Source organism: Protopterus annectens, chromosome 1.part1 (assembly GCF_019279795.1).
Source record: "Protopterus annectens isolate FY-2018-M chromosome 1.part1, PAN1.0, whole genome shotgun sequence".
NCBI lineage: Eukaryota > Metazoa > Chordata > Ceratodontiformes > Protopteridae > Protopterus > Protopterus annectens.
Window position 1 is genome coordinate 501,954,820 of NC_056726.1, and position 72,089 is coordinate 502,026,908.

Below are 72,089 nucleotides of genomic sequence, written 5' to 3' on the forward strand. Positions count from 1 at the left end.
ACAATATGAAGACAAGATGATCAATTTCAACAATTTGCTTAAGTACTGGTGTCATTCAAAGGGGATCCAATGCCTGTCAGCTTGAAATGATATGCTCGACAAGCCACGATGCTTCACTAGGGACGGCTTGCACCTGTCACCCCTGGGCTTTCGGATATTGGCAAAGGCTCTTGCTACCCCCATAGTGCCTTTTTTAGGCAAGGCTCAAAAGACAAACCCACCTCCATAGGTATCACAAGGGATAAGAAACTAAGAGTAATGCTACTCAACGCCAGAAGTTTAAACCTCAAGATGCACACACTCGAAACTCTCCTTAGCATGGAGAACATCGATATCTGTGCAGTAACAGAAACCTGGTTCAGGGCTCCCGAGAGCACCCCAGCACTACCAGGTTATACCTCATACCATGCTTTTTGGCACCAAAACTTGGACCGAACCACAAAAGGAGGGGGAGTATCGATATTTATCAAAGATACCCACACCTCCAGGTTGGTGGCAAAGCACGAAGCATCAGAGACTATCCATGTGCAACTAACAGTGGGTAAAACTGCCTTCCAGTTTATAGCCTGCTACAGACCACCCTCCCAAACCCAGGAACCCCACTCGGCCTTCCTGAGAACACTGGAAAATATGAAGGTCTCTCCAAACACCATTATACTGGGCGACTTCAACTACCCAAACATAGACTGGGAGCATTACTCTAGCTCCAACACCCTAGCCCAAAGGTTCCTAGAATTTATAAACTCAAATGCTATGGAACAACTTGTTACCACTCCACAAGAGGAAAACATACTGGACCTGATCATCACCAACATGGGAACTCTATGCTCCAGACCAGAAGTGTATCCCTCACTGGTAAGATCAGACCATAAACTAATCTCACTGGATATTCACATCCCGACCCCACCCCCTGCCCAGAAAACCACAGTGAAAAACTTCTCTAAAGCAAATTTCACACTCCTCAAAACTGAGGTGGAATCCTTCAAAGCTCCCGGGCCTGTGGAAAATACAGCCCAGACCGCAGAATCCTTTATAAACGCATTCTATGAACACCTTCAGGAATGCATGGATCATGCGATCCCAAATAAAACCAAGACCCAATCCTCCAAAGGCAGACGTCCTGTCTGGTGGACCCCAGCCATAAACAAACTATACAATAGAAGGAGGAAGCTACTAAATGATAGAGCAAAATCCTAAAAAGGGAAGGCATCACTGATCAGTATTAGCAAAAAACTACGGGCACACATAAAATTGTCTAAGGCCAACTTCGAGAGAAAAATTGCACAGGACACTAAGGATAATCACAAGGCTTTTTTTAGTTATGTTAGGAACCTGGGTGGTAATTCCCAGATATGCTCAGAATTAGTGCAAAATGACAAAAAATACACTGAACCCACAGACATTGCCAACATCCTAGCTGACAGGTTCAGTGCAAACTTCTCCCTCCCCACCAAAGGGCAAATATCTATCCCAGCAGAGTGCTGCCCCTGACATCTCAGATGCTCAGGTAAGAGCCACCCTCTCCAAAGCAAAAACACAGCATCAATGGGACCAGATGGTGTCCCGGCTGCTACATGAACTCCAAGAAGAGCTAAACCCAAACATAAAACTACTGTTCAATCTCAGCCTTACTACAGGATATGTGCCCAAAGAGTGGCGTACAGCAACAGTGGTCCCTCTCCATAAAGGTGGTGCCTCAAAGGATCCTGGAAACTATCGCCCCATAAGCCTGACTAGCTTGGTCTGCAAAGCTATGGAAAGGATCATCATGGACCTCATAAATAAAGATATTGCGGACCTACAAACACTGGATCCTACCCAGTTTGGCTGTGTTAAGGGCAGATCCTGCCTCTTAAACCTGGTTGATTTCTTTGAAACAGTCACCAAGGCCATTGACGAGGGGAAGGTGGTCCACACAGCCTACCTGGACCTCGCAAAAGCCTTTGATACAATACCCCACTCGGGCATTATAGATAAGCTCACCAGCTTAAATATAAACCCCTATGTCACTAGATGGATTGCAAACTGGCTCAAGGACAGAACCCACATGGTTAGAATTGCTGGAGCCATGTCAGACTCCAAACCAGTTACACGTGGTGTCCCACAAGGCTCAGTTCTGGGATCTCTCTTGTTCAGTATATATTTCTCGGAGTTACAGGCCAACACGGAAGGACTGTGGCTGACCAAGTTCGGAGATGACTGCAAACTGGGAGCCATAATCGACTCTCCAGCCGACACAAGCATCCTCCAAAAGGGCCTCATAGAAACAGACAACTGGTGCCAGAGCCATGGCCTCAAGCTAAACGCCAAAAAGTGTATAGTCATCCCCTTTGGCAAAAACAAAGTGCCCACAAATTACCACATAGGTGGTAATCCATTAAGTACAGAAGAAGTAATTAGGGACCTGGGGACCCAAGTTGATAGCAATCTCTCATTTGACAACCACGTGGCCAAAGCGGTTAGAAAAACATTTTATATAGCCCACCTAATCATGAAGGGATTCACATCTAGATCAGGGAGGTCATCGTGCCTCTTTACTCATCCCTCATCAGGCCCATAATTGAGTACAATGCCCCTTTTGGGATGTACCTTACCAGACACCTGCAGCAACTGGAAAGACCCCAAAAGTACCTCACCAAGAGGATCAAAGGGCTCAAACAGATGCCATATGCTGCCCGGTTAAAGAAACTCCAGCTCTACTCAGTGGCATACTGCCTGTTCAGAGGCGATCTGTGCCTGACGTATAAAGCCATGTCCAACCCGGAATTAATGGACATGCTGCACCTCAGGAAATCCAAATCCCATCGAGCTATGCGCTCGAGAGACTTGAACCTCAGCACTAACATAAATAGGACATGCTGGAGGGACAGATTCATAACCCAGAGGCTCCCTTCACTCTGGAATAAAATCCCAGTCCAGGTTAGGCAGAGTCCCTCATTGACTCTCTTCAAGAGGAATCTTGATGAGTAGATGGGAGATCGTAGGTTTACCCCGGGTATCACTTCTGTGTCACTGTTAGACAGAGGCACAGTATACTAACCTCGAAAAAGGGCATAGCAAAATAAATTTAAAATGGGTGGCGAAAGCCAAACACATTCTGGCTAGGCTTATAAATGCCCTAGGGCAGATAGCCTAGTATGAACCTATGAACCTATGAACCTATATGGATGTGGATGGCCATGTAGATGGGTATAACACATGACAACAGGTATATAATGTCCACCATAGGTCATGCATTCACACAGCCCTGCCTGGCCTGTAATGATATGACTGCTGGTACAGGGGTGCCATGGCCACATACTACACAATAGGTATTGACATACATCTGCACTGCATCCCACTGCCCTGTCTGACATACATGACTGTTAGGGGAGGTCCGGCAGTGAGACATCTGGCTAGTATCTGCACATGACATCCCACTAGGTAGGTACACTCAGCTGCTAGGCATGTCACAATGCACTGTGCAGGCTACAGGCAGACTGGATCAACACTGGCCAACACCTCCCAAGGGGGAGTGCACACATACCTGCATATACAGCAGGCTCCACAGGCATGTCACAGCACAGGGTAGGATACACCTGTGTGACAGTGCATAACCACAACCAATGTGAACACAGCCACAGCCACATATGGTTAGTTAGCATGGTATGATAGTATATGGACTATGTGTTCAACGCCATCCTCATATGTGCCACTCACAGACTGCCCTACATATACTGGCCTGCTACACAGTTTGGTCTGGTGGCTGTCTGTGGTATGGGGCATGTGGGTTAATGGCCCTACAAACACGTATGCCACTACAGTACCATACAGTGGGGCAGCATGTAACATCTGAAAGTAGGGGAACTAGAACAATGTCATCTACCACAGTCTGTACACAGGCTAAGGTACATATTAACACTACACACACTGTCGACATTCACCATAGATACACAGACCTCAGTACTGTAAGAACATCCTCAGAATGTGCAGGTAATGTAGTGTAACCCCTACTGTACATAACATGTGTAGCAGTCAGATATATCCATGGCTTGTTCTCAGATATGATGCCACAAAGTATGGTACACAGTACACATGCACCACTTCATGCACAACATATGTACAAAGGTTGACAGAGGTGTGGCTGGGAGCACATACACAGGGCCAATATTGACATGTTGCTGTGATGACCACATACATTTACTTTTGTTACAGGGTTATTGCAACATATGTCCTTTGAGGGATATGATGCCTGTGACTACCACAGCATTCTCCATCTACTGACTGCAGTCCTCACACTACCTTCAGCAGTAGACAGCTAGATGCTCCGTGGGTGACACATGCAGCCACGGACACAACACTGCCCAGGCTGCAGATGACCCTGCAGATGGAGATTCCCCATCATCATGGAACTGACATGACAGGTATTGAGACATGTACATCAGCCATATCCACACAAACACTGTGAAAGCAACATTACTCCAAATGCAGTATAATGGCACTTACAGGCTGTAGTCAGGTCAGGCACATCCACCTCCCATTTGATGCACTGTTTCCACAATGTATGTTGTTAGAGGTACACTGCAATCCATCTGGAATGCTGTTTGGCACACAACAGATCTAGTTCCTGCTCATAGTGGGTGACATGGGAAAACACCACCATGATGTTCCTGGGTATTGGAGTGTGTTTCCATACAATTGGTGATGGGGATGTTACCACAGCTGTTTCACATGCAATCAGCTAGGGGAGGGCTGCGATTTGTGCAGAGGCCATCAGCTGATCATGAGCATTACTTACATTACACATGCTGCTGCCTAAGCAAAACAGGTATAGGTCTCCACGTCCACCTGAGAGGGGGTGGGGGATGCAGACAGAGGCTAATACATGTCAGGGAGGGGTGGAATGGTAAAACAGAGGCATGGTTTTGTCACACACCTAGCAGCACAGGGTATCAAACCCATGACCACTATGTAGTGCTAGCACAGTTTCCTGCAACTATTGGATGTGCCAAATGGGTCACCTGTTGTGGAGCACTCAGAACATATATGTGATGGTGAGTGACATTTGCAACAGGGATACAGTAGCTGTATGGTAGGTGACATACACATGCCTGTCGGCATGAACAGGTGCCAGCGTCAGCACAGCTACACTCTCACAAGGACACGCATACAATGACACACAGGGCAAGGCCAGGTGTACAACTCATCAGTTGTGGGATTGCCACATCACATCACTGTGCAGGTATCCCATGCACCACACAGGTCATATGGGGGTTGTACGGGCGAAGGGTATGGGAAGGTGTCTGACATCAGACAGCATGCTGCAGTATGCCCATGGGGGTTGTAGGAAGTGTGGATTTGAACATCTGCAGCATGCAACACACACACAAACATACAGGCTGCTACTACTGACATGCAAGTGTGCATGTCTGCAAAGGTGTGTGGTGTTCCACTGCTCCAGATGGCTGTCCATGGCTAGGCGATGGGTGTACCTTGCCATCACCAATGATGGTATACTTTGTGGCTCAGGGATGTAGTGTCTGCATTTGCCCACACAGGTGGGTATTGTATTCCCCATCCAGTCACCCGGGTGACTACTGTATGTGGGCATTGCTGTGTATCGCTTGCCATGTCTGTGTTCCTTCATCCATGACATGGAGTCCATCTGGGATGTGCACACCTCCGACATGCATGTACAGTGACATGTGGAACTGTACCTGGGTTGTCTGGCCCATGTTGTGAACACAGATTATCATCAGATGTGCCGGTCATGCCCACCTGTGGTGGGAGCTGGTAATGGCCAGCAGCTTTACCCTGCACCTACATGTTGTGCATGCTATCAGCATTTCTTGGTGTCAGTGACATCTGTCCATATGGGCATGTTGTCAGGCATGGTATGTCTGTTGTGGATCACATGTAATGGCACCACAGGTGGTGCATTTGTCCATTGGAGAATATGGGGGATGTGCACTGTCTGCACGTATGTGCATATTGGACAGATGGACTGGATGTCATGCCCTCTGTGGCCCACCGCTGTCACTCCATAGTTACTATCAGTGGCCAATGTGCAGTGTACTACTCACATATTGGCTGTTACCTAGGCATGTCTATATGTATGACACATGGGGTGAGAGTGTGCTTTGGGTAATACTGGGGTTGCTAACTGTGATTGCCTGGCCCTGATGTCACATGTCTGGGTATGGCTCTGCACCCTGGCCTCTCAGCCATATCACATGTGTTATCCCTGTTCAGTGGACATTGTGATATATAGTATGACCACCATATAAGAATATGCGAAACCCACTCCACATTGGCCACAGGTGTCACACAGTCACAACCACCTCTACACAGGATACAGGCTACAAACACACACACACACCCACACACACACCTGTCATGTTTGGGAGTAGAACCCCTATCTAACTAGTGTATGACACTACAGCACTACACAATTATAGTAAGTGCCATGGATATTACTGGGGTAGTCCTTGCCCAAAAGTGTATTTCACACTGACTGACATCAGCAGGATTGCCAAAGTAGGGCTTTGAAATGACTGTGAGAGACTAGCCTAAAATGCATTGTTCCCTACACAGACAGTAACACACACAATACATCCAGAACTGTCATGTGTGGGGATGGAATCCAGCCACACGTCTAATTCACACTACAGCAGTACGCAGTTACAGAATGCACTATGGAGATTACTGGGTTACAGCTCTCCCAGGAGAGTATTTCTAGGTGGATGACATCAGCAGCCTTGCCAAAGTTGGGAATGCGAAATGTACAGGGTGTGAGTAACCTAAAAGCATTGCTCTTTAAATAGACAGACATGCACACATACACACACATTTGGCAGGTTGGGGGCTAGAACTCCCAACTAACTCCTTAATCACACTATGGCCATATGATGTTATGGGGCGTGCTATGGAGATTAGTCGGCTACAGTCGTCCTAGAGGTGTATTTCAGGTTGCGTGACATCAGCAGCCTTGCCAAAGGAGGGTATTCGACTTGTAAGGGGTGTGAGTAGCCTAAAAAGCATTGCTCTCTACACAGTCAGTGACAGACAGACATGCACACACAGACTCACACACGCACAGTTGCCATGTCTGGGGTTTGACCTCCTACCTAACTACATTATCACACTACAGCGGTATGCAGTTACAGCATGCAATTAGATTACTGGGCTACAGCTCTCCCAGGGGGTTTATTTCTAGGTGTGTGACATCAACAGCCTTACCAAAGTTGGGTATGTGAAATGTAAGGGGTGTGAGTAACCTAAAATCATTGCTCTCTACACAGTCAGTGAGAGACAGACACACCCACGGACAGTGACACACACTCACACATACAGTTGCCATGCTTGGGGTTAAACTCCTACCTAACTAGTCTATCACTACAGTAGTATGCAGTTATGGGACGTGCCACAGAGATTACTGGCCTACAAGTCTCCCAAAGGTATATTATGCATTGGATAACCTCAGCAGGCTTGTCATGGTCCTGCTATGGGGTGGCCAGTGTGTGCATGGCCCATACACCATTCATGTAAGGGTGACATGCCACAGGTGGCCACACACAGGGTCATATGTCACAGGTGCGTGTCTAGAGCAACTAGCTGACTATGTCCTTGTACAGCCATGTTGCACGGCTGGCACGTGGACCACATAGTCTGTGGTGCTGACAGGTACTGGGTACTAGTAACTGCAGTGTGTGACATCTGCAACTGATGTGTTTGGGGCCCTTTGGCTGTGTGCTCAGTGGGACAGGCATGGATGGCTCCTTGTCATGATCACCCTCTTCCACACATCTATATCCATCTACCTTTGGCATATTATGGTGTGTTGTCCTTACAAATATGTCTGTATTAATATCCACTGTGTGTGCAAGGCATGAGTGGTGCATACTGACATGTGTCTGCAGTAACTATTTCAACCACTGGATATGTCTGGTCCACTGGTGTTTGCATACATGGCCTTCATGTGTTTAAGTGTGTGAACATGCCCAGTATGACCTTTCAGTATGGTGATGACTGACATTGTTTTCATTTCTCTAAGTGTGTGAGCATGCCTAGTAAGGCTGTCTGTTATGAATGTGTGGAGCATGTCTGGTGGTTTGTACTGCACAGCTGACCTTTGTGTTGTACACCAACAGGTAGAATGCTGTGTCTGCAGGGTATCCACCAATGATTTGGCATTGACTGTTACAACATGTCTGCATAGTGGGGGGTACACCTGACTATTTCTATGTTTCTACACAGGATTGGGGGGGGGTGAACCTGAATGTTACTGCATTTCCATGTGAGGTGGGGGGGGGCACACCTGACAGCTGTACACATTTGCTAGGACTGTATTGGTATGTCCTGTAGTCAGATTTTGTCAGTGGTCCTACCCATCATGCTGGCTACGCCATATCGATGTACTTCTGTTCTCATCTTTTGATTGCATGCACATTAGTTTCTTACCTCCTAGCTGTCACAACTGACATCAGACTACCTGGCCTGCTGTGGTCTGTCTGTGTAGGCCTGGGTGGGGGTCACCCATACCCCTCATTCAGAGGCCATAGTATGACATTTGTCTGTGTTTGTCTACACCTGTCCTGCTGGCTGTGACTGTTGTTGGGTATGTGACCCCCCCCCCGACTGGCATGTGTGAGTCACTTATCCTGTGGGTGTCCCAGTATTGCGGGTGGGGTTGTAGGGCTGCCTATGTCAGATGCACATAGTACACTGCCTACACATGGTTAGGCACAGGTAGTGTAATGTTTGGCATCACTTTTACTATATGTGAGAGTCAGAGAGATGTGCTATTCCTTAGGTCCCTCCTGTGTCAGTGTATGTGCTATGCATTACCTCTCTGCCAGGGCCAGAGCATACTGGGCACGCCTCCTTATGCCTACTGGGGCAGGCTCAGGTTGTTCCTCCCCTGAGTCACTCTGTGCCTGTGCAGACCTTAGCATTGGTGGGGGCTATATGGCCCTGCCCCTTACTGCTCCTGCTGCAGCTGTTTCTGCAGGATCATATTGTGTAGCATGGCACATACAAGGATGATTTGGGTACATGTATTTGGTGAGTACTGCAAGACTCCACCGGATGTGTCCAGGCACTGGAACCATGACTTGAGAATCCCAAACACATGCTCTATTATGATTCTTGTTTTTGCACGTGCCTCATTATGGAGTTCTTGTTCGGGTGTTTGTGCGTTTCTGATGGGTGTCATCAGCCATGGCTCCAGTGAGTATCCAGCATCCCCCACTAGGTGACCATGTGGGATGTCCCCACTGGCAAATTTCTGGTACAGCTGCATCAGATGCCAGATTTGGGAATCGTGATAACTTCCAGGGCAGCCACATGTTCAGTATTATGCCCTGGGCATCGCACATGACCTGGCGGTTGATGGAGGAGAAACTCTTGTGGTTGATGTAGACCCTACCCTGCTCACTGGGTGGTGCTTTGATGTGTATGTGTGTGCAGTCTATTGTACCCACTACCTCAGAGTATTCTGCTATTTGGTGGCAGAGACTCATACTGCTGGCCAACGCCTCACAGGTGAGGGAGAAATATATGTGCTCAACGACATGTGCGCCATGGCATCCAGGAACTGGTGGAGTACCCTGGATGCTGATGCCTGTGAGATCCCCATCATATCCCCAGCTAGCCTTTGGAAGGTACCTGTAGCTAGTATTCTTAGGCCTACACATACCATCATTTACACTGGGATGGATTCCCCTCTTTTAGTTCTGTGTGTCAGGCATGGCTGGCACAGCTCAACAATCTGCTGTAGGAGGTCCCTGTCCACCCTAAAGCACTCCACTATCTTCAGCTCATGTAGCCCTTGGTAGGTCACCCTGGGTCTGTACACTCTTTTCCATCTCCTCACTGTGGGTTGGTCAGCAGCATTCCCATCCTCGCCACCCTCAGCATCTTCCACAAGTTGTATGATAGCTATTGCAGCCCCTAACATTTTGCTGTTGTGAGTGTTAAAAGTTCCTTGCTTGTTTACACCGGTGGTATAGAGTGTGGTAAAAACCATAGGGGTAGGTGTTTGCATGGTTTATAGTGGCATTCTGGGCTGGGCTGGTCTGTTGCCTGTGTAATTGGCTGCTCCCGATCCGTTTCACTTGGCAGCAAACCTAGTACCCCTTGATTAACTTCCTACTGCTGCTTTCCTTTCCCATTGCCCTTCTTATTCATCCCGGGGGTGCACCGTGCAATCGGTGTACTGCAATGTGCACACTGCTGCTATTTCCTGGGTTCACTTCCTTTATCTTCCTGTAGATCCCATTGCTTGGTGTGCACACCCACTTACATTGTGTCGTACATGCTGGGCAGGTTTAGACACACCTCCTGGCTTTGCTGTGCTAAGCTGGATGCAACCCCGAGCCACAGGGCTCCAATCCACTGACAGTATGCCTGACACTCCCACACATGATGTCACCTACCTCCTAGTCTTGTACTCAGCTATTCATACTCACACTGTTGGGACCTGCCTCACATGCTGCGGAAAACCAGGATTCACTGTCCGTCCCCTCATTTGCATAGAATTGCCTGCTAATGCATACTTACATGTGTCACACTGTGCCTCCCCCTTAGCAACCACTACTTCCTGGCCAGGTTGTCTTTTGCCTGTCATTGACTTGCATGGCGGAATACTGATTTTAGTTAGACTGTTTTTTTTTTAGGTTTATTTTCTTATTTCCCCAACGGTCCCGTTTGCTCGCCGCTGCCCTATGCTTCAATGGACGTGATCGGCGGACATATCATAAAAGTTGTATTTTATACATTTGGCAATGCCAATGACCTTCTACTTGGCCATTGGCATGCTTCCTTAATGCTATGCAGCCTTTATTTGGAGCTGTCATAACTCTGTTTTGGAGTTTGCAGTACCGTACTTGGTTACTAACCGAGTACATTTCTGCATTTTACGCTAGTCCTGCACGCCCTGATTCCTGCTTCCTGGATGACATATTTACCTCATTTGCATGGTTTTCACCTACAAATGGGGTGATTTGCATACGGGGACTGGGGACGTGCAGTACTAGTGCTACATCGCTCGTGCACGTCAAATGCAAACATACGTGGATCGCTCAGTCGCCATACTGGCAAAATTTCATCTAACACTAATCATGCTTTTGCGAATCCGGGGGTTTATCTACTTTTTTACGGTCTCCTTTTCCACTATCGCTTTGTACTTTTTACAAACATGACTTACTCGTGATCACTTAAAGCTAACATGCTGTCTACAGCACTGCCATTATTTATTGCATAACAAGTAAGACTGGCTACATATTACTTTTTGATTTATTTTATTTAAGAGCTGAATGTTTGCATCTAAACTTCTACAATAAAAATAATAATAGTGAATTCATGTAACAATCATATTACATCAATCATTTTATTTAGTCTTTATTACTGAAGGGACTGGAGATAATGCCACTGACTCATTAAAAACAAATTTCTAACAGTCACCATCTTTTGGATTTTTTATTTGCTACTAGTCTGCATGAAATAGCTTATTGGCTGTCTGTTGCATTTTTAGTGTTAATGATCATCACATGTGGGTGTGGAGCTAACTTTTTATGTTGTATTTATTACTCTAATACGGTCCAACTATTACCTGGGCCAGGTAGATTCATTTTTGCACTGGTGAAGCTACCTGCTGCTTATTACCTTTTTGCTGCATTTTCAGTATTTATTGAGCTGATAAACAAGATTTGTGAAGTAAGTTTTTGATCAGTTTGATCTGTAGGCATTAATAGAGTGGAGATCATTTACTGTAGAGTCTTGGTACTCCATTTATTATAACATAACTTGATATAGAGAAACAGCAGCATTTAATACAAATGAGTTTACCTGAACATTTTATTTGCCATTTATTGCATTTTTCCAGTAATGCATTTGTCTTAATTAGACTCTGAATTGTCATGTTATGTGAGGCATGTTTTCTTAGAAGTCTAAGCAGTAGTATTGATTTTGTCACATAAAACTGCTATGGCCCATGTCCTGTTATTCTCTAAGATTGTTGTGTATTTTTACAAAGCATGGATAGGTTTGCAACTGTCCATTGCAATTCATTAGTGGAAGGATGTGTCCTATATGTCCTATACAAATGCTGTAATTGCAGTGCATTTAACAACAATAAAAAATGGTTTCTCATTGAGCAGTATACTGTTTGTACACAATATAATTATACCAATGACAGAGTCATGACTACTGGCCTAAAGAAAGATATTAATGAACACAGCAGAAAACATTTTTTTTAAATATTTTTGGTTCCCCTTGGGACTTCATTTAACTGACTCAGTATCCAAACAGGTTCACTAGCATATCTCCTACCCCCAGACTTACTTCAGTATTACTGGGGCTTATTTTGGATACTAAAGGCATCTTGGGGGGCTTGGCCATCTCCAATTCTGCCCTGTTTTTTTCTTTTATATGTTTTATTCACTCACTAACCACCTCCCACACTCAGTGATTACATTTGAGGTCAACTCCTCTATTTGAACCACGTCTCACCTAAAGGGCTGTCATTGATGAATGTTCTCCCATCTGGGACAGGCACTCCCATCCCACCCTGCTGTTAATTCAGTCAGCAGAACTGCTAATTCAACCCAGGTCAACTGGGCTGTAGTCAGGGCTTTGCTTCTCCACACTACCAGATCAGCTAAGAATGTAGAAAACATTGAGCTTTCTCATATTGAGTGAAACTTTCATTCATAATATTAATGGAAGCAATGTAACGTTACTATTAAGTACTTCAGACCTAAGAGATGCTACATCACAAACAAAGGAATGATATTTTGTCTCTTATCATAATAAGGTACTTTGACATGAAATTATCTTCCACATGGATAGTAATAGTGATTCTGGCATTATAAATGGAGCATTGATGGGCAATGCATACATTTGTTGCAGTGGGAAAAATATAAGGAACATTACAAAAATAACATTCTTCAAATCCTGTCAGGAAAAAAATGATATTACCTCCCCTGAAAGTCAATCATTTGTTGATATAGCCATGGAAATAAGATCAAATTGAATAAAAGGATTAGAAGAGACCTGACTACTCAAAATCATGAAAAGTGACAAAACATAACTGTACAAACTCACTTCAATCATAAATAGTCTGAAAATGGGACAGATAACATTATATTTTAGGCAAAAAAACAAGTGACAAAAGGTTGGTAAAAAATTTGAGTAATAATCCTGAACTTGTGACACCTGATGTCAAACAAATTAGAAAGGAGAGCTTAAAGTGGTAGAGTTATGCCTCCCTCCTGCATGTAACAATAGTACTTGAGATGTCTGTTTGAACAGAATATAACAGCAAGGAACAAGCATAGTGAGAATATTTTAATCAATGGCTATATTGTTATCTAGGCCATTATCAGTATTAAATAGAGGACTGCTATCACTATCCAGTTTACCAGGTCTAAGGTCAGCTGATATTTAAGATTTTTTTAAGCATCCAGTGACTGGGAAAGTCAACTACAGGTCAATAATCTTCCATGCAGGAGTCAATGATCTGTGACGTACTGCATTTACACAAGTAATTGATACAGTGCACAGAGTTACTGATCTTTGCAGGACTGATAAAGTAAACATTGTATAAAGTGAAGTTCTTCCTCTATGTGAGCTGTATGACTATGCATATACAAAAGGTACATTTGCTTAACAACAGCTTCATGAAATTTGGACCGAAAAGTGAACTAGAAAGTATTACTGTAAGGGAGGCCACAGATATGGAACGAGAAATCTTTTCTAGGTATGGTAAATAATTTAGTTTTCTTGATAGGAATAAATTTATAGCTAATTAAATACATTGTCCAAGATTTTGTTTTTGGAAGGATAACTTCACAACAACAGAACATCCTTGTCTTAGAAGTATCGATAAGTTTGTAATAATTTTCTATACATATACCTCTAGTCTTGCTGGGATGCAGGAAATTTTGAAGTCTTGATAGTTAAGGAAAATTCTGACATAATCCCCCTGATTCTCAAAAGTTTCCACAGAGTACAGGATTAGTGCAGGAGCTCACGCAGGCAATATGTCTGCCGTACGATCCAGGAACAGCCTGCAGGGGCGTACACAAGAGCTCCTGCACTAATCCTGCACGGACGAAGCCCTGGTATGCAAATCACCCCATTTGCAGGAGAAATCCATGCAAATGAGGTGATATTGCGATCCAGGAAGCTTGCAACAGTCCGTGCAAGATTAGTGCAATCTGCAGAAATGGACATTTCTGCAAAATCCAAAATTGAGCTATGACAGCTCCAAATAAAGGCTGCATATCATTGAGGAAGCATGCCAATGGTCAGGTATAAGGCCATTGGCATTGCAAACAAAAAAAAAAATTAAAAAATTAACTTTTATTTTTTTTCGCCAATCTCGTCTGTTTAAGCATAGGGCAGTGGCGCACAAATGGGATCAGAAAATAAACCTAAAATAAGCATTCTAACTAAAATCAGTATTCTGCCATGCAAGTCAATGGCAGGCAGAAGACAACTTGGCCAGTGAGTAGTGGTTGCTAAGGGGGGAGGCTCAGTGTGAGACATGTAACTATGCATTAGCAGGCAATCCTATGCAAATGAGGGGAAGGATAGTGAATCCCAGTTTTCCCCAGCATGTGAGATAGGTCCCAACAGTGTAAGAGTATGAATAGCTGGGTGCCAGCCTAGGAGATAGGCGACAGGTGTACTGTAAGCAGATTGGAGCCCCGTGGCTCGGGTTTGCTCCTACCTTAGCTAAGCTGGGGGGGTGTCTAAAACCTGCCTAGCACTCTTTACAAAGTGTAAGCGGGTGTGCGTGCCGCATACCGGGTTTTACAGGACGCAAAAGGAAGTTAAACCAGCAGTGTGCACATTTGAGCACTGTGTTTGTGTGGCGCACACACGGGCTTAAACAGGGAGGCAATGGGAAGGGAAAACAGCAGTAGGAAGGTAATCAAGGAGAACTGGTTTAGCTGGCAGGTGAAATGTATCAGAATCAGCCAATTACACAGGCAGCAGACCAGCCCAGCCCAGCATGCCACTATAAACTATGCAAAAACTTTTCCCCCTTGTTTTCTCCAAAAAACGCTGCACCACCAGTGTATACGAATGGGGACATTTTACAAAACGAAAGCAAGGCAAAAAATGTTAGGGGTTGGTTTTGCTATCATAAACCAGCATGTGCAAGAGGCTGAGGGTGGTGAGGATATGAATGCTGCTGAGAAACCCACAGTGAGGAGACAAAAAAGAGTGTACAGACCCAGGGTAACCTACCAAGGTCTACATGAGCTGGAGATAGTGGAGCACTATAGGGTGGACAGGGACCTCATACAGCAAATTGTTGAGCTGTGCTGGCCACGCCTCACACACAGAACTAACAGAGGGGAGCCCATCCCAGTGGATACCAAGGTATGTGTAGGTCTAAGAATACTAGCTACAGGTACCTTCCAAAGGCCAACTGGGGATATGATGTGGATTTCACAGGCATCAGCATCCAGGGTACTCCACCAGTTCCTGGATGCCATGTCAACACATGTCTGTGAGCACGTATATTTCCCCAACACCAATGAGGCATTGGCCAGCAATATGCATCTCATCCACCAAATAGCAGAATACCCTGAGGTAGTGGGTGCAATAGACTGCATGTACATATGCATCAAAGCACCACCCATTGAGTGGGATAGGGTCTACATCAACCGCAAGGGCTTCCCCTCCATCAACTGCCAGATCATGTGCGATGCCCAGGGCATAATAATGAACGTGTGTGCTGGCTGCCCTGGACGCTATCATGATTCCCACATCTGGCATCTAATGCAGCTGTACCAGAGATTTGCCAGTGGGGACATTCCACACGGTCACCTAGTGGGGGATGCTGGATACGCGCTGGAGCCATGGCTGATGACACCCATCAGAAATGCACACACACCCAAACAAGAACTCCATAATGAGGCACACGCAGAAACAAGAATCATACTAGAGCATGTGTTTGGGATGCTGAAGTCATGGTTCCGGTGCCTGGACACATCTGGTGGAGCCTTGCAGTACTTACCAACTACATGTACCCAAATTGTCCTTGTATGTGCCATGCTACACAATATGAGCCTATGGAAACAGCTGCAGCAGGAACAGCATGGGGCAGGGCCATACAGCCCCCCACCAGTGCCAAGGCCTGCACAGGTGCAGAGTGACTCAGAGGAGGAATAACCTGAGCTTGCCCCAGTAGGCAGAAGGAGGCATGCTTAGTATGCCCTATCCTTGGCAAAGAGGCAACGCATAGCACATGCACTGACACAGTAGGGACCCGGGGAATTACACCTCTCTCTAACTCACACATACAGTAAAAGGGATGCCAAACATGACACTACCTGTGCTCAACCATGTATAGGGAGTGTACTATGTGCATCCCATATAGGCAGCCATGCAGCACCACTCTCAATACTGGGACACCCACAAGGTAAGTGACTCACAGATTCATAGGTAGGTACTAGGCTATTGGCCCTGGGGCTTATACAAACCCAGCCAAAAAGGTACCCTGGCTTTTGCCACCCAAGAAAATTATTTTCCTGTGCCACTGTCGAGCAGAGTCACAGAGGTGATCCTCGGGGTGAATTTCCTATTTCCCATCCAATCATCAAGATTTTTCTTGAAGAGTGCTAATGAGGAGCTTTGTTTGATATAGATAGGTAGTTTATTCCAGAGTATAGGAAGTCTCTGGGACAGGAATCTATCCCTCTGGCATGTTCTGTTTGTTGTGGTGACAAGGTTTAGGTCCCTAGAGCGTGTAGCTCGGAGGGATAGGGATTTCTTTAAGTGGAGCATGTCCAACAGCTCTGGGTTTCACATAGCTTTGTATGTTAGGCAGAGATCACCTCTGAGTAGGTGATATGTGACGGAATAAAGCTGGAGTTTTTTGAGATGGTCTGCGTAGGGCATCTGTTTGAGGCCAATAATCCTCTTTGTGAGGTATTTCTATGGCCTTTCCAGTTATTGCAGATGTCTTGTGAAGTACATACCAAAAGGGGCGTTGTACTCTATAATGGGTCTAATGAGTGATGAGTAAAGGGGAACAATTACCTCTTTTTTTTCTGGATGAGAAACCTTTTGTGATGAGATGTACCATGTAGAAGGATTTCCTGACTATTGTGGCGATGTGATTATCAAAGGAGAGACTACTGTCCACCTGTGTCCCAAGGTCTCTTATCACACTTTCAGTGTTAAGTATACTACCGCCTAAGTTGTAGTTCATGGGTACAGAGTTTTTACCAAAGGGAATGACAATGCACTTTTTGGCATTGAGCTTGAGGCCATGGCTTACACCAGCCATCTGTCTCAGTGAGGCCCTTTTGTAGGATGTCCACATTGTTAGGAGTTTCAATTATGGCTCCTAGTTTGCAGTCATCTGCGAACTTCATTAGCCAAAGACCTTCTGTGTCAGCCTGTACTTCAGAGAAGTAGATACCAAACAGGAGAGGACCCAGGACTGAACCCTGTGGTAGTCCACTTATCACTGGTCTGAAGTTGGATTTGGAGTCTGCTACTTTCACAGTGTGGGTTCTGTCAGTGAGCCAGTCGGCAACTCATCTTGTGACATAGGGATTTATACCTAGTTTAGTGAGTTTATCTATAATTCCAGAGTGGGGGATGGTGTTGAAAGCCTTGGCAAGATCTAGATAGGCTATGTGAACTACCTTACCCTTGTCTACGGCTTTGGTGACTGGTTCAAAGAAGTCTATCAGGTTTAGGAGACATGATCTGCCTTTTACAAACCCGAACTGGGTGGGGTCCAGAGTTTGGAGATTGCCAATGTCTTTGTTTACAAGTTCCATGATGATACGTTCCATGGCCTTGCAGACCAGGCTCGTCAGGCTAATGGGGCGGCAGTTCCCGGGGTCAGTGGTGGATCCCCCTTGCGGAGTGGGATAACCGTCACTGTGCACCATTCAGCAGGCACAAAGCCTGAGGTGAGGCTATGATTGAACATGGTACTTAGGTGGGGTGCCAGTTTGTTCTATAGTTAGTGTAGAACGCAGCCTGGGATGTTGTCTGGTCCCATGGATGCTGTGTTCTTGGCTTTGGAGAATATGTTTTTTTACCTGTGCAGCCATGATTACAGGAACTTTGCATTCTTCCGGTATAGAGATGGGCTCCTTAGGTGGTGAGAGGGGGGTAAAGTTAGCACTGAACCTATCTGCCAGGATGTTGGCAATATCAGTTGGGTCTGTATATTTAGTGCCATTGTGCTGTAACTCCGAGCAGATCTGAGTGTTGCCATTGAGATTCTTGACATAGCTATAGAATGCTTTGTGGTTGTCTTTAGAATCAGTGTTTTGTTTTCGTAACTAGCTTTGGAGGATTTTATCAGGGATTGCAGCTCTAGATCTCAGAGCAATCCAGACAATGTTCCTGTTGTAGAATGTGTCTTAACTCCTACTTCCAGTTTTGATGATGTTCCTGATGTCCCTAAGGCTGAACATTCAGCAGAGACAGTCTCAGTTGCTAGACCTGATTCTGATTTCTATGTCACATGATTTGGTAGTATTTCAAGACCTAGTGTGAAATACACAGCAACCTGGGCATAATTGTTTATATACATTTAGTTCTGTATAATTGCATGACAAAGAATTATTTGTATTGATTGCATGTCAATTAATGTCATCAATATTGCATGACTGATTTCTCAAAGAGGGAGGATGTAGAATAGTGTGTGTGTGTGTGTGTGTGTGTGTGTGTGTGTGTGTGCGTGTGTGTGTGTGTGCATGTATGTGTGCGTGTGTGAGTATGTGCGTGTGTGTGTGTGTGTGTGTGTGTGTGTGTGTGTGTGTGTGTGTGTGTGTGTGTGTGTGTGTAGTAACTTTAAGAAGTATTTCAAGGTTGGCATGTGCGTATAAATAGCAAGCATATGCTAGCTTTAGTGCCATTTTGAGAGTGCAACCAGTTAGTGAGCATGTGTGAATGCAATAGCTAGTTTGTTTATAAGTTTATCTAAGTTAAAGTTATTAAGCCTCAGTCCTGATGTGTTTGTACATAATAAAGCTGATTGAACAGAACCCACAAAGACTTGTCTGTTTTATCCTGACTGGATGAGCAATACTTACTATGTTTATGATGGTAGATTTAGTATATAATTCAATATTAGGAAACCCAATTCCACTTTCTTCCTAGTTTTTGTATGCCAATCAAAAGTTATTCTTGATTTTGGGTGGCACAGTGGTGCAGTGGTTAACATTGTCACCTCGCAGCAAGAGGTTCTCCGGTTCGATTCTCAGCTGGGGTGCCTTCTGTGTGGAGTTTGCATGTTCTCCCTGTGTTCGCGTGGGTTTCCTCCGGGTTCTCCGGTTTCCTCCCACATTCCAAAGACATGCATCTGGAGCATTTCTCCCCGGGCCTCCGCTGAAAACAGGCTCTGTGGAACCTAGTCGGACATTCCCGGTCAACAAATGTTAAATAAATAAATAAATAAATAAATTTTTGGGGATACCACAAAAACTTAAGCAATATAGAATTTAGCTGTTTAATCATTTTCTTAGAGGGAAGTAAAATCAATGACTGTATATGAAATAAAATTTTTGGTAGAGTTATCACTTTTATCAGTGTGAATCTATCTTCCATTGTAAAAAAAATGTTATTCTAATTATCAGTTAGTTTTAATATTGTATTACTTAGAATTTTATAATTTGCTTTTACTGATTCTTTCCATCTAGATTTTATAGTAATTCCCAAATACTTACGTTGCTTATTCTCACAATTGCATTCATTATATTTTTCTAGAAAGGTGTTTATTTTTTTATCAGCAATGTTTCTGTTTTATTGCAATTAAAATGTAGACATGACATTTCTTCAAAATATATGACATTTCTTCAAAATGCTTTACTGAGTTAAAAGTGTTCCAATGAAGAATCTATGTTACCACTTGTTAATAAAATACCATCCGCAAATAATTGAATTTTAGAACTATAGTTATTTTTTATGGAAACCCCTTTATCATTGTATTTGTTCTAATAAATATAGCAAAGGGCTCTATTGATAAACCAAACAGTAAAGGTGACAAGGAGCATCCTTGTTTTGTTCCTTTTTGTATTTTGAAAACTAGACAAAAATGATCCAATTTTAACAAAATATAAAGTATTATTATATAGCTTCATTATTAACTCAATAAAAAACAAAGAGAAATTATGATCCTTTAGCATTTTATATAAATATGTCCAGTTAATAGAATCAAAGGCTTTATCTGTCTAAGCATATGAATGAAAGTTATGTTTTATTCTTATTAACAACCTTTATCAATGAAAAAAGTCTAATGGTGTTACCTTGTACATTTCTGTTTAAACTAAAATCAGTTTGATCATCTTCAATTAAATTTGACATTATATGATTCAATCTTTTTGCTAATATGGACATAAACATTTTATAGTCAACATTTAAAAGAGAAATAGGGTGATAAGATGAGCATAATATTACATTTTTATATGTTTTAATATAGGAGATATCAATGAAAATTTCCAAGAGGGTTGTATATTTAATGTATTTCTAACTTCTTCAAATGCTTTTAAAAAGGCTCTTAAGAGTATTATCTAGAATTATTTAACATATCTTAGGAATTATGCCATCTAGACTGGGGGCCTTGTTATTTTTTAAATGTTTAATTTGTTCTTTCAGTTCCCTAAAGGAAACTGATATATCTAATCTTACTTTTTGCTCATTAGTTAATTTGTGTTTTATATTTTCCCTCAGAAAGCTATCAGTTAATTCACTATTATCTATAGTTGCCTTACTGTTATTAACTGATTCATAATGTTTTCTAAAAGTTTCTTATATGTCTTATATATATTTTATATCTGTTGCTTTTCTAAGGTTCCAACAAGAGAAACCAGGAACCAAACAAGAAAAACTGATGTAGGTCCAGCAAGCCCACAAGTCCAGTATAAACTGCACAGTTAGTAGCAACCACCAAAGATTTATTGAGCAAAAACAGCAGTCAAGCACTTTCGTCTTACATCAAGACTTCATCAGAGCTTTTTTAAGGTTTGATTTATATTATTTAATCTTTTTTATCTAATGGCTATTCTATGCATATTCTGGGGTTAATACAGTATGATTGTAATTTTAAAGTTTTCCTATGTTTATTGAGACTTTATGATTTCATATTTCTATGTATTTCTGATTTAAAACTTTCAATTCAGAATTTGTAGTCTTATCATTTGGTTTTAGACTTTAATTTATACATTTTTATTGTAAAGCAATTCATTCTTTGCCCCATTCCTTTATTTTGCAAAGATACCAGATCTTGATTCTACAATATAAATATGTTTTTAATACATCCCATAAAATAACATTAGTAATTTTGCCATTATTATTATATTTCATAAACAAGTTTAATTCCTTTAAAAACATTCCTTAAATCCTTTAATTCTCATAACATAAGCTGGAATTATTTGCCAAAAAAACTAAATAATTAGATTTTATATTAAAATTAAAAGTAATATCATTGTGATCAGACAAAGGGAACAAAATTATCAACACTTCATTAATTTTGGAATATAATCCCTTGGATGTAAAAACTTTATCTATATTTGAGTGCCAAATCTAAATGAATAATGTGTTTAATTACAGAAATTTGCCAATTTTAAATCATCATATATATCTTTTAGATTCGTTGTGTTTATGAAGTAATTTAATTGTTTGACAGTGGCAGATAGCTTGCTTTTTTAACTTTTTCAGATAGTATGCAATTATAATCACCAGCCAATAAAATTTCTCCTTCCACATATAGAATTATAATATATGCATGTTTTTGTTGCTTTAGAACCCATTCCAGGAATCCAATAAACATTCACAAACATGTAATACCTCTTATTGATCTCAAGTACTACCAGTCCCATCATACCAGTTTTATTTGAGCAGTTATCAACTACTTTAGGCATAGTTAATGACTTCTTCCAAAGTACAAGAGTGCCTCTCCTATTTGAACTAAAGTGTGAATCCATAACAATTGAATAATCTTTAAATAACAACCTATCTAAATCTCTTTTCAATAAATGTATTTTTTGTAAAAAAAACTATATGAGATTTATTTATTTTAAGAAATTTAATTAAACTACCACTCTTCATGGGATTATTAAGACCATTAACATTTAAAGAAATACATTTATATACAGAAATCTTTAAAATAAAAAAGTTATGATAATGTTAAATTATGGTTTTGTATCAAGAACTGTACTTAATTGTAACAATTTTTGTTACAGATAAAGTCATAAACCTAACTATTAACAATTTAGTTATAAAAATATTTACATCCCCCACCCATGGAATAAAATATTCCTGGTTTGATGAAGTAATCATGGAAACCTCCCGCAATCATCTCCCTATTACTACCCAATCTCTTTCTATTGTTACTACTTCTAAAATTAAACTATTTATCAATATAAAATAAAACAAGTGTTGCAGAACTGAGCAAAAGAAAGTTAGAACGCAAGTTATTTAACTACCAAATATTTTATTATAAGAGAGATTATAATCAAAGATAAGCACTTTCGCTATGTAGCTTCATCAGATCTTACATTCACTCCCAGACTCAACATATTATATATAAAAATCTTCTCAATTAATCAATTTGCCTTATTCATTGATGTCATCATTTAAAGAGACAGATAAACATGATTAAACTTAACCTACTAAATTAAAACATAATATAGTATAAAATATATATAATAATATACAGTGAATAAATAGAACCATTATAATATATATATATATATATATATATATATATATATATATATATATATATATATATATATAAAACATATGTAAAAATATATATAAAAAAGGTATATTTATGTACAAAATATATATATACAGGTACAATGCTCAATTTATACAGAGTGAATAAATAAAGTTAGAAATACATTTAAAGTCTCATATCTGTATATATAGGGACATATACTATAATAGTGTATGTATATAATCTATTTCTAGTAATGACTATCTAGTAGACGTAGTAGTAATAATTTTATATATATATATATATATATATATATATATATATATATATATATATATATATATATATACACACATATAAGGATGTAAGCTCAATATATGCAGAATGAACAATATCAGAAATACTTATATGTATAAGGCATATACAATAAAGATGTATGTAATAGTCAATTTCTAATGGCAACTTTCTTATAGACATAGAATTAATCATATATGTATACTGTAGAGGCTGATCATATCTTATTTAATATTTCTACACTGTCTCAATTTTGGTTTTATCGAGGCCCTATCATTAAGGCCAAGTCCTCTATCTGATCTTAATAAAATTATCCATTCTGTCTCCTTGTTCTCTGTATATATCTTAATATCACCTCCTCTAGCATTCGGATTAATAACTTCTAATACCCTAAATAAAAATCTATGTTTATCATTATGTAGCATTACATGCTTAGCTAGAGCATTATGTAATGTGCCTTTTCTCATGTTATATATATGCTCTCTCATCCTATCTCTGAATGGACGATTTGTCTTTCCAACATAGAAGGATGAGCATAATTGGCAAACAGCTAAATATATCACATGGGGAGTCATGCAGTTAGCATCTGCTTTTATATTAAAAACTTTCTGTAAATCAGGGTGTAAAAATTCTGTACTACTGTCTATATAAGAACAGAAATTACCGTGACCACAAGGTCTAGTGCATCCAATATGCATAGATTTTCTATCAAATTTAGGATAGCATAACATTCTTTTTAAATTGTGTTTATTTCTAAAAAGGAACCTAGGTGTTTCTCCTACTATGTGCTTAATGTCTTCATCTACCTGCAGGATGTCCCAATGTTTGTCCAGAATCTGCCTAATCTCTATATAATCAGAAGAAAAAAAGGAAGAATATTTAATAGATGATTCACGTTTATTATTATCTTTAATATAGCTAATACTACTAGGTCCAAAATATGGCATGGCTGTAGTAGAGCGTAAGCTATACACTACGTCTATATTCGAATGTATCTCTTCAGCATTATAGCCTCTATTTAATAATCTATACTTTAAATTATTCATCTCAGTATGAAAGCCCTCGTCCATGGAATTCAATCTGGAAGCTCTAATAGCTTGTCCTTTCACAATATTCTTAAAGACAAAGGGTGGATGCATACTAGATCTTAAAAGCAATTAATTACAGTGACAGGTTTTTCGATAAACTCCTGTGTTAATTAAATTATCCTGCAACCTCTCTATATATAGGTCTAAAAACTCAATTCTATCTTCTGAAAATTGCATGGTAAATTTGAGACATGGAATTAAGTTGTTCATAATTAGATGCATGAATTTAAGTTGATATGACGTTCCTTTCCAGAGAACAAAGACGTTATCTACAAAACGTCTATAAAATATCACATGCTCCTTAAAAAGTTTTTGTGTAAATAATATATGTTCTTCCCAATATGCAAGGAACATATTGGCATAGCTATTGGCACATGACGTGCCCATAGCTACGCCATCTTTCTGTCTATAAATCTTATCTTTGAACATGAAAATATTGTTTTCTAGAACTAGTTCCAGGAAATGAACAATTAAATCAATGAGAATGGTTGTATAATCACTATGATCTTTCAAATAGTGTAGTATATAATCTAATCCTAACTCATTAGGAATTACTGTGAATAATGATTCTATATTAAAAGTGACAAATAAATAATCTTTTGTGATAATTTTATGTTTGATACAATCATAGAACTCAATAAGAAATTGTTTAGAGTCCTTTAGTACTATACTATTATTTAGTACCTTTCTCAAATGTTTTTCAACAAACACTGATAAATGTTCTGTGACCCAACCCCGACCTGAAACTATTGGTCTCATAGGTGGGTTCATATAATCTTTATGTATCTTCGGTTGCCCATGAATGACTGGAATAGTAGGTGTCTTGACCAGAACATTATTCCTAGGGGCTTACGTGTTTTTACGATGCCAAGTCAAGGCAAGGATTACCCTGAATTGTTAGTGAGATGGCAGCGAATCAATATTGAGGTGAGTCGGAATTATCTGAAACTATTAATAGACTTTTTTCTCCCAGAAGAAACTAAGCTAATAGAGGGTATTAATTTAAAACAACGAACATTATTTAAAGACTTTCCAGATGAAGTGATACAACCACTGCTGGCGAATTTACTGGATTGTGTGCTAGCATTTGAACGTAAGCTACTACAACAAAAACTAAATAAAGCCAAAAGGGACATTAATGACTTTAGATTAAGCCACATCTTCACGTGGCCTAGACCAGGGAATGGACAGAATGGACAGAATGTTATTGTGAATAACGATAATGTTATTAATGGTTCACAAAATGTAAATAGATACATACAAAATGTTGATTCATGTGAAAATAAGAGCAATGAAGTTATGAAAAATATGTGTGCCTCCAATGGCTCAATTAATATTGTTGAAAATGGTAGTATGCAAACTCTAGATGTTCATCAAACTTCTACAGCTGTAGATAGTGTAGTAGTGAATGATGATGTTTGTCTAGATAATGAAATACTTGAAGTAACTGAATCTAACACAGTTCATTGTAAAGATTCAGTAGATGTCATACATATTATGCACCCTAGTGTGAACTCAGATAGTAATTTATACCCCAATGTTCATATAATCAGAGATAAGTCAGCTCTAATTAATGGGGATCCTGAGGCTGTGGTGAGGCCAAAGGTAAAGACCCTAGATAAATCGTGTAACAAGGCCAATGCTGAATTGGTTTTTCCTCTACCGATACGCATGGACAAAGGCCCTAAGAGGTCAAGGTCTATGAGTCGAGGGAGGCAGAAGAGGAAGTTTTCAGGGGAGTCTTTATCCCATCAAACTCTGAAGAAAATGTGGACAAACAAATGTTAGTGTATAATTTATCAAGTATGACATTAACTAATGAAGATATTCAGTTACTGAGTAAGGGTTTGAATTTTATTCCAAGAAGTCATAGTAAATTAACAGATACAATTACTGACTTAAAGATATTCTGTAGAAATGTTATGCTGAAACTATTATATAAAGCCCCTATAAGTGATACACCTAGAACTGAAGCATTTGTATTTAAGAACCTAAGTGACTATGTACCAATGCATCATCCCCTTATTGAGGCTTATTTAAAATTAACTGAGGACGAGTTACATATGTACTATGGGAATAGAGTAATGAAGAACAGATGCAATAGGAGAGACAATCTAACTTATAAAGAAAGACTAAGTTTAAAGAAATTACAAGAAGACCCTACAATAGTTATCAGACCAGCTGATAAAGGAGGCAGCATTGTCATTATGGATATGAAAGATTATATTAAGAAAATGACAACACTGATGCAAGATGAATTTTATGAGTTGGTTTCAAATTATGGTGTTAAGGATACCATTAAGTATGTTAAGGATACGTTACAGGATATCTTTAAGAGTAATTTGATAGAAAAGGAATTGTATGATCATCTTACTATTAAAACACCTACTATTCCAGTCATTCATGGGCAACCGAAGATACATAAAGAATATATGAACCCACCTATGAGACCGATAGTTTCAGGTCGGGGTTGGGTCACAGAACATTTATCAGTGTTTGTTGAAAAACATTTGAGAAAGGTACTAAATAATAATAGTGTAGTACTAAAGGACTCTAAACAATTTCTTATTGAGTTCTATGATTGTATCAAACATAAAATTATCACAAAAGATTATTTATTTGTCACTTTTGATATACAATCATTATTCACAGTAATTCCTAATGAGTTAGGATTAGATTATATACTACACTATTTGAAAGATCATAGTGATTATACAACCGTTCTCATTGATTTAATTGTTCATTTCCTGGAACTAGTTCTAGAAAACAATATTTTCATGTTCAAAGATAAGATTTATAGACAGAAAGATGGCGTAGCTATGGGCACGTCATGTGCCAATAGCTACGCCAATATGTTCCGTGCATATTGGGAAGAACATATATTATTTACACAAAAACTTTTTAAGGAGCATGTGATATTTTATAGACGTTTTGTAGATGACGTCTTTGTTCTATGGAAAGGAACGTTCTATCAACTTGAATCCATGCATCTAATTATGAACAACTTAATTCCATGTCTCAAATTTACCATGCAATTTTCAGAAGATAGAACTGATTTTTTAGACTTATATATAGAGAGGTTGCAAGATAATTTAATTAACACAGGAGTTTATTGAAAAACCTGTCACTGTAATTCATTGCTTTTAAGATATAGTATGCATCTATCCTTTGTCTTTAAGAATATTGTGAAAGGACAAGCTATTAGAGCTTCCAGATTGAATTCCATGGACGAGGGCTTTCATACTGAGATGAATAATTTAAAGTATAGATTATTAAATAGAGACTATAATGCTGAAGAGATACATTCGAATACAGATGTAGTGTATAGCTTACGCTCTACTACAGCCATGCCATATTTTGGACCTAGTAGTATTAGCTATAATAAAGATGATAATAAACGTGAATCATCTATTAAATTTTCTACCTTTTTTTCTTCTGATTATATAGAGATTAGGCAGATTTTGGACAAACATTGGGACATCCTGCAGGTAGATGAAGACATTAAGCACATAGTAGGAGAAACACCTAGGTTCCTTTTTAGAAATAAACACAATTTAAAAAGAATGTTATGCTATCCTAAATTTGATAGAAAATCTATGCATATTGGATGCACTAGACCTTGTGGTCACTGCAATTTCTGTTCCTATATAGAAAGTAGTACAGAATTTTTACACCCTGATTTACAGAAAGTTTTTAATATAAAAGCAGATGCTAACTGCATGACTCCCCATGTGATATATTTAGCTGTTTGCCAATTATGCTCATCCTTCTATGTTGGAAAGACAAATCGTCCATTCAGAGATAGGATGAGAGAGCATATATATCACATGAGAAAAGGCACATTACATAATGCTCTAGCTAAGCATGTAATGCTACATAATGATAAACATAGATTTTTATTTAGGGTATTAGAAGTTATTAATCCGAATGCTAGAGGAGGTGATATTAAGATATATACAGAGAGCAAGGAAACAGAATGGATAATTTTATTAAGATCAGATAGAGGACTTGGCCTTAATGATAGGGCCTCGATAAAACCAAAATTGAGACAGCGTAGAAATATTAAATAAGATATGATCAGCCTCTACAGTATACATATATGATTAATTCTATGTCTATAAGAAAGTTGCCATTAGAAATTGACTATTACATACATCTTTATTGTATATGCCTTATACATATAAGTATTTCTGATATTGTTCATTCTGCATATATTGAGCTTACATCCTTATATGTGTGTATATATATATATATATATATATATATATATATATATATATATATATATACATATAAATATATACATATATAATTATTACTACTACGTCTACTAGATAGTCATTACTAGAAATAGATTATATACATACACTATTATAGTATATGTCCCTATATATACAGATATGAGACTTTAAATGTATTTCTGACTATTTATTCACTCTGTATAAATTGAGCATTATACCTGTATATATATTTTTTGTGCATAAATATACCTTTTTTATATATATTTTTTTACATATGTTATATATATATATATATATATTTTATAATGGTTCTATTTATTCACTGTATATTATTATATATATTATATACTATATTATGTTTTAATTTAGTAGGTTAAGTTTAATCATGTTTATCTGTCTCTTTAAATGATGACATCAATGAATAAGGCTAATTGATTAATTGAGAAGATTTTTATATATAATATGTTGAGTCTGGGAGTGAATGTAAGATCTGATGAAGCTACATAGCGAAAGCGCTTATCTTTGATTATAATCTCTCTTATAATAAAGTATTTGGTAGTTAAATAACTTGCGTTCTAACTTGCTTTCGCTCAGTTCTGCAACAATTGTTTTATTTTACTTATTGATTTTATATTGTTTGAACGAGCGTTCACCAGTTGAGCAGCGACCATCGCTATTTAGTTTATTATTTATCAATATAAGTTATATTATAAAACTTTCACCAAGTATCAAACTGTTTTCCAAGGACAAGTTTCAGTTTAATATGAAACTTCAGTCACTATTAATTATATAATAATCAAAGTTCTACTAATAAAATAAAACAAAATAAACTCCTCCATAGAATTGTAGTTTTACAGATTAATATTATCAATTGATTTTATATATATATATGTATATATATATATATATATATATATATATATATATATATATATATATATATATATATATATTCAGAATCTGGACTTAATTCAAGACCATGAAGCCTAAAACCAGAATGCCGAAAGTGCATAAGAGCGAATTCATATATCTCGAATCTATGCTTATGCATTTCCGGTATGTTGTGTGTAGTGTTATGGTGCCTGAAATTGCAGGTGAGTGAGTGTTTGTGTGTGTTTTTGTACATTTTATGTGTGTGTAAGGGTAGGGAGGTGTAAGTGTGAGTGTGAGTGTGAGTGCAGGATTTGTTGGTGTTTGTGTATGTGTGATGTGTATTTGTATGTGAGCGAGTGGAGGATGGCGGGGTGTGAGGCTTTTTTATGTTATGTACGACCTCGGAGCTGGTATATATAAGTAGGGGTGTGTGTGTGTGTGTGTGTGTGTGTGTGTGTGTGTGTGTGTGTGTGTGTGTGTGTGTGTGTGTGTGTGTGTGTGTGTGTGGGGCTTATCTGTAGTGTAGGGCTGTGTGGTTTGTGTGCTGTGGGTGGAATGGTGTGTGTGTGTTATGTGGTGTATGGTGCTTGTATGTTCATGATTGTGTGATTCGGGATTATGGGTTTCTGTTTTGTCAATGTTTCGACTTTATAGTCTCGGGTTACTGAAATTTGAGATTTCAGTAATTCGAAATTATGAAGTGAAACCATATACACACACACACACACACACACACACACACACACACACACATATATATATATATATATATATCTATGTGTATTAATCATTTCACAATAGACGTAGCGCATATTTTATGTCTTAACTCTTCTTATAAAAAGGTCTGACTGCTATAAATTTACCACACCCCAAAATTTTCTGTTTGAATTCTACTATTTAAATGTTTACTAAATGATAAATCTCTTCCACCCTTACTAGTATCTGCATATAAATTTACCTTATAGATACTTCATTTAAGACATCCTGCAACAATGGTTTAACTCTTAAGAGCTTTCAAATTCAACTCTGTTCAATATAAGATTTCAGGAAATCATGGTATAACTAATTAAACAATATATCATCAGTCTTCTACAGTGGTCAGATCTTGTTTCATGTTTTTTTATCCTTTTCTTCATTTTGGCTCGAGGTTTTGCAGGCTAGCACCTATTACAAATGTAAAACCAAGAAAGGAGAGCCATATGGTCACAAGTAAATAGAAAACAAGTCTTTTATTTCACAAAACGTCAATATGAAGTGCTTTTCGTTAAGCCAGATAGCAAAACTTCTTCAGATAAAAAAACCTTGCTTGACTGGAGTTTAAATATACATAATGTGACTACATTAGTCATTAAAACACATTCATTATTCATTAAATAATCATCAAATCATTGAGTTTAAAAATACAGTACGTTATTTAAAAAAAGAGACTTAAAAAGTCGGAAACTAAAAAAGTCAGAAACTTAAAAAGTGCTTGACATTCCCAACAAAAGATCTTTTTCTCTTTCATTTATTTTTTAATATTTAAATTGCGTACTACAACATGTATGTATAGAAAGAAAATATGTTTAAAGGATTTGTTTATGTGTATATATGGGAACACTTTATAAGCTCGAAATACTGAAATCTTCTCAAATTTCAGAATCTCGAGCTCATAAAGTGGAAGGATTGGAAGATCACAACCCTAGAAGCGCAAAATTCAAAATTTCAAATCGGGAGATTTTGAATTAGCAGTTCTGGTGTTGCGCTGTGGGTGTTAGGTAGGGGCTGCAGTGTGTGTTAGTGTGTTTTGTTACTGTGATGTGTCTGTGCAAGAGGAATGTAGTTTGCATGGTGGTGTTTTGTGTGTGTATGTAGTGCAACCTTGGAATATTTAAGTAGGGGGGCTGTGGGGGGTGCAGGGGGGCTTGTCCCCCTGCATAAAATAAGGGTAGGTGTGTGTGCTTGTTTAGTTGTGCGCGTGTGTGTTGTATTGGTGTTTGAAAGTGTTGGGAGTTTGAATTTCACGGTTTTGCAGTTTCGGGATGTAGGGCTTCGTGATTGTGTGGTTTCGGGTATTTGAGACTTTCCACTTTGCAACATGTACAACTGATAGAATGAATTGGAAATGAGGTCTTCTAATTAGATAATTATTACACTAAAAGTGATCCATGACAGTGCTATTATCAAATGTATGATGCAGGTATATTTGGAAGGTTGCATTTTGATATAAGATGTCTGCTTTCGATTCCTTGTACAATTACATGTAAAACATTCTTTCTTATCTCCTTATCCAGTAAATCTTCCAGTAACAAGGAAATCTGCCAATAAATAAATTACATTATGATATCTGTAAGACTGCTGCATGTTGTTGATTGTATTATTTATTAATCAGTGAATATTGATGTATATAAATTCACTGTTTGTTGTTTACTATAATATTAATCAAGATGGTCCTTTAAAAAGTGCATACCATCTTGTGCTATAATGTAATGTCTAATCATTAATAAAATGTCTTGACAATTTAACTTGGTAATTATAGTTTCAAAAATGTCTGCATAGAATATAATCAGAGACAACGCTGTTAAAGTAAAAATGTTATGTCTCTGAATCTCATTTACTTGTCTGTTCCATATAGCAAATATTTACTTTATTATGTAGAATTATTTGTTCAATATTTTGTTTATATAATTATTGATTCAACCTTTGTAAAATCTCACCAGTTGCAGTAAGATGTTTTAATAGTTTTTACTGTAGCTTTGTTTTTTCCATTAACAGTTCATGTCCACATGTGCTAACCTTATTGCTGTATATTATGTTCTTACTCTGTACAATCCTATAATACTAATAAATACATCAATTTCTGTTCTGTATTGCCCATAATTTACTTCTACATATTACCTAATCAAACTATGATACAAGCACACACATCCTTCCCATTCATGTAAAAGTACAACAGTTAATATTGATTTTCCTATTTAAAATTATGTCTTTTGACTGTTTAAGGTATCTTAAATGTATCATTAATATTTAAAAACTGCTTATTAAAGAGAAAACAACACTGATAATAAGCAGTAATCCCTTACTACAATTCAGTCTAAAAGATCGTTCCCTCATTGTCTCCCTTCAGCAACAACAAAACAATACACCTCAACATTTCATTTTACATAAAGAGGAGTGTCAGAGCTTCAACTTATATAAATAATTTGTTTTTCACGTTTTTTAACTTCATGTCTTTGTTATCCTCCATCTCAGCATTCCATTGTATATGTTTCCTGAAAGTTCAAAGTTCAAACTAGTCTTCCTGCAGCTTCAGTGCGCTCATTTATTTATTTATTTGTCATTTGACAATAATATTTAAAGTCCAACTGAGCCAGATGCCCATTTTCAATGGAGACCTGAGGAGAAAAGCTCCAGATATTTTACAAACTAGAAGAAGTTAACATTATTACAAAAAGTAAACATTGTATAGAATACATAACATGAGGTATATTAGCTGCATATCACATCACTGTATACAGGAGTAGGAAAAATAGTAATGTAGCAGTTATGTAAACAGTGCAATAAAAGACAATGTAATTGCAGATTATATTAGGTTTTATCATACAATTATGTTTCAATACCTGGCAGAATGAAATAGACATTGTAAGACAGAGAGGGAAGGAAAAAGGGAGAATAAGTTGTTCATAGGTTCATAGGTTGGTACTAGGCTATCAGCCCTAGGGCCTATACAAGCCTAGCCATAACAATTCCCTGGCTATTTCTTCCCACATTATTTACTTTCCTGGACCCCTGTCTAGCAGGGCGACTGACGTGATCCCTGGGGTGAATTTCCTTTCTCCCATCCAATCATCAAGGTTCCTCTTGAAGAGGTCCAAAGAGGCACTCTGTTTGACATGTATGGGCAATCTATTCCAGAGTCTGGGGAGTCTCTGGGTCAGGAACCTATCCCTCCAGCATGTTTTGTTTATTGTGATGACAAGGTTTAGATCCCTGGAGCGTGTAGCTCTGAGGGATTGGGATTTCTTTAAGTGTAGCATGTCCAACAGCTCTGGGTTTGACATGGCCTTGTATGTTAAGCAGAGATCGCCTCTGAGTAGGCGATATCGACAGAGTATAGCTGGAGTTTTTTAAGGCGGTTAGCATAGGGCATCTGCTTTAGGCCTGTGATTCTTTTAGTGAGGTATTTCTGAGGCCTTTCCAGTTGTTGCAGATGTCTTGAGAGGTACATACCAAATGGGGCATTGTATTCTATAATGGGTCTAATGAGGGATGAGTACAGTGGGACAATGACCTCCTTTTTTCTGGATGAAAAGCCCTTCGTGATGAGGTGTGCCACATAGAAGGATTTCTTGACTGTTGTGGCGATGTGGTTTTCGAAGGTGAGACCACTGTCCACCTGTGTCCCTAAGTCTCTTATCACACTTTCTGTGTTTAGTGTACTGCCACCTATATGTTAATTCATGGATACATGTTTTTTCCCAAAGGAGATAACAATGCATTTCTTGGCATTGAGCTTGAGCCCATGGCTCTGGCACCAAGCATCTGTTTCTGTAAGGCCCTTTTGTAGAGTATCCACATCATTTGGGGATTCAATAATGGCTCTCAGTTTGCAGTCATCTGCAAACTTTGTTAGCCAGAGTCCCTTAGTGTTGACCTGTACTTCAGAGAAGTAAATGCCAAACAAGAGTGGCCCCAGGACTGAACCCTGAGGTACTCCACTTGTCACTTGTCTGGAGCTGGATTTGGAGTCGGCTAGTTTTACAGTGTGGGTTCTATCAGTAAGCCATTTAGCAACCCATTGGGTGACATAGGGATTAATGCCCAACTTAGTAAGTTTATCTATGATTCCAGAGTGGGGGATGGTGTCAAAGGCCTTGGCAAGGTCTAGATAGGCTGTGTGGACCACCTTACCCTTGTCCATGGCTCTGGAGACTGATTCAAAGAAGTCAATCAGGTTCAGGAGACAAGATCGGCCCTTCACAAACCCAAACTGGGTGGGGTCCAGTGTTTGAAGGTTGCCAATGTCTTTGTTTATAAGTTCCATGATAATACACTCCATGGCCTTGCAGATAAGGCTTGTCAGACTGATGGGACAGTAGTTTCTGGGATCCAAGGTGGATCCCCCCTTGTGGATTGGGATAACTGTAGCTCTGCACCACTCAGTGGGCACGAAACCTGAGGTGAGGCTATGATTAAACATGACACTTAGGTGAGGTGCCAGTTCATATTGTAGTTCATGTAGTACACAGTCTGGGATGTCATCTGGTCCCATGCATGCTGTATTCTTGGCTTTAGAGAGTGCGTTTTGTACCTGTGTGGCTGTTATTACTGGAATTTGGCAATCTTCCGGTATTTAGATGGGCCATTTAGGGGGTGAGAGGGGGGTGAAGTTGGCACTGAATCGATCTGCCAGGATATTGGCAATATCCTTCAGATCAGTATATTTAATGCCATTCTGTTTTAGCTCAGAGCAGATCTGAGCATTGCCATTTAGATTCTTGACATAGTTATAGAATGCTTTGTGGTTGTCTTTGGAATCTTTGGCAATTTTATTTTCGTAACTAGCTTTGGAGGATTTTATGAGGCATCTCAGTTTCTTACTGAGGCTAGTAAGGGAGTTTTTTGCATCCTGGGATTTTCCTCTTTTCTGCAAAAGTTTCTTCCTTTTGTTGTAAAGTTTGTTTATGGCAGGGGACCACCAGATTGGCTTCCTTTTTTTGGATGAGAGCATTTTGGTTCTATTTGGGATGGCACGATTCATGCATGAGTCGACGTGTTCGTACAGTGCCTTAGTGTAGGATTCAGCAGTTGAACTTTCAGTTCCCATCTGCATGGGTGTCATGAAGTTTGTCACTTCTGACTTGAGTAGCATGAAGTTGGCTTTGGAGAAGTTTTTTATGGTGGTTTCTTTACTGGGGGATGGGGGGGTGATGTGGATGTTAAGGGTGATTAGCTTATGGTCAGACCTGACTAACGAGGGGGTGACCATAGGTATGGAGCATTGATTTCCCATGTTGGTAATGACCAGGTCTAGGATATTGGAGCCTCTGGTGGGACTATGGATTAGTTGATCCAGGGCATTGGAATTTATGAATTCCAAAAAATGTTGCGCAAAGGTGTTGGGACATGAGTAGTTTTCCCAGTTAATGGCAAGGTAGTTAAAATCACCCAGTATTAGAGTGTTTGGTTCTATCTTAATATTTTCCAGTATGTTTAGAAAGGTGTAGTGAGAATCTTGGGGTATGGTGGGGGATCTGTAGCAAGCTACAATTTGGATTGCAGTTCTACCTAGTGTTAGTTGCACTTAGAGAATTTCAGACACATTGTCTTGGCCAACTAGCCTGGTGGTGTGAATATCCTTGGTGAATATTGACACTCCTCCACCTTTAGTGTTTCGGTCCTGGTTTGGTGGCCGAAAAGTGTGGTAAGAGTTGTAGCCTGGTATTGCAGGAGTGCTCTCTGGAGCCTGAACCAGGTCTCAGTTACTGCACAGATATCGATGTTCTCCATTTTTAGGAGTGCCTCGAGAGAGTGCATTTTGAGGTTTAGACTTCTAGCATTGAGTAGCATTACCTTCAGATTTTGCATGCTTGTACCTGTTATGGTGGTGATTTTGTCCTTTGAAGTTTGCCTAAAAAAGGCACTATAGGGGTGGCAAGAGCCTTAGCCAGTAACCTGAATCCCAGGGGCGACAGGTGCAGATCATCTCTGGCAAAGCATCATGGTCTGTCAATCATGTCATCCCAGGCAGACAGATACTGGATCCCCTTTGAATGACACCATAAGCTTAGCCAATTGTTGAAGTCAATCATTTTATCCTTATATTGTGGTATTATTCTGGGCAGAGGCAGGATGCTACTCAGGGCTAGGGTCATACCTGCCTGGGCCACATGATCTGAGAGCTCTTCCATGTCTCTTTTCATGTAGTCCAGCGAGGTACGTCTCAAGTCATTCACTCCAACATGGACAATGACAGAGTCATATTTGTACTTGTTGTGGAGTGACTTGAGTGCATGCGTTATGTGGCGGATCCTGGCACCCGACAGGCAGCTGACTGTAATTTTCTCCTTATTCAACCTGGTGAGTGGGACATCAGTGTGCCAGACTATAGAGTCACCTATGACTAAAGTGTTAGGTACATTGTCTTGCCTTAGGGGCTGTTGCTGGGTGGCACGCTTGTGTTGTGAACTATGTGACACATTGGTTGTGATTGGTGTTTGTTTGCGTTTCAGCTTCAGAGGTCTTTGTTGCTTGGGCAGGTTACAGTTAAGGGCCTCTGCATATGTGGATTTAGTGTTGCTATATGTGGGTGTTGGTGGTGTGGGTTTAGAAGGGCTATGTGTTGCTTGAGGTGGAGTGTGGGTGTTAACCTTCTCCTCTTGACTGTTTAGCACAATCTTGGGTGGAGAGAGCTTTGCTTCCATTTTGGCTATGTAAGTGCATCTCTCACAGGTTATAGTGTTGTAAATTAGTGAGAGATGAGTTAATAATACAGTTTTCATGTAGGGGGTTGGCATGGACAGGTTCATGTCTTTAGTAAGTATTGTTTAAGTTCACATTTAAACAGTTGTTTTTTTGGGAGATTTGTCTTATGTGGGAGTGCATTCCAGGCATGGGTCACAGAGTAGTTATAAAGGGACTTACCAATGTTATCTGAGATCATCTGTACTACAAAATACAGCTCATGAATTTGAGCAAAAAATACAGCTTATGAAAGTTGTTTAAAATCAGTAAAAAGCTCACAACTGCTTCAAGCAAGCTATATTTTTTTAAACAAAATGCATTTAATGGATTTACATACAAGCTGTTAAAAATTGCATGTAAAACATTCATTTAAATGGTCTAGTCTTCAGTATTTAACAGAAACCTCTCTTCCACCATCAAATTTAAATAATTAACCTTTAACTAATAGCTTATTAAAGTATAACTACTGTAAAAGTAAAAAAAAAACAAAAAAACAACCCCCCCCAAAAAAACAAACAAACAAACAAAAAAAAAACAAAAAAACAAAAACAAAACAAAAGAAACAGAAACAAATACAAATATGCAGTCCTACAGTATCTATTTTATTTATTTTTATTTATTTTTATTTTACATTTGTTGACCGGGCTAGTCTAGCTGGATGAATTTCCATTTTCAGTAGAGGCCCGGGGAGAAAAGCTCCACAAAGTGAGATACATTCTGAGAAGAAGTAAAAAAGTTTACACACACAAATTGTTATATAAAATGTACTAACAGTACTAATAATAATGAACATCTAAGAGTTAGTAATAGAGTTAGCAAGTAAAAACATATAAAATAAAATAAAAATAAAAGATAACACTCTTATGTGTAAAATACTAGTACAGGAGTTAGTTACTATGACTACTCCATACAGTTCAATTCTCAATTAACAAGTAGGGACAAAAGAATTGATTGGATTTATATGGAAAGGAGCAAGGGTAAGGGGAAATAATGAGGATGGGAATAGAAAGGTTCTGTTGGGTAGTAATAGAGATAGACTAATCAGGTTTATGACAGGAGCAAAGCCAGTGATTTTGGAAATGCCTTTTAATGTTTTGTTTGAAGAGGGGCAATGAAGTTATCTTTGTTAAGCTAGTGGGTAACAAATTCCATTTTGACCCAATAGCATTGGTAAATAGAGAGTCACCAGCATTATTATTAGACTTTGTTGAGCTTGTCAGAAGTTTGCTGGATGAGCGGAGAGAGTTGAGATTTTTATATGGGGTTATGAGTTGAGAGAGTATGGGGGTGTTATTAGGTTGGTATAGTATTTTATGGGCAATGCAGAGTTGATGGATTAAAAGATAGTTTTGAAACTCAGGCCAGCCTAGAAGTTGTAAGTTGAGGCAGTGATGAGTTCTATAGGGATTACCAGTAGCAAAGCGGGCAATGTTATTATAGCAGGTTGTCAGTTTGCTAAGGCTGGTTTTTGAGGTTAGTGAAGATAGGCAGCATATAGAAGAGTTGATATAAGATGAGAGTGAGCAATCCTTGTTCTGGTAGGTGGTGTAAGAAAAGGTCTGATTCGATATAAGGATCCTATCTTTCTGTTAACTAACTTTATGGAGTTGTTAATGTGTAGGTCGAAAGAGAGTTTATTGTCAATTGTAACGCCTAATAATTTAGTTGAAGTGTCGGGTAAGATAACAGTGGCGCTGTTTGAAGAGATGGAGAAATTTAAAGGGGAGGTTCTAGCTGTGGGAGAAAAAAGAAGAAGTTTGGTTTTTTTGGCATTTAGTAAGAGGAAGCGATTAGAGAACCATGTTTCTACTGTACTGAATACTTTTTGGGTGAGAGAGGTTAGTTCTGGGGTAGAAGGAGCTGAGCAAATGAGTGTTGAATCATCTGCATATTGAATGCAGGTTGCTTGAGAGATTGTAGTTTGAAGATCATTAATGAAGATGGAGAAAAGAAGTGGGCCGAGGATAGAGCCTTGAGGAACCCCAATGGAAACAGGCAGGAGAGATGAGATGTGATTGTCCCAGAGAACAGCTTGTTTTCTGTCAGTGAGGTAAGATTTAAACCATTTAATAGCTGGGGGATCAAATGAGATGGATTCGAGAGTATTAAGTAATAAGGGGTGGTTTACCATATCGAATGCTTTGGAGAGGTCAATGAAGAGGGCCGAAGAGAGTAAGTTGTTGTTACGGTTCTGGTTTATAGTCTCTACAAAGGAAAGTAGGGCAGTGGTAGTACTGTGATGTGGTCTAAAGCCATGTTGGCTGTTAGCTATTATGTTATGTTTTGAGAGATATTGTACGAGTTGAAGGTGGATACATTTTTCCATAATTTTGGACAGCGGTGAGAGGAGGGCGATGGGCCTATAGTTGGAGTAGTCGGTTGAGTTTCCACCTTTGTGAAGAGGGATTATATGAGATACCTTCCATACTTCGGGGATGATTCCTTCACTAATTGTCCTATTTATAAGAATAGATATGGGATATGCAACAACCTTAGCAGCCTTTTGAAGAAAAAGGGAAGGGAGTTTATCAGCAGAGGGGGTACATGGTTTTAGCTTAAGAAGTAGTCTGTGAATATATGATGTGGGGATAGGCTGTAGGGAAAAGTTAAAAGAGGAGTTGGTTGGTTTACTCAGAGGACAGAAGTTGTTAGCATTAAGTTGTTTAGCTAGTGCTTGGATAGTTTCAGTGAAGAAAGAGTTAAGAGCATCTGCAGTCTGTTGTGGGGTATCAGGGTTTGCATTTAGTGGGGAAGGTGTTTTGGAAGTTCCTGGTGAGAGGAGTTTATTGATTGAGGACCAGAAAAGTTTAGAATTGTTAAGATGGGTTTGTTGAAGGTCAATGTAGAATTTCTTTTTATCAGCTATGACTGCTTTTTTAGTTAGATTTCTATGCTGTCTAAAGAGTTGGAGATCTGTTTTATTTCTGTGGGATCTCCAGCTGGCCCAGACTTTATTCCTAGTGAGAATAAGATTTTTAGTTTCGATGATACCCCACTCAGGTATCATCGAAAAACTCATCAGCTTGAATGTAAACCCATACATCACAAGATGGGTTGCAAACTGGCTAAGTGACAGAACCCACAGGGTCAGAGTTGCTGGAGCCATGTCAGACTCAAAGCCTGTCACAAGTGGTGTCCCACAGGGCTCAGTCCTGGGTCCACTCTTGTTCGGCATCTACTTTTCTGAAGTACAAGCAAACACAGGAGGGTTATGGCTGACAAAGTTTGCAGATGACTGCAAACTGGGCGCCATAGTCGAAAACACATCTGACACAGATATCCTCCAGAAGGGCCTCACAGAAATGGATAACTGGTGCCAGAGCCATGGCCTGAAGTTAAACGCCAAAAATGCATAGTCATACCCTTTGGGAAAAACAAGGCTACCCCTAGCTACCATATAGGTGGCAATCCACTGAGCACAGAAAAAGTCATCAGAGATCTGGGGACCCAGGTTGACAGTAGCCTTTCGTTTGACACTCATGTTGCTAAAGTAGTTAGGAAAACCTTCTATATCACCCACCTGATCATGAAGGGATTCACATCTAGATCAAGGGAGGTCATCGTCCCCTGTACTCATCACTTATTAGACCTATGATTGAGTACAATGCCCGTCGAATGTATCTGACCAGACACCTGCTGCAGCTTGAAAGGCCCCAAAAGTTCCTCACCAAAAGGATAAAGGGTCTCAAAAATATGTCTTATGCTGCCCGACTGAAAGAACTCCAGCTCTATTCAGTCTCATACTGCTTGCTCAGAGGTGACCTGTGCCTGACATATAAGGCCATGTCAAACCCAGATTTGATGAATATGCTTCACCTCAAAAAATCTAGATCCCTCAGAACCACAAGGGCGGGAGACTTAAGCCTTGACACGGTTATAAATAGAACGTGCTGGAGGGACAGATTCATCACCCAGAGACTCCCTATGCTGTGGAACAAAATCCCGGTACATGTGAGGCAGAGCACCTCTCTGGTCTTGTTCAAGAGGAATCTTGACCAATGGATGGGAGATTGCAGATATACCCCAGGGATTACTTCAGCGTCACTGCTTGACAGAGGCACAGCAAAATGATAGGCATAGTTTTTATTCAAACTAAAGGGGTGGCGAAAGCCACATAACTATGGGCTAGGCTTATAAATGCCCTTGGGCAGATAGCCTAGTATGAACCTATGAACCTATGAACCTATGGGAGAGCCAAGGGGCTGTATTGGATTTTATTCTAATAGCACGTTCTGGTGCATGTGTGTCAAGAATGGATAGAAATATTTTGTTAAAATGTAGTACTGCATCTTCAAGAGGAAGTGTTTTTAGTGGGTTCCAGTTACACGCGCTGAGTTCGGCTTGAAATAGGTCAGGATTAAAATGTTTGATGGTGCGTATTTTTCTAGTAGTGTGGGGATTTGGACAGTCAGTTTTTTCTCTTGTTATAAAAGTTAAGGAGTGGTCACTAACATCGTCTGGCAAGGTTCCTACTTTGTAATTAGTTTTTGGTCTGTTTATGAGTATTCAGTCTAAAATGCTTTCTCGATTAGTGTGTTTATTGAGCCTAGTAGTTAAGGTAATGGTTTGGGTGAAGCCGTGAAGGTTAATATGGGATGAAGGATTGTCTGCATTAATGCTATTCCAGTCTATGTTCAGGTCACCTAGAATGATGGTTTCCTGTGGATAAGGATCTATTGCAACTATACAGAAACCATATATCTAAACATCTATATTATGATTTATTTAAAACATAACTTTAGTTGTAATACTTTCCTACTAACCTCAATGAACTAGTATTATAATATTATATTTGTCAGCTTGTTTATTTCATTCAGATGTGAAAAAGTACTGTTGCTAAAATAACTTAGTTTAGATTTTTTTCTTTTTTTTCTTTTCTTTCCTTTCTCTCTTCTGTTTCTTTTTTGTTTGTAACCAGTAAACAACCTAATATAACTTAATATTACTCTATAAATATAGTATGATAAATTACTATTTATATTATTATTATATGATAAATGTAGAGAAATAAAAAGGTATTATCTTAGAATTATGATAATACTCAGAAGGTATTAAACAGAGTTTCAAGACCATAATACAATAAGCAGACAGAATAAAAATATTACTTTTCTTTAAACTTTTTACTATTTTTTTTTATTTAGCTGTCCATCCATGTTTAATTGCTTGCCTTTTTAAGCTTGTTAGAAATCAGTACATTTCTGTCCAAAAGTTTATTTTTCTGTGCAAAATCCAGAGCTTCATCTACTGTGTTAAAGTATTTTTGACCTTCAGGAATAAAAATTTTATTTTAGCAGGGAAGATTAGTTGTGCCTTGATGTCAGACTTCTTTAGATTTTTAATTAGAGGTATGCAGGCTTTTCTCTTAGAAATCACAGAGGAAGTATAATCATTATCAAATCTGATGTTTTTTTCATTTATTTTTATTGGAGAATTTGACCAGGCTGTTTTTAATACCGAGTCCTTAACCTGAGTAGAGAGGAATTTAATAATAATAGATCCTGGTGTAGATGGATTATTTATTGAAGAAGTATTTAAGATAGATACTGTGAGTTCTCTCTATTCTGAAGGAAAGTGACTCTGGGAGGTTTAAAGTTTTTGGAAGCCAGACATTCAGAATTTGAACCCTGTTGTTACCTTCTTCTTCTTTTTCAGGCACTCCATATATTCTAATATTATTTCTCCTGGATCTGCTTTTCAAATATTCTACTTTCTCCAAAGAAAAGTGTTATGTTTCAGGAGAAATTCCACTTGGTTCTCATTTTCTGTCAGTCTTCCATCCGTATCATTTACTACTGCTTCTATGGATATAACTTGATTCTGAATGCGTTTTAATTACTTCATTAAGAAGATCAAGTTGTTTCTTACTATCTTGTTTGATATTGTCCATTTTATTCTCCAACGTATCCATTTTGACTGAAAGGTCTTGAATAATTGTAATACATGATTGTAGCTCTTTCTTCATCACACTTTCCTGAGGAGAAGCTTTTGTGTGACTTGTGACTGGATTTGACTGAAAAAATTCTGACAGGATAAAAATTAAGTAGAATCTCAAAACCTTGGTTATCCTTTTTGATTTCAAAGCAGAATTATTTGTTGATGAGTAAAAATATTTATGTATATAGTTTCTTAGCACTAAAATTAAATATTCCAGTCAGAATAACTGAAAGGAGGCAGAGCAAAATGTTTATGCTGCTAGCTGCTTGCCATCTTGGCCACTCCCACTAACATTTGTACTCATGATACAGCCTGAGGACAGTGGCACACCATTGCAAAATGTACTGGCAAGACCCCCTACTCCACAGTCGGTAATAACTCCATAGGCAGTGACATGAGCTCACACACTTATCAGAATGAGGACATAACATTACAGCGGGGGAGAGACATCATCCTACTCAACTCCAGGGGGGCACCATGTTTCTCAACACCTGTTTCATGTGAATAGCCTGAACACCTTGAAGAAGAGACTGCCATTTCAGCGGTAACACTACACACTGTCACACCTGTACAAATGGGAGCCATGCAAGGACATTTTCTACAGTTAGCTCCTGAGACATGCAAGGATTTGGCTGCCTAACACAAGGTTTGTCACATGACATGGTTCATGGTTCAGGTACACGCTGGTGCCACTGAGAGTCAGGAGAATATGGTTAGAGTATTGCTGGGTATATGTGAGGAATGTCACCTGTATACATGAATGGCAGTGGTTAAGGACAATGCCATGGTAATCTTCATGTAAAGTATTGAAACACACACAGCATTCATCTCCACTTTTATACACACAGTAGTAAAAACTTCCATGGAATATATTGGAAACACAGCTGGACTTGGACATAGCACTGTCTGCACACATGGCGGATGCATAGGCAGGACCCTACATGTATCTAAAGATTCCAGGGGATGCAACCCAAAAGAAGACAACAAGGCAGCCTTCCACAATATGTGGTAGAACCTCTCAGTCAAGATTTAGGTCTCACAGCAGTCAGATCAACATCTAGAGGTTACCCGGCATTCAGTTGCTCTCACAATCACAGCAACTCAGCATCAATTTCAAAAGCCTGCACTTGCTTACAATCTATGGGACCATCACCCAGATTATCCTTAGGAGACATCTAGTATGAAACCTTCAATATATAAGCTACATATCAAACCTCACTGACTAAAAGTCAGTTGTCAACCAACAGTCATTTTCCACATATAGGTATCCATGCATACTGCTTCCTTACATCTGAGAAATATTGATAAGACAATACTAAAAAAAAGAAAGAAAGAAATCTTGACAGTACCATAGTCACTGCAGGGAAACCTTTCATAATAGCCATATGCATATCTTAATATAACTTCCTTTGCAATTATGCCAGTAAAACTAGCACTGTTGCTATTTAACTATTTAACCCTCAGCACTGCACAAATGATCACTGAATTAACTTTCTGAAGCAACAAATTTGCTTTGAGGAACAGGAAAAATATCTGATGTACAGTGCCAACTGACCACGCATCACACAGCATAGCTAATAGTATACATAATGGACATGTTTCAAATAATTTAGAAAACAAAGTTGAGTATGAAAATCTCAGTACTCACCAGGTAGATGCTGTCCAGACCTAGAGATTTCTACAATTGTTACATATGAAAAACAGTAATGTGACAACACAACACACAAAAATAGGAAAACAATTATTTCAAGCACCAGTACTTTAGTAACAGTACTTACCATTGTCTTATGTATTCACAGCATGGAAATAAATGTTAATAATACCCTTGTGCAAGCCACATTTTCTAATATTTTTTACCATCCAACCAGAATACCTCTTAGATGTACACCAGTCCTACTCCACCTCTGCTAAACCTGGAAATTACTTGGGAAGAAGTTAATAGGAGCAACTTATAAAAAGCTGTGTTTAATCTCAGATATTCACCTTCATTCTTTATGCCTTTACCATTGACTATGCAGGTGACAGCTGAGAGGCCTGCCTGACAGTAGATCTGTCACTGCTGCTACTTAAACCAATACAATACATAATAAAATATTCAACTATATTGCTGAAAAAAATATTTTTAGATGAAAAGAAAAAAGTCTGATATTCAGTGTCATTCAACCATGTTCCACACAGCATAGTCGACAAATAACAATGCGTGCATCAAGTATTATCTATGTGATTTTTCTTGTTATGCTTTCACTAAGGGAATGTCATGGTCCATAGTTGTGTTCAAAATGTGATGGCTTTGCCTGCACAGCCCTATACCATGCATGAGCTAGTTGCAGGGGCTCCTATACTCCTGCCATTGACTGGCCACCACCACTAACATCGTTGGTGTTAGAAACAATAGTGGGATCTGCACTGACATCATGGGGCAGTTGTGCACCAGACTGATGTATGATCATGTTATACAGAATGAAAGACACAGTAAACATCTTGCATGCAGTAGCAGGATCATACAGAAGGGCACTCCTAGACTCATCCAGGCAATGGAAATAGGCTATCAGTAGGCCAAACACTCACTCTATGATGATCCATAACTGGACAGGGTAGTGTTGAATCATTCCTCTGCAGCACCCCTATTGTTATGGACTGGTGTCATTAGCCAAGATTCCTGTGGATAGTCTGCACCACCAGCAAAACAAAAAAATGGGAGGGGGTGATTTTACTTAATAATACATTTTACAAACTGTACCTATAGAAATTACTATGATTAGAAATAATCTGCACTTGCCAACAAAGTCACCACTGGAAATCCTACCATGAAGGAAGGGGTGGTAAAGACAGCTAGTGTGCTAGATGTGGGAACAGAGCCAGATCATGGCCAAATGGGGCCCTAGGCAGGGTAATGGATCGGGCTCCCCCTCCCGACAGCAGCCCCCAGCAGTCAGTGTGCATACTATTTTCTTATTTACTTCTGCAATGATTACATGTATTTGGATTTAATTTAAAACTGTTACTTCAAGTCTTATAGCACAAATACTGATTGCCATTTGCTAAACAAAACAATACAGTCTCAGAATTAAAACAGACTTAACATAAACAGTAAACTTCTCTGCCCTTGAAATGTCATTGAAACCCACATCCAAAGAAAATACATTGGCCAGTGATGGATTAAGCTTACCTTTGATCAGTTTTCAAACCATGGGCCCCTTGCACACATTTTTAGAACCATGTATAGATTCACATGTTGTTTGATTCACCTTCCTGATTGTATTAAATTATATTCCTTGTGTAACACAACATGATTTGGTAGACGATGTTTTAAATTTGTAGTTTTGAACATTTTTCAGTAAGACATGAAACAAAAAATATGAACCAATAACAATAAAACTATCCAGTTCAGAACATTTGAACCATAAAAGGCCAGTCAAACTTCATTACAATCCATGAATATCAGTCAAGCTGCACGATCTCTGCAGAAGTAAAAGTAATCTGAATAATTCCACATTAAAGAGATCTGTAACTAATGAAGAGGTTGCTGCTGCCAAACAACTTTACATTTCAGTGTTTTATATACAAATTCAATGCCTGCTGCCATTGAAGAATAAATTGCCTATGTTACATTAAAAAAAAATTGGTAAGCTGGTAATATTGCAATAGAGAATGGCTGGCAAACAGACTACAGATTCATAGTTACTAGGCATCTCATCCAAAGGAGGACACACTCAGGAGTGTAGTACCCCCCCTTAAAATACGCCACAGTATCAGCAACTTATCTATATCTTATGGGAGTAGAACCCTCAGACTTCTAACACCAAAGGCAAATACACATCCTGGTCTTCTACTAACACTGCTTTTAAATTCTATAGCGCAAACACTGATGGCCATTTGCTAAAGAAAACAATTGCACATTGAAAACAGACATAGCATGAGCAATAGTAAACTTCTCTTACCGTGAAACTCACAGTTCCTTGAAAAATGCACTGAAGCTCAAGTAGTCTGGTAGGTGGTGTAGAAGATTCAGGCTCTTGTCTCCTGTAACCAGCATATAGTGTGTAATCCTTAGTAAGTTAGTTAACTAGCCTGCCATTTCTAACTAGGGTATTACATACATACATACGCACACACACACACACACACACACACACATATCCCTTACAGAAGGAAGATACATGCATGAAATGTCTCATTTAATGGAGCCCAAGCAAGTTTAAATTATGTGCATGGAAAATAAGAAGAAACAGTAATAGGAAGTATTCATGTCATTTTATATATTTTTTAATTAATAATTAAATGTTGTGGCAGCCCTCTGGTCGGTGGTCCTCCCAGCCAGTGGGCCCTAGGCAACTGGCAGCCCTTCCTAATATGGTACCACTCCCCAGTAGTGTAGTCAGATGCTAATAACAACATTTGTGCAGTCTATCACACCAAGAACCTCAGGAAAGCATGCAATTATGTAGAAGACACTTATGGTTCTGGCTTGGTCCTGAGGTAATACTGGCAGATAAGTGTACTTAGCCATATGTGCTAAGAATATATAGAGGAACTGTTGAAGTATCTATGATGCATAAGCCTGAGCAATGCACAACAAGGGACAAGATTCAGTCACTCTAGGGATCTTAATCTAGCCTGCGACATTAACAGGGCATGCTGGAGAGACAGGTATGTATCCCAGAGAATGCCACTCCTCTGGAACAAACTACCATTTATGTAAAACAGAGCTCCTTAATGACCCAATTTAAGCTAACTTAGACAAATGGATGGGAGAACATACATTTACCCTGGAGGTGTCACCTATGTCCCTCTTGGATAAGGGAAGTGGGTGCTCATTATAGATTCTTGCTACAAATACAGACCATACAAATTGGTCAATAAGGGAACGAGGGTATAACATGGCTAGGATTATAAAGGCCCTAGGGCCAATATCCTAGTAATCTCCTATGACCCATGTCCCGAGTTTGTCTCTGGAAAGTCCCTGTGGCAAGTAAAGTGAGGGCTGTTCATAACCTGATATCATACCTCTCAGCCTCTTAGAGCAAGAAATCTGGACAAAACCATCAACAGTGGGGAGACAAAAAATAGGGACACTTTTTAAATATTGCTCTTACAAATTGACAGAGCAACAGTTTTTTTTATTAGCATGAATTTTCTGATGGGTATGAAATATGAAACTCAAATGTCTGTCATTATTTCCTTACTTCAACCCTCAATGATTTGCCAATGATTATCCAGGAAAAACACAACTTTATGAGAAACGGACCCAAAATATGAGGCACAAATCTGGACATTCCTCATTTACATATCATTACTGCCTGATTGGTATAAGGTCTTGCTACACTCATTCAAATTACTGCACCTAAGCATAGCTTACTGTAAATGATTTGCGGTTTAGCTGTACAAACTTTTATGTTTGAATCTTTTGAGCATTTCTCAACTATCCAGTGACAAACAGTACGGCTCCCAGTTACATCTGAAAGATATGATAAGAAAATTAGTTACTGTATTTTATTTAATCCACACTTGCTTTTATGAGTAGGACAATTTTTGAAAGCTTAGATGTACCTATTTTTCTGTTGAATATTTTATGAATAATATGATTCTACTAAAGTTTTTTTTTTTGTTGAAGTTACCTGCATATTGGTACCCTAGTGGTATACGTTCCTGAGTACAATGCTAAGTTCATGTGAGTGAGCACTGTGACATGAAATACTAAGGGGAGTGCATTAACTTACCTATTTTAATGTTTGTCTTTGAGACAGAGTGAGAAAGTGAGACCAATTGCTTTACCACTTTGGGATCATTGGTAAAGAGCGGGCAGAGTGGAGGACTGCACAGTTCTGTGTTATCTGGGCAAACCAGCTGGGTACAACAAGGGAGGTATGTGGCTAAGTAACTTGGCCAGAGTGACATAGCAGAAAAATGTAGACTGAGGGCTCAGGGCTAGGATTAAAGGGTAAATCCCAATACCAGCATAAAAACATTCTGCACTAAACTGCTACTTCAGTATTCCTGCTGAATGCACACAGATTCCAAAACTGTCTCCTGATTATTCCTGCTAAATTACCCAGAAACTAATCAAGACAGTCCCAGGTAAAGAGAATGTAGAAGGCAAAAGGCAGCAATATTACAAAACCAAAATTATGAATTCTTGCATGTATCACAGAAATCCAACCCCTACATATGCAATGTATCCTTCTTTTCTTTTTTATTATTTAATGTAATGTTTCTGAATTGTTGTAAATGCACACTGATTGATGCCAGGAACAGGGATTACTTGTTCCCTCCACAAAACTTGCATTCATTCACTAGGAATATTAGTTTGCTGATTGGTTAAGCAGCCCCAATGACAACCTTTAGCTATAGCTCACTGATGGGAATCTGGAGAGGGCAAATGGCTTTAATATAAAAATATTGGTCCAGATTCATTCATGTACCTATCCCCAAGTCAGCAATTTTCCTTACATGGTGCTGCACAGTTCTGCAACAGTGAGATGTAAGGCTGTGCTGAATGCTAATGAGACAATCTTGGGGGAAGGCATATGCTATTTAGCCATTTGATCTCTCCCAGAAACTGCCACTAGAAAGGTATGTACATGGCCAGGTGATTTAAGAAATTGCTCAAACATGTAGATTAGTATGACCATTTCCATCATGTCATAATACTGGCCCCATTCAACCATCCAATATGAAAATGGTGAGGAAACCACTAGACATCATGGATGACTTAATAAAGTGCCATTCTGGCAATGATATCATAACAGGGATCAAAGGGTGGTGTGGTACACTAGACCACCAGGGCCTAATACATGCTGTAATGGCACTCAAACTGTTATGGGGTAGAAGAACCATGGGAGGGCAGATAGGGTAGGGACAGTGGTATATGTGTGTGTGTGTGTGTGTGTGTGTGTGTGTGTGTGTGTGTGTGTGTGTGTGTGTGTGTGTGTGTGTGTGTGTGTGTGTGTGTGTGTATGTCTGTTTGTGTACTTGTGTAGGTGATAAAGTTACTGGGAGTGGAATAGCACTGCCTACAGGAGCAGCAGGTTACTACATTAATGTCCAGATCATCTGCATGTCACAGTATTAACTGAGATTCAAGAAATATGCAGATTAGCTGATACCTTACCTCATTTTATCTGAATTTGGCATGTTATGAGAGAAGGTCCTTTCAAGTATAAGATGTTCAATTCATGCTAGGCACTTTAGTGAATTCTATTACTGTGGTAGCTTTAGTACTCCTATGCATTTAGAGTGATTTGAAAGTGATAATAAGTAGGGAGATGAAAAAGACTGCACAGCTGTGACCACTTGTAGAATGTACATCTGTAAACTGGACTGAAATCGATAGATGGTTTTCTATAACAATTTCATCTATTCAAAAGCAAATTGCTGTAAATAATTCATAGTAAGGATGTTTCAGCTCAGCTTGGGTAAAACTAGATTTGTATTTGTTAGCTAGTGCATGTGACAGCAATTGTGCAAACAATGTAATTGCCCTTTTTATCAAAATCAAAGCACTTATTACTTTTTTGTTTAAAAACAGTTTCAGTTGTAATGCAGTGTTTTTAAGTCAATAGCATACTGTTTATAAGTTCATAAGTAAGTACTAGGCTAGCTGCCCCATGGGGCATTTTAAGCCTAGCCAATTTCCTTTTTTATGTTTGAATTAACCTATCCCATTTGGTTAGAGATTGGCTTTAGCCATCCCATGATCAATAATTATATATTACCAGTAACAATAACAAATGGGTTCATACCATAGAACATTTGAGGGGATCAATGCATGGGATGAAGCATTTGGAGCTGTCCATTAGTAGTAGTACAGGGGCAATCATGAGGTACATTTTTTTCTTTCCCATCCATACATCCAAGTTGCGCTTGAGTATGGACAGAGATGAGCTTTGTTTAATCTGGATGGAGTGTCTATTCCAGAGCAGTAGTATTCTCTGCAAGATATACCTGTCCCTACAAACCATTCTGTTGATCATAGGATCATAGGAGATTACTAGGCTGTAGACCTGGAGGTCATTTTCAGCCTAGCCATTTCAACTTAATGTTATACTGTATTGGTACTAGTCAGTACCCAAGATTGCATTTAGTGATGACTGCCCATGTCCAGGAGGGTTGTGGGCACTATCCCTGGTAAGAATTTATGATGTCCATTCCACTTATCCAGGTTCCTCTTGAACAGTGTCATAGAGGTGCTCTGTTTCACATCAATTGGTAGTCTATTCCAAAGATGTGGCAGTCACTGGGAGATAAATCTATCCCTCAAGCATGTCTTATTTAAGTTACAGGCCATATTTAAGCCCCTGGAATGGGTAGCCCTAGACCTATTTGATTTATGGATATGCAGCAAGTTCATTAGGTTTGGGTCTTGGTTGCTCTGTAGGCCAGGCATAAGTCTCCCATAAGAAGTCTATACGATATGGAGGATAGTGACAAGAATTTTAGTCGGCCCATGTAAGGCACATGCTGGAGGCCCTTGATCTTCTTTGTTAGAAACTTCTGAAAAAAAAAGCACGGTCTTCCCTGTAATAAGCCAGTCACAAAGATTTATTTCTCCACCTCCTTTCTCTTCCTTTAATGCACAAGAAAAAGAAATGGTCGTTCCTTCTACCAACCAGGTGACCAGATGCACAGCAACCCCCTTGCTCCAGCAATTCAAGTTCCATTTCTGTGCATTGACCCCAACCATCTTTCAACTTATAGTAATAAAAACGTTTTCTTTTTAAACTGTAGCAAACAGTTGCTGCAGTTTACACTCTACCTCCACAAAGTGCTACAGCTCTCAGTTTGTAGACCACACAAGGAGCACTACAGCAGTCAGGTTTGACCACAAATGCAGCACTGGCTTTGAAAAGCCAGTGTTCCATTAAAGAGAGGTCAGGATCAGCTGATGGCTGATCATGCCTCCCTAAACACTTTCCACCAGGGGCAGTTGCTCCTATTGCTGCACCCAAGCTATGCTACTGGCAAAAGGAGCCACAAATTCTTAAATGGATAACATTTTTACTTCTGTTTATGGTGTATATCCTTAGTGGGATGAAATGAATATATTGAACAAAAAATGGTTATATGCATTTCATGCTGAACAAGCTTGTCAACGATGTTTTTGTTAATGGAAAAATTAAAAATGTTTAACCTAGATAAGTAAGAATCAAGAAAAGGGTCTCACCTGCAAAATTCCAGGTATCTCGGTGGGCTAGTCTAACCCAGATAACTTGAAACAAATATTTTTCCAATGTATTCAATAGACATAATTGCACAGGTCTGAATGCTGAGCTAGTGATCTGTTGATTGTCTAGATACTTGACTAATATAATGTTTTGTTTTTATTTTAATTATCCATGAAATTATTTCTTTATTTCTTTAAAGAAGAGATGTGCATTGTTTAACCTAATGTCTGAAAGCACATATCATTCTAGCTAGTCACTGTGTTATAAACTAGTCGGTTTTCATCATCATTTGTTTCTAGTTTTAGTAACAATTTATTCATCTTGGTGTCAGCCCCTTAATCACCAAAATGCATTTCATAGGGGTGTCAGCAAAAAGCATACACTGCTGTAGCATTACTCTACCTATTTGCTGTTATAAATGCAAAACAAAAGATGCCCAAAGCCACAGGACCCGGATCTCTCAAAAACGTGAATCCACTTCAATTAAGTAAAAGACTTCCACCACAGGTAAAAGCAGGCAATGCAAACAATAAATAAAACCAAGCGCTTTCGCTCGGTCAATACCGAGCTTCTTCAGAGTACAGAATGCTTTGTGCTACCATTGAAGCTTATTAAATAATTAAAAAAACAGTCACATGATTGTTTTGTCTGTCTCAAATTAATTAAAACCTACCCGTCTCTTAAAGTGTAAGTGTAAAGTTGTGTGTTACACTATAAATAAAACTAATAAAAATCACTAAAACAACATCAAGCTACAAAAGTGTGAAGAAGCTCGGTATTGACCTAGCGAAAGCACTTGGTTTTATTTATTGTTTGCATTGCCTGCTTTTACCTGTAGTGGAATAAAGTCTTTTACTTAATTGAAGTGGATTCACGTTTTTTAGAGATCTGGGTCCTGTGGCTTTGGGCATCTTTTGTTTTGGCTTGTTTCTCTTGCTGTTCTGTTATAAATGCATACGTAATGTATAGAATTCAAGTGCTTCCTCCTGATTAGATGGAAAGCTGGGGAACCACTTTCCTAAGTTGGTCATAGCTGTGGTGATGTAAAAGGTTTACTTTATGGCACTTACTGAAAAACTAGGGAGTATTCATTAAAAAAAAAAAAATATATATATATATATATATATATATATATATATATATATATATACATATATATATATATATATATACACACACACACACACACACACACACACACACACACACACATCGATATCTATATCTATATATCTATATAAACACACACACACACACATATATAATATATATATGTATATTTATATATATATATATATATATATATATATATATATATATATATATATATATATATATATATAAATATATATATATATATATATATATATATATCTATATATATATATATATATATATATAAATATATATATATATAAAAACTATATATATATATATATATATATATATATATATATATATATATATATATATACTCCACATGTAATCCAGCACTATAAACTTAATGCTATAAAAAATGCTTGAGTCAGCATAAATCCACAATCTACCACAATAATCCACGATAATCAATCATTGTTTTATTCCAAAATATAATATATCCACAAAAAATGTTCAAACAGTGAAAAAAGACAGCAGAAAGCAGTGCTTCTGTCTGATCCAGGCCTCTTACTCAGCAATCACCGGCTGGGAACAGGAAACACAGACCGGTTTCGCTCTTTGGGGTCTTCAGAAGCACTGCTTTCTGCTGCTTGAATCTATATTGGCAATATCATGTGAGCTGGGTGTTACAGAAAACCATGCCATCTAACTTTTTTTAACTAGCATAATCCTTTTAAGTAAACCTTTTACATATATATAGTATGTCTGTTTTCCCTCAAATCTGGTTGAAAGAAATATTTGTATACAATATCTTCAGTCACCTTTGCCACATTACCAGAATCTGTAGATCTCTCTGAACACTACGTCTTTAGTTAAAAATCCCAATATAAATCACCTATATTTCTTTACAGATATTTTCCATGTACTTTCATACTGAAAAGGGAGCATTGTTAGTACATTTTCACATAATAACATTCAGCTTGACATTAGTTTAAGTGTAATTTTGTGTGTTAAACAAATATAGAAATGTCCAATTGAAAATAAGATGAGCAAGAATATGGAAATGAGTGATGCAAGTTTGCTAAAGATGAAGTGGTACAAGGATTAAATCATTTTAAATCAGTTATGTATGCATAAAGGACTAGGGCCAGAAGTGAGCGTGTGGTGTCTGAGGAATATGGGCAGATAAATTGCCAAAGCCACAAGGTTCTGCTAATTGTCACTATCAAAACTATATTTAAATGGCAATGCAGTATTTTTCTTCTGCATGAAGATGAGTTTACATAAAATCTAGGCACTTTACTCCACTGGGGCTCAAATATATACAGGTGAATTTTATGGAAACGGCTGAAAAAAAACAGGTGTCTATTCTTGTACAGAATAATTTGTAGAACTAGAATTAGAATAATTTTTGTGTGTCAAAAAATTCACGTTAAGCGAACCTGGACTATTATTGTGGGTAGGTTCATGAATTTCAATATATGATTGAGCAAAAGTTAAATTTTTTTAAAGACTGAATAACAAATTCTACAACCTTGGTGGCAACAATTTTGATTGCTATACAAGAGTTCCCACATGAGAACCAGTACCCAGAAAACAGTATTGTAGCTGACTTAAATGTCAAGACATTTTGCAGTGAGTTTTTCCCTTTTCCAGCTTTAATATACTCAGTCCAGGATTGCAATAATCTCAGAATAAGTAGGTTTTTGGGAAGTAGAAATTTGTATTTCTATAATTATTCTTGAAAAATCAGGTATATGTGTCTCCTTCCTGTGTAAGTAGTGCATAACCAAATGTGCGTTCATTGCTGACTTGACTGGGACTGTAATGGATCAATGCTGGATAAGAATGTGTGCTTGAAATTAAGACAGAGAATTAATGTACTAATTTGGTCTTTTAAAATAATACATTGCTTTCATAATCACTGTCAGAAATGCTAGCAAACAATTGGCACTGATCTTATACACTATGAGAAAAATACACTATCATAGTGAAGCGACATAGAGTCATAGGACAGCCAAGGTGGTGCAGTGGCTAGTGTTACTGCATCACAGCAAGATGTTCTCTGGTTTGATTCTCAACTGGACTGCCTTCTGTTCGGAGTCTGCATGTCCTCCCTGTGGTCATGTAGGTTTCCTCCAGGAGCTCCAGTTTCCTCCCACATCCCAAAGACATGCTGCAGGTGGATTGGACACTCTAAATTGATCCTAGGTGTGAGTGTTTGCATGTGTGTGCCCTCTGTGGAAGGTTGGGCATCAGGTTGGCAACTTGACACCGTAAAACTCTACTGCCAATTATTCTGTAGACCATTGTTCCACTGTGGTGATCCCTAAAGGAAAAAGCCAAAAGGAGAAGAAGGGTGAAGTGACCTAGAGGTTCATACAGTGCCTTTCTACAAAAGTCAGTAATACTGCTTACCCAACTAGAACCTGATTTCATCTGAACTGTTCTTGACTTTCAGATTATGTTTGTGGGAAAGCAACATGCAACATTTAAAAAGACTGTAGATAACCAACATGAAATTTTTATTTTGATAATAAAAACATAGGTTGCTTTCACATACGCTGTCAGAAGCATTAGCAAATAGATGAAACTGATTTTATTTCAGCTGAAATTAAATATTATTTATCCTCCTCAAAATATTTAAAAGTTCACATTGACAGAAAAACAAAAACATATAACTATTTACAATCTAATCATCTTTAAATTACTTCTTTCATTGAAATGTATGATCATGGGAAAGCAAGATGAAGCATTTTAAAATGATCATGCTAAAGCAAACTGCAGTGTTTTGTTCTTCATTAAATAACTTCTGTGTACCCAATTCAATTACAAAAATATCACCATAATTAACTTTTTACTGTATTATTTTTTGTATTTATCTTTTAATGTATTATTTTCTTTTTTAGTTTTCTATATAAATCTTTATTAACATTGTATTTATAATTTTTGCAAAGCCTTTCTCCTAGGATCTCTGCTAAAAAGGGAACTCTCAAGGCCCAATCTGAGTATTCTGGTTAGCAAATGTAAATAAATTAAAAAAGTACCAATAGTTCATCAAATCATGGGGGAAAACACTAGATATTTTCCTGTTGATTAAAAGAGGAAAGACAAGTTTAAATTGGAACTGATTTTACCCAAGCTGAAATGAAACAGTCTTCTTTGCAGTCTATAGCCATTTAGAAGCAACGTATAGCTTTGATAAAAAAAATACATTGTGTTCATAAGCAGTGTAAGAAGGGCTAAAGTGATAGCCTAGCAAGTTTTTGCCACAGAGCAAAGACTTAGGTAGAATACTGCCAAATAAAAAATATTACTTTCAAAGTGCGGTTCTGATTTGCTAGAAAAGAATTACAGTGTTTCTGTTCAATTCAAAGAAAAAAAAGATGATCATGGAGAAGCAAAGTACATCATTTAAATGTTCTCAAAAAGGTCACACACATCGCTTTCACAAGCACTGTCAGAGGTGCTAGTGAGCAAGTGAAATTGCTTTTAATTGAGCTGAAACATTCTTGCTTTGTAATTTATTATAGGGAAGCAGCATACAGCAGTTTTCTCTTGTTGAAAAATACTTTTCTACAGAAAATTGTCCTTTGCTTTCAGTCTGAGTTACAAATATATTTACTGCTACAAGGACTCACAACTACTCATATTGCTTCTGTCCTTCTCTGCTGTTTATTACCACTTGTAAATCTAAGGAAAATATGGAACAATACAGCTGCCAAAGAAATGAAATGCATGACACCTTTGCAAAACACACACCTTAAGTACTAAGGATATACATAATTTTAAAAGCAACATAGATTTTTTATGTTTTTTGTACCTCCTCACCTGCTAACTGTCTAGCCATTCATCATGATTTGGACCATTTACAACCCTTTCTTTCCCTAAATAGACAAGAGGCAATTATAGCATAGCTGCCATCTAGGTAACAATTGAAGGATATTTGTTATGCTTTTCCTACAGTTTATATATATATATATATATGTTAGCCAACAGGGTGCTGGCAGAAATTGGGCTACTGTTGGCCGAAGGAGGAGAAGAGGCGGAAGGCATGACCGAAGGCAGGAAGAGAGGAGAAAGTCTAGGACTGTGGTAGTGAGGGTCGGAACTTTGAATGTTGGTAGTATGACTGGTATAGGGAGAGAGCTAGCTGATATGATGGACAGAAGGAAAGTTGGTATATTGTGTGTGCAAGAGACCAGATGGAAGGGGAGTAAGGCTAGGTGTATCGGCGGTGGGTTCAAATTGTTTTATCATGGTGTGGATGGGAGGAGAAATGGCGTAGGAGTTATTCTGAAGGAACAGTATGCGAAAAGTGTTTTGGAGGTGAAAAGAGTGCCGGATAGAGTGATGTTTATGAAGATGGAAATTGATGGTGTAATTATGAATGTTGTTAGTGCATATGCTCCACAAGTTGGGTGTGCAATGGATGAGAAAGAAACATTTTGGAGTGAAATGGATGAAGTGGTGATGACTGTACCCAAGGGTGAGAGAGTGGTGATTGGAGCAGATTTCAATGGGCATGTTGGTGAAGGGAACAGAGGGGATGAGGAAGTGATTGGTAGGTATGGTGTTAAACAAAGGAATACAAAAGGTCAGATGGTAGTGGATTTTGTGAAAAGGATGGACATGGCTGTGGTGAATACGTATTTTAACAAGAGGGAGGAGCATAGGGTTACATACAAGAGTGGAGGAAGATGCACACAAGTGGATTATATCTTATGTAGGAGGGCCAGTTTAAAGGAGATTGGAGACTGTAAAGCAGTGACCGGAGAAAGTGTAGTTAGGCAGCATAGGATGGTGGTTTGTAGGATGATGTTGGTGATCAAGAAGAGGAGGAGGAGTGTGAGGGCAGCACCAAGGATCAAATGGTGGAAATTGAAAAAGGGTAATTGTGAGGTGGAGTTCAGGGATGAGTTAAGGCAGGCACTGGGTGGCAGTGAAGAGTTACCAAATAGCTGGGTAACTACAGCAGAGCTAGTAAGGGAGACGGCTAGAAAAGTGCTTGGTATCACATCTGGACAGAGGAAGGACAGCAAGGAGACATGGTGTTGGAATGAGGAAGTACAGGAGAGTATACAGAGAAAGAGGTTGGCAAAGAAGAAGTGGGATTGTCAGAGAGATGAAGAAAGTAGACAGGAGTATAAGGAGATGATGTGCATGGCAAAGAGAGAGGTGGCGAAGGCTAAGGATAAGGCATATGAAGAGTTGTATGAAAGGTTGGACACTAAGGAGGGAGAAAAGGACATGTACCGATTGGCTAGCCAGAGGGACCGAGCTAGGAAAGATGTGCAGCAGGTAAAGGTGATAAAGGATAATGAGGGAAACATACTCACAAGCGAGGAGTGTGTGTTGAGGAGATGGAAAGAGTACTTTGAATGGTTGATGAACGAAGAGAATGAGAGGGAGAGAAGGTTGGATGATGTAGGGATAGTGAATCATGAAGTGCAATGGATTAGCAAGGAGGAAGTAAGGATAGCTATGAAGAGAATGAAGAATGGAAAGGCTGTTGGCCCAGATGACATACCTGTGAAAGCATGGAGGAGTTTAGGTGAAATGGCAGTGGAGTTTTTAACCAGAATGTTTAATGAAATCTTGGAAAGTGAGAGGATGCCTGAGGAATGGAAAAAAAGTGTTTTGGTACCGATTTTTAAGAATAAGGGTGATGTGCAGAGCTGTAGTAACTACAGAGGGATTAAATTGATCAGTCACAGCATGAAGTTATGGGAAAGTGTAGTGGAAGCAAGGTTAAGAAGGGACGTGATGATTAGTGATCAGCAGTATGGTTTTATGCCGGGAAAGAGCACTACAGATGCGATCTTTGCTCTGAGAGTGTTGATGGAGAAGTACAGAGAATGTCAGAAGGAGTTGCATTGTGTGTTTGTAGACTTAGAGAAAGCATATGACAGGGTGCCTAGAGAGGAGTTGTGGTACTGTATGAGGAAGTCAGGAGTGTCAGAAAAGTATGTAAGAGTGGTACAGGATTTGTACGAGGGTAGTGTGACAGCGGTGAGGTCTGCGGTGGGAGTGATGGATGCTTTTAAGGTGGAGGTGGGGTTACATCAAGGATCAGCTCTGAGCCCTTTCTTATTTGCAATGGTGATGGACAGGTTGACAGACGAGATCAGACAGGAGTCCCCGTGGACTATGATGTTTGCAGATGACATTGTGATCTGTAGTGACAGTAGGGAACAGGTGGAGGAGACCCTGGAGAGATGGAGATATGCTCTAGAGAGAAGAGGAATGAAGGTCAGCAGGACTAAGACAGAATATATGTGTGTGAATGAGAGGGAGGATAGAGGAATGGTGAGGATGCATGGAGTGGAGGTGGTGAAGGTGGATGAGTTTAAATACTTGGGGTCAATAGTTCAGAGTAATGGTGAGTGTGGAAGAGAGGTGAAGAAGAGAGTACAGGCAGGATGGAGTGGGTGGAGAAGAGTGTCAGGAGTGATTTGTGACAGACGAGTACCTGTAAGAGTGAAAGGGAAGGTCTACAAGAGGGTAGTGAGACCAGCTATGTTATATGGGTTGGAGACAGTGGCATTAACAAAAAGGCAGGAGTTTGAGCTGGATGTGGCAGAATTAAAGATGTTAAGATTTGCACTGGGTGTGACGAGGGTGGACAGGATTAGGAATAAGTATATTAGAGGGTCAGCCCAGGTTGGAAGGTTTGGAGACAAAGCCAGAGAGGCACGATTACGTTGGTTTGGACATGTGCTGAGGAGGGATGCTGAGTATATTGGGAAAAATTGCTAAGGATGAAGCTATGAAGCTACCAGGTAACAGGAAAAGAGGAAGGTCTAAGATAAGGTTTATGGATGTGGTGAGAGAGGACATGCAGATGGTTGGTGTGACAGAGCAAGATGCAGAGGACAAGAAGAAATGGAAACAGGTGATCTGCTTGCTGTGGCGACCCCTAATGGGAATCAGCCGAAAGAAGATGATGATGATGATATATATATATATATATATATATATATATATATATATATATATATATATATATATATATATATATATGTGTGTGTGTGTGTGTGTGTGTGTGTGTGCCTGCATGGTACCTGGGTGTTGATGTGCATTGTTGCAGTGTAAGGACTTGTCACCCAGTTCCACAAATAATATCACCTCCATAGCTCCTACATTCCTTGAAGATAGACACCTCTATTCATCTATTACTTTCACTAGAGATTGTAGGCTGTTTGTCCTAGGGTACATGCCCCAAACCTCCCTTGGGAAGTAAATAGTCTATCTCATCATGCCTTTTTCTCCTCAGTATGATTTTCTATCACTCAGGTAGCTAACCCAACCCAGGTCAACTGGGTCATGGTTAGCATTTCTACACTTTATACTCCAGAACCTGCAGCATGCAGCAAATTGCTTTGCAAAAAATACCTGAGTCAGATGATCATGGGTAAGCAATGTACAGCTTTTCGCTCTTGATAAAAAAAAAATTTACACCTAAAACCATTGTTACTCAGCCTGTGCTGAAATGTTTATTATATATTTTTTTACATTTATGAACTAGGGGAAGAAATATATTACATTTTACTCCTGATAAACAGTGCCTTATATTCACAAGCACTAACAGAAGTGTTAACATGCAATTTCCACAGACTTAAGGCTTAAGCAATATACTCTTGGTTAGTAGCATAAAATTCCCCTTTGTCCTATGTAGATCTGACATTTGAACATCCTAGCTGTCACTTGTTTATGGGTTCAGTTTATTTACACAAGCACTTCAGAAATGAAGCTTTGTAACAAATGCAAATAAGACTGACTACCACCCTCATACATGTTAACACTCTGGCTGTTCTCTCAAAATGGCACTGCTGCCTGCACATGCTGACTATTTATATGCACGTGCTTATATCTGGAAATGCTTCTTAAAGGTACATACACATGCTCTGATCTACATCCTCCCTCTTTGAGAAATAGTCCATATATGAAATGGCAGTATTCAATGACATGCAATTTACATAAATGATCTTTTGACATGCAGTTATACAGAACTAATTCTTTGACAGGCAATCATTCAAAACCAGACACATAAAAAACAAACATGTCCAATTTGCTGTGTATTTTACACTAGGTCTAGAAATACAACCTGATCGTGTAATATAAAAGTCAGAATTGGATCTAGCAATGCGGACTGTCTTCAGGGAATGTTCAACTTTGGGGGCAACTGAGACATCATCAGGAATGGAAATGGATACTCAGACATGTTCTTTTGTAAGAACATTGTCAGGGTTGTTCTGAGATCTAGATTCTGTATCACAGGCATGATGCTATGATATTGTTTCTGATACAGGAAGGTGATGTCTGTGGTTTCTCCTGTACTCTCTACCCTCAGATTGCACTAAGCAGGATGTCGTCTCTGTACATATACTCTCACTTGACCAATTTGATCAAAGCCTTTCACTGCTTGCATCCTCAATGTCTCTCCTTCTTTTAACAGATGAAGAGATCTGCTTGTTTTATCATAGCTGGACTTCTGAAAAGAAAGCTTCTTAAAAAGTTGGGCTTTGATTTCTCTGTTGTTTTTAGCATTAGGCACCAAACTAGAACTGATAGGCAAGGTTGTTCTGGTCTGCCTAGATAGAAGTCTCTCAGCAGGCAAGCCAAGTAGATTGTCATGCGGTATGTTTTTGAGATTAAGTAAATTCAATAAGATATTGGTATTGTCATGCTTTGACTTCTCCAGTAATTGCTTTGCACTTTGTACTGCATGTTCAGCAAGGCTGTCTGACTGAGGATATTCAGGACTGCTAGTAACATGGATAAAGTCCCACTCTTTAGCAAATCTCTGAAAAAATTGACTGGTAAACTGAGAATTGTCGTTGTCTGAAATAATGGTGTGTGGACTATCAGGGAATGAGAAATGATGTTTCATCTTAGTAATAACAGCACTGAATGTTATATTAGGTATCAAATCAATCTCACGCCAGTTCGAATGAGAGTCTACCAGCACTAAGTTATGTTGATTGTTCCACCCAAATATGTCAGTTGCACTATTGATCAAGGTAGTTCAGGAATTTGGCTTAGCTGAAGTGGCTCTTTTTGCAAATGTGGCTTAGTACTGTTGCAAACTGAACAAGAAAACAGCACTTTATCAATGTCTTTCGAGAGAGAACGGTAAAATACTAGTCCTCTTGCCTTCTTTTGGTAGAATCGGAACCTGGGTGGCCACAATGCAAAATCTGAATGTATTTGTGCTGTAAGGAAGTAGGAACGACAAGTTTGGGACCTTTGAAAATGATACCATCTTCCATCAGGCTCTCATGTCTGTATGGAAAGTAAGGTTGTACTTATGGCGGTACACAGGATTGCTTTGAATGCTATCCTGCTTTGATGAAGTGGTTGAGCTTTTGCAAAATTGGATCAGTCTTTGTATGATCTCTTAGCTCATCAATCTCATAGTAGAAAAATTATGTACTTCCATGACAAAGTCAAAATTCTCTGCAAAAAAACTGTTCCATGGTATTTCTCGGCAATCTGGATAAGGTATCAGCCGGATAAAGAAGTTTACTCCTTGTCTAGACCATTTTGAAATTATACTTTTGCAATTTAAGCATCATTCTTTGCAGTCTTGCTGGAGCAGAATTCATAGACTTCTTTAAAATAGTGACTAGAGGTTGATGGTCAGTTTCTATTTGGATAGCTCGGCCTAATATATAATCATGGAACGTCAAACATGCGAACACAATTGCCAAAAGTTCCTTCTCAATTTAAGGATACTGTATCTCAGTTTGTGTAAGAGTTCTAGATGCTTGGCAACAGGTCTGCCCTCTTGAAGAATAACTGCACCAAGACCGAATTTTGAAGCATCACAGGAAATAACTACTGGTTTGTGGACAGCATAGTATCTTAATGTAGATGGGTTAGCAATTTGCTGTTTGAGGTTATCAAATGCTCTCTGGTGTTGTCCTAACCATGACCATGCAACATTTTTGCATGTCAGCTCTCTCAAAGCTGCTGATAATTCACTAACGTCAGGGATAAATTTGCCCAAATAGTTAACCATACCAAGAAAATGGTGTAGGGCTTGGACATTATCTGGAGCTGGCATCTCATGAATGGCTGCTTGGTTAGAAAGATCTGGTTGTAAGCCTGTACTGGTAAATAAATGACCTACATAACTTCTAGTAGTCTGAATTTGCACGTCAGAGGACTGAGCTTTAAGTTTACTTCACATGCTCTGTCCAGGACTTTCCTGAGGTTTCTGTCATGCTCTTCCTCACCATTACCTCCAACCAGTAAATCAGCAGCTATTATTGCACACGGGTAAAACATTTTTATCAGCCTGGGAGAATACGGTTGGTAGACCACTCTGGTCTGCCAAGCATGGTCTGTGCCTGTTCCCTCAAGGCTTTTGAATATTGTCTAATATCTTGTCCACCCCAATACTACCTTTTAGGCATTACCAATCCGATAAAACTTCTGACATAGCAAAACCAACCCAATAAAATCTAAAGGTGTTACTCAATGCCAGGAGTCTAAACAAGAAACTCCACTCCCCATAAGCTCTCCTCACCCTAGAGAATGTAGACATCTGTGCACAATTAAAAAAAAAAAAAGGCAAAACATCCTTTCTGGACTTGTTTATAACAAGTTATGTAACTAGTCCAAAAAGTGTAAACTAGCTTAACTATAGCCCAGTCTCATATGCAGGGAAACAGTCTCAACAGTCCTGCTTGATTTATTGCAGCCCATGAGCACTCTAGATTCACAGCTGATCCAGCCATTATATTTTTTAGACTTAGACACTAGTTACCCACTGATTCTTTTCACAATACCAGTGATGCTTTATACTACATCTTTAACATTTTTCTTTGCGTGACAAATTCAGGTCTTTAGAGTTCCAGGCCTACCTCTCAGCTGTCTGGGATATACTTTTCTGAGGTGTAAGCCAACACCAGTGGTCTATGGCTAACCAAGTTTGCAGAGGACTGCAAACTGAGCACTGTCATAAATTCCGCTAGTGATGTGAACATCCTCCAAGAGGGCCTTAACCAAACTAATGACTGGTGCCAGAAGCATGGCCTCAAACTGAATAAGAAATGCATCATTATCCCCCTTTGGGGAAAATGGTATCCCCACTAATTATCACATTAATTACAATGTAGTAAGCATGCAATCAGTTGTGAGGGGCTTGGGCACCCAGGTTGATAGCAACCTGACTTTTGACTACAATGTTGCCTCTGTTTTACCTCATAAGTAAGGGTATTTCATCCAGGAACAAGGAAGTCAAAACATCCCTGTATTCTTCTCTTATCAGACCCATTATTGAGTACAATGTCCCCTTCAGCATGTACCTCACCAAGCTCATGCAGCAGTTGGAGAGACCACAGAGGTTCCTGACCAGGAAAATCCAGAGTCTCAAACACCTATCCTATACAGATAGGCTAAAAGCCCTGTCCCTCTACTCAGTCTCGTACAGACTGCTGAGGTGACCTATGTCTAGCATACAAGGCCATCTCAGACTTGGCATTGATGGAGTTGCTGCATATCCGTAAGTCAAACTCCACTCGTGCAACCCGCACGCAAGGTCTCAACCTGGTCTGTGACATTAATAGAACTTGTTGACAGGATAGATTTGTGACGCAATGACTCCCCCATCTGTGAAATAGACTTCCTCTCCATGTCAAGCAGAATACCTCACTAGCTCTCTTTAAGAGGAACCTGGACAACTGGATGGGAAACAAAAAATATACCCTTGGCATCCACCTGTGTCCCTGCTGGAAAGGGAAATCAGGTGCTGACTTTGTGGAAACATGGGTGAAAATCTTGGCTAGGCTTATAATGGCCTCTGGGCCATTAGCCTAGTATCATCCTATGAACCTATGAACCTGTCCAGAGTTTTGCAGAATGTCCAGATTTTTATCTCATACTTTTTTCCTGTTACTCATAAAATTTGTGTTTTTTTGGCAAACCACTGAGGACTGACATCACTAAATAATGACAAACATTTGAGTTTTAGACTTTATAATCCCTCTGATAATGTATGGTAACACTAAACCTGCTATTCTAGCAACTTCTTAAGTTTATAAGAGCAATATTGAAAATGTGTCCCTAGTTTCGGACCTTTGTCCCACCATTATTGTACATTTTCTCCATATTTCTTCGGTAAGGGGTTGAGAAATATGATTCCAGGTAAAATGTGATATGATTCATGGGGTCTGTATTAGAACACCAAACATTTAAAATGTTGAGTGCTCTAATATCGACCCGTTTTCAACGAACGCTGAAAATATTGAAGAAACAGAAAACCAAATTTTTTCCTAGGGAAAGAATTTGGTTGTCCGTTTCTGTTGCTTCTGTATTTTCAGTGCTCTGGTGGAAAGGTACGAGTCGGGTTCAGGTAAGTGTGCGATTGAGTGCGCGTAAAGGTGAGTTACGGTTAGGGTGTGGGTTAGGTATGTGCACGATTGTGTGGACATGAGGGTTAGGGCGGGTTAGGTGAGTTAGGGTTAGGGCGCGGGTTAGGTATGTGTGCAATTGTGTGGACATGAGGGTTAGGGCAGGTTAGGTGAGTTAAGGTTAGGGCACGGGTCAGGTAAGTGTGCGATTGTGTGGACGTGAGGGTTAGGGCAGGTAGGTGAGTTAGGGTTAGGGCACGGGTGAGGTGAGTGTGCGATAGTGATGAACCTTAGGGTTAGGGTTTGGGTTAAGGTAAGTGGATAGTTGGTGTGTGTGTAGTTTAGTGTAAGGTTAGGTGTAAGAGTTTAGGTGTATGTGTGTGGATTGCTGTTTGTTTGGTGTGCTTGTGTTGTGTGTGTATGTTTTGGAACAGCAAATTTTTTCCCTAGGAAAAAAATTTCTGTTCTGAGTGTTCGATGTTTAGTATTTTCGATTGGTAGGGTTCAATATTAGAACACTCGACATTTTGAATGTCCGTGTTCTAATATAGTCCCGATTCATGACCTCATTCTGGGAATAGTTCAGAAAAAAATGAACAAAAGCTAAAGAGCTTGAATGCTAGAGAAAATTACTAGTTCACTAAAGAAGGAACGTAAAACACAAACTAAGAAAACTAAGGGGATTGGTATTCACTAGTGCCACCTGCTATGGAATACCCCAGAAGCTCTTAGAGAAGTTTTGGTGTATATATTAAAGAATATAGAGTATCTTCTCTGCTGTAAGTGGCTGATAGCCACAATCAGAAGGACCTGTTAAATACACCCTTTGCAAAAAAGGTGAAAATCCTATTTGGAATGACAGTGATCAGTCGTAAGGAAGCAGATGATACTCTGCACCCTAATCCTTCATTTATGTTTTACAGCTCAGGAGGAAGCTGATTGCAAAACTTTTCAGAACTACTCTTTATTGAATTTAAACTGGGCTAGGTTGGTTTATTACAGGCTGTTGTTTTCAATAGGGCATTACTGTTGGTGCTGTTCCCAAGTATGTGCCAGAAGTAACTCCTGCTTTTTGGGAGATTTCTTCCTTCTTTATGTTTATGTAACTGAAGAAATAATATATATATGAATTTCAAGCATAAGGGACTTTACCCATTTCTTTAAAGACAAGGTTGGAATTGGTTGTTTTTGTCTTGTTTTAACATCCATTATCATAGTTGTAAGCAGGAGAGTCACACTTTTGCATATAAATGTGATAAGACATTTCTACTTTATTACTTTACTTCCTCCTCTGGTCACAGTGCTAAAACATATTGTGCATATACAGTTATCTAAGTATTTGAAGGGATAATCATTTAATATTACCAAACTTGTTACTGCAAGTCCCAGAACAGTGAGACTGAGTGAGCAAAAATGAGGATTTACATATACTAAGTCCAGTATAGCTGTTTCCCTGAGTATTCCTTTTTTCTGAGGTATGGCAGTCTTTTTTTTTAAACATCTTTATTAATTTTAACATATAACCAAATAAACTTCATAATTGATACATGCAGTTGACAATAAGAAAATAAATATTTAACAAACACAAAACAACTAAAGTATTCACAAAGACATCCACATAAAATTCCATTAATATGTAATTAGATTAATATTCGTAAAGAAACAGATTCTTTTTTCAACAATCTCTGTAGAGTAACCCATATGCTATAAGAAGATGTTTTCCTAGATGTTTGAGATTTAATTGTCCATAGTTCTAAGTGACAAACATCCTTTAAGACATTTTTAAATTCTGTAAAAGAAGGAGGGGAATCTGAAATCCAATTTTTAGTAATAATCTTTTTAGCCACCGCCAGAATGGACTATAATAGAGGAAGTTTAACTTTCTTAACACAGTTTGGTATAGGTGTATTGAAGAGGATTAGTGATTTAGATAATATAAATTTATCAGGAAATAAAGCTTGTAGAAAATTGTTAACACGTTTCCAATAATCATTTAGTCTTGTACACTCAAAAAACATATGTACTCAGTCTGCATTTATCATTGAATTAAATCTCTTACATATGTTATCTTTCTTGTTACTTTTACTCATAACTTGTGTATAAAAGAACCTGTATAAGAATTTCCAAGTATAAAGTTTCCATTTTAAGGAAGAGGTTGTTTTACCAGCAGATTCCAGTACATATTCTTTATCTTGTTCTTAAGGTGTTTCATTTTAATATAAAAGAAGCAATTCCAATTATTTCCTGAGCAACTATATGTTTCTTCTCTCATGTAAATAAAAGAAAGTTTACCTTTATTTAAAGCTTTTGTGTTGTATGTTTAATATCAGGTAGTCTATCAGTTTAGGAATAGATTTCTTAATTGTAGGAGATAATAAGTCAAGCCTGTTAGAAAGATATTGTATATAAGCCTGGAATTCCAACCAACTGGATTGATCTAAATCAAATTCTTGAATTAAAAAGTCTAGATTTTTGACCTTGTTATCCAGCAACATCTGATACCAGAAAGTTAATCTCTTCTGGTTAAGTAAAAATGTTTTATCTGGATCAAATGATAGAAGAATACCATGTGTATATGCTATAGGATATAGTACAAAAATCCATTCTTTGTACATAGAATACTTGTATATGGCATTTCAGAAGGTATTTATAATGTGTAATATGTAATTATTCGAGAATCTTGGTGTAATATGTGTGATAAAGAGATCTTTTAATATCCATAAAATAGAATTATCTACAATATCTAATTGATATGTTTGAGGTGTAGTAATTAAATCCATACTAATTATTTCCCATTATTTTTTCAATTTTTGCAGAATATGAATAATCTAATAACTGTGAGATAGTTGTAATTATAGATGAGATAGAGTATAGCTCTAAATCTGGGAAGGCTATTCCTCCTTTGGACAAACTACTAAGGTGAAATCTCAGTGCCACTCTGGGTTTATTGAGAGCCCAAAAGAATCTTGACATAAAGGAGCTTAATTTCTTAACAATTGTCTTAGGGGGTAATAACAGTAGTGACTTGAATTATATAAAGTATCTTTGGGACTATTATCATTTTAATTATTGTAAGTCTCTCTTCCATTGTAAAATACATTATATTACAATTTGTAATTAGAGTTTGTATGTTTTTAAGACTTTTACCATAATTAAGATGGATTATAGTCTTTATGTCTCTTGCTAGTATGATACGTAGATAAGTTATTTGATCAGAATTAGGTTTAAACTTATGGTATTTTCTTTCCAATTTATTTTTGTTTGCATATATAGGTCGTATTTTTGTCTTATCTTTGTTAAAAACTAAACCTGAGATTTTTTGAAAGTTATCCACGGAATTGAATGACAGTGTTAGAGAAGCATTATTTCCATTTAACATGATTAGACTATCATCAGCAAAAATCTGGATTTTAGATGATGTATCAGTATTTATAATAAAGCCTTCTATGTCTTTATTCATTCTTATTAGATTAGCCCATGGTTCCATAAATAGGGTAAATAATAAAGGTGGAGGTGGGCAACCCTGCTTAGTTCCTTTTAAAATGGGAATATATTGAGAGATATATGTGCCTATTTTTATATATGCCAATGCCCCTTTATAAAGTTGTTCAATCAAATTTATAAATTTGTCTGAGAAGTTTATATATTTCAAAAGTATAAATAAATAGTCCCAGTTCACTGAATCAAAAGCTGAATTTATGTCTAGGCTTATTAATGTCAGATCTCTCTTTTTTATTAGCATAATCAATTAGTGTTAATGTTCTTTTTACATTATCAAAAGTACTTCTGTTTGTAATGAAGCCCATTTGATCTTCCTCAATTATATTAGGAAGAAATTTCTTAAGTTTATCCACATAAATAGTACAACCAAAGAAGGCACAGCACACAAACGGAGCCAAAGAGCAGCGTGTCTATAAAATAATAAAATATAGTCATTCACCATATGCACGCTCTCCCTGTTGAGACGCTAAAGACACTCCAACCGTTTCAGTGAGGAAATTCCAATATGCTAGCATTCACTGCTACCAAAAATATTGACAGGTCAATCCAGTAGTAAAATCAAACGTTTTTATTATTCAGGACGACAAAAAAGTGAGCGCTTTCGCCAATAGGCTTCTTCAGACTGTTACAATAGCACTCATGCATCACAGTTTAAAAACAGTTTCCTTTACAGTAATTGGTTGAAAACCATCTAAAATTAATTAATTATTCATAAAGCTTCAAAAGTAATTATGGCACAACCAAATATATAGGAAAAAAGATATAAACTGCTGTCTTAAAACACATATAAATATCTACCTACAAATTGATGTAAATATCACAAATACTTTAAAAAAACATGCTAAAATATATACATGTATAAACAAATACAGTAAACAAGAAGTAACACAATAAAAGCTACAATGCATATAATTTACCTAAAATTAATTAAATTATTTGGGTCTGAAGATCCTTCTATTTTTCAAAATTGGTTTAATTTGAACTTTATCGTTCAAGCCTGGTGGTTCATCAGCTTTTAGCCTGATTATCCATCTCACTTCACATTCCAAGGTCAAACTAATAATATCGCCCCCTCTATAGTTAGTATGTACATTCTGGAGTACACTAAATTTGAATGTATGTTGTGTTCCTAATGCCTGTTGGTGTTTGGCTAACGCATTCACATCTGAGCCTATCCTGATATTGTAGTTATGTTCCCTGATGCGATCTTTCAGAGCCCTATTGGTCTTACCTACATAAAATGATGTGCATGTAACACATCTAGCCAGGTAGACCACATTTCTACTATTACAATCAGATTCAGTGTCAAAGTAAAACCTGTAATTTGTAACTGGATGAATAAATGTAGTTTCCTCATTAATAAAGCAACAATGATTGCATGCACCACATGGCACTGTATTCTTATCTTTTTTGACCACCACTTGTTTGAAATTCACCATTTTTGGTTTACATAATAGCCTTTTCAAACTAGGTTTATTCTTAAAGGCAAAACATGGCTTAGGTCCTATCATTTCAACAATTTCCCTATCGGAGGATAAAATGTCCCAGTGTTTAATATACAATTCTTTGATCTTTTTGGTATCCCTAGTGTAAGACATAACAGGTCTTACTAGCTCTCCAGATGATTGTGAGGGTGTTTCATATCTTTCATTCATTTCTGAAAAATAGGGTTTAGCTGTTGTCATACGTAATCCATTAACCGCAGATATCACCATCTCAATTAATTCTGCTTCATACCCTCTTTCAATAAACCTCTTTCTCAACTGTTCCACCTCAATCTCATATTTATAATCTAAGGGGTTGTACCTAGAAGCTCTTAGAAATTGACTTTTCATAATGTTATAGAAAACATGGTGTGGGTGCATGCTGTTTCTGTGAAGCAATGTGTTCCTATAGCATAGTTTTCTGTGGATAGAGGTATTCAAGGCTCCATTCTCTAGCCTAGATACTTCTACGTCTAAATAAGAAATCCTAGTGTCTGAATAATTTAACGTAAACTTTAGGAAATTTGTGGACAAATTCATATAGTCAACAAAAAATCCCAATGTCTCAACGTCTCCAAGCCAATCAAAAAACAAATCATCCACACCATGTTTTCTATAACATTATGAAAAGTCAATTTCTAAGAGCTTCTAGGTACAACCCCTTAGATTATAAATATGAGATTGAGGTGGAACAGTTGAGAAAGAGGTTTATTGAAAGAGGGTATGAAGCAGAATTAATTGAGATGGTGATATCTGAGGTTAATGGATTACGTATGACAACAGCTAAACCCTATTTTTCAGAAATGAATGAAAGATATGAAACACCCTCACAATCATCTGGAGAGCTAGTAAGACCTGTTATGTCTTACACTAGGGATACCAAAAAGATCAAAGAATTGTATATTAAACACTGGGACATTTTATCCTCCGATAGGGAAATTGTTGAAATGATAGGACCTAAGCCATGTTTTGCCTTTAAGAATAAACCTAGTTTGAAAAGGCTATTATGTAAACCAAAAATGGCGAATTTCAAACAAGTGGTGGTCAAAAAAGATAAGAATACAGTGCCATGTGGTGCATGCAATCATTGTTGCTTTATTAATGAGGAAACTACATTTATTCATCCAGTTACAAATTACAGGTTTTACTTTGACACTGAATCTGATTGTAATAGTAAAAATGTGGTCTACCTGGCAAGATGTGTTACATGCACATCATTTTATGTAGGTAAGACCAATAGGGCTCTGAAAGATCGCATCAGGGAACATAACTACAATATCAGGATAGGCTCAGATGTGAATGCGTTAGCCAAACACCAACAGGCATTAGGAACACAACATACATTCAAATTTAGTGTACTTCAGAAAGTACATACTAACTATAGAGGGGGCGATATTATTAGTTTGACCTTGGAATGTGAAGTGAGATGGATAATCAGGCTAAAAGCTGATGAACCACCAGGCTTGAACGATAAAGTTCAAATTAAACCAATTTTGAAAAATAGAAGGATCTTCAGACCCAAATAATTTAATTAATTTTAGGTAAATTATATGCATTGTAGCTTTTATTGTGTTACTTCTTGTTTACTGTATTTGTTTATACATGTATATATTTTAGCATGTTTTTTTAAAGTATTTGTGATATTTACATCAGTTTGTAGGTAGATATTTATATGTGTTTTAAGACAGCAGTTTATATCTTTTTTCCTATATATTTGGTTGTGCCATAATTACTTTTGAAGCTTTATGAATAATTAATTTTAGATGGTTTTCAACCAATTACTGTAAAGGAAATTGTTTTTAAACTGTGATGCATGAGTGCTATTGTAACAGTCTGAAGAAGCCTATTGGCGAAAGCGCTCACTTTTTTGTCGTCCTGAATAATAAAAACGTTTGATTTTACTACTTGATTAACCTGTCAATATTT